Below are 72,089 nucleotides of genomic sequence, written 5' to 3' on the forward strand. Positions count from 1 at the left end.
CCTGGTGGCTGAAAGAAATATATAACATAATAGATTTCAAAAATCCTTTGTGGAAAACCAAAGGTTCCTAAGTATCACTTTGAATGTGTTTCTAAATCAGTAGCAAACTTGTATTTAGGGGCAAGGCACACCACAGTGGGAAATCCTACAAGCTCAAAACTAGACATTCAATGGGGGCTGTGTCAAATGGAGAAAATTCATGGCAATACTCTGTTTTAGTTATTTTTGCCCACTTTCCAGAATTGTTCTGTATTTTGAAATATTTTGGAGTTCTTATGTCATATACATTTTATTAAACTGGAGTCAAATTATTTACATGCAGAATTGCTTGGTCTGGTCCATATCTAGAAGACTGAAGATTACATTTTCTTTTCCTTCAACTAACAAAGGAGGGACGTGATTAGGCAATGTGGGAGGCATTCATCTCTTTTCAGAATTTTTACTAGAGTATTCTCTCTGTGTCAGGTGCCATGGTACCAGAGGGTAAGGTGGTAGAGAGGAAAGTCCAGAGCAAACTCTTTTGGATCAACAATCAGATCTAGCTTCCAGCTCACAATCAACTAGTTGTGTGACCTGTGGAAAGTCTTAAACCACCTGATTCACAGATATATCATATAGGCAAAACCTTTTTAAGGTTTTAGGGGAATTGATTTCTTTTGCTATGGCCATAGTTGTGGCCACAGAGATTCAGAACAATTTTTTTAAGTTTCTCTTTTTAGAAAATGTTAATTGTAGTAAAAAACACATAATACAAACTTTACTCTCTTAACAATTTTAAGTATAAAGTTCAGTAGTGTTGTCTATTCACATTGTTGTGTAACAGATCCCTAAAACCTTTTTATCTTGCAAAACTGAAACCCATCAAACAACAACTGCCATTCCCCCTTCCCCCCCAGTCCCTGACAATCAACAATTCTACTTTCTGTGTCCATGATTTTGATTACTCTATATACCTCACATAAGTGTAATCATTCAGTATTTGTCTTTTTTCAACTGTTTTATTTCACTCATCGTAATGCCCTCAAGGTTCATCCATGTTCTAGAATGTGAGAGGATGTCCTTCCTTTTTTAAGGCTGAATAATATTCCATTGTATGTATATACCACATTTTCTTTGTCCATTCAACAAACAAATGAACATTCAGGCTACTTCTACCTCTTGAATTTTGTGAACAATGCCACAATGTACATGGGTGTGCAAATATCTGAGATCTTTTTTTTTAAATTTTGGCTGTGTTGGGTCTTCACTGCTGCACGCGGGCTTTCTCTAGTTGTGGTGAGCGGGGGCTACTCTTCGCTGTGATGTGCAGGCTTCTCATTGAGGTGGCTGCTTCTCTTGTTGTGGAGCACGGGCTCTAGGCGTGCGGGCTTCAGTAGTCATGGCATGAGGACTCAGTAGTTGTGGCTCACGGGTTCTAGAGTGCAGGCTCAGTAGTTGTGGCACATGGGCTTAGTTGTTCCATGGCATGTGGGATCTTCCCGGACCAGGGCTGGAACCTGTGTCCCCCGCATTGGCAGGCGGATTCTTAACCACTGTGCCACCAGGGAAGTCTGCAAATATCTGAGATCTTGATTTCAATTTTTTTTGATATATATCCAGATGAGAGATTGCTGGATCATATGGTAATTCTATTTTTAGGTTTTTGAGGAACCTCCACACTGTTTTCCATAATGGTTGCACAATTTCACATTTCTACCAGCAGAGCACTCCAGTTCCATTTTCTCCACATCTTCGTCAACACTTGTTATTTTCTGTTTTTTTGATAGTGTATATCCTAATGGGTATGAGGTGATAACTCACTGTGGTTTAGATTTTCATTTCTCTTGTGATTATGATGTTGAGCATATTTTTATATGCTTGTTGACCATTTGTATATCTTCTTTAAAGAAACATCTATTTGGGTCCTTTGCCCAATTTTTTAATCAGGTTACTTGTTTATTTGTTGTTGAATTGTAGGAGTTCTTTGTATATTCTGGATATTAACCACTTATCATCATTTGATTATATATGTGAGAGCTTCCTTCTAGGTTTTCTATTCTGTTCCACTGCTCTATGTGTCTTTATGCTAGTTTCATACTGTTTTGATTATTGTAGCTTTATAATGTGTTTTGAAGTCAGGAAATGTGAGGCCTTCAACTTTACTCTTCCTTTTCAAGATTGTTTTATCAATTTGAGGTCCCTTGAGATTCCATATGCATTTAGGATTTTTTGTTCTATTTCTTTAAGGGACTCAGAACAATATGACATAAAAATCTAACTTTTCATGTGTAGCAGTAAGTGTTTTCTTAACCTCCTGGCTTATCCTATCCAAGGAGGCTAGTTACTTTATGCAATGATTCAACTTCCTTTACTCACATTCCTCACTTCCACCCCTACCTGATCAGAGCAGATTCACCTCTCATTTTAAAAGATCTCTAGCACTCATCATTAACACCAACATGGGCCTATTTATAGCAATTTAATCCTCCGTTTGTAGCCATGGAATTTCCCTGCAGTGGCTTACACCCTAGAAGCACTATCCCATTTTACTTTCTATTTGTGCCCTTTATTCTGATTAGCCAGCTGTTTCTTTCTCCTTGGGCTGGCATTCTATGCCCCTAGACAATCACTAATCTTTCACTAACTACCCAATTACTAACCTGCCAAAGCCTCCTTGATGAGAATTACGCCTCATCACCCTGGCTTTGGCTCTAGGGCACTGGACACTTTCCTTCCCTCAGAATGTCACAAAGTAGGCCCCTACCAAATATAATGTCTGAGAGAGTCTTTTTACTACACAGTGCAATATTCAAATGTATGGTCAGCTGAACCGAGCAAACCTTGGCCCCTTTCTCAGGACTCAGTCAAGTCTGTGCTACATCTGCCTGCAGCAGGATCCAAAGGCCAACTGAGTTATCCTCTTCTGTTGTGTTCAGTGGTGAATGATTTGAGGTAACCTAAGAGGATGCACTTACCAAAGGCAACAATGTAATGACTTCCAAATGTGATCTAGAGACTTCAAAAATTCAATTTGTTGTGGCTAATGAGACCGACCTGTGAGTAGTGAAAATGGCTTCTTGGTACATATTATCTGAAAATTTACCCTAGTTGAGTAGTCTTTGGTTATTCTGTTATGTTCGAGTAGCTTAATAAAATAGACCCATGATTTAAATGTGATAATGTTTTTACAAATGTAAATAAATTGTAATAATGCCTACTGTTGGGTAATAAGATCACTAGCTGACAAATAGTGTACTGATTAACAATAAAGAGATTCTCTATAAATAGATTGAATACATAGAAGCAGAGAGTAGAATGGTGGTTACCAGGGGTGGGGAGGTGGGGGAAATAGGGAGATGTTGGTCAAAGAGTACAAAGTTGCAGTTATGTAGGATGAATAAATGTAGAGATTCAATGTACAGCATGATGACTATACTCAATGACACTGTGTTGTATACTGGAAACTTGCTGAGAGTAGATTTCAGGTACTCTCATCACACACACACACACAATAATGGTAACTCTGTGAGGAGGTGATATGTTAGTTAGCTTAACTCTAGTAATCATTTCACTTATGTGTATATATATATATATATATATCTCAAATCAACATGTTGCACACAATAAATATACAGAATTTTTTATTTTTTAATTTAATTTAAAAAAATAGAAAGAGATTCTTTAGCAGTAGAACTGCATCAGGTATTTAAAAATGTAAATAGACTTTAAAGTGATTTGGAAAACAAACAAAAATGCTACTGAGATAAAGATTCATGGGCTTGAATAAGAAACTGTCCCAGCTGCACACGTAGATATTCTGTGGTAAGCAGGTGCAAGGAAGCTAGCATGCATCAAAAAACTATAATGTGGTAGGTGCTCTACATATATGACTTCACTTAATTATCACTGTAAACCTGTGGTATAGATGGTATTATTATCCTATTTTATATATGAAGCTATTGAACCCCAAAGAGGTTAAATTATGTGTAGTCATGTGTCCAAGACCGCCCAGGAAGGGCCAAGATTAAAATGCAGGTCGTAAGCCTCCAAAATCAGTTCCTTTTCCACTATACCAAGGGTTACGTGGCAGTTTTGAGGGAAGAAGACACTGTGATACTCATATAGCTGAAAGAGAACTGAGGAATTCAATATGTGAAGGTCAAAAGTGAAGCTGATGTTGAAAGTTTTGAATATTTGTTTCTTGAAGCTATACGCTAAAGATTTCCAATGTGAATATTGTATTATAAATATACGCATATATAAAATTTATAGAACAAAGATACATATATGGGTCTGTTAAGCAACTCTACATTTTTTTAAACACTCTCTATATTTTGTCACTCTAGCTAAATATAGCTTTTTAAGGACAGAGTCCATGCTTGATAGACAACTGACTTGGTTTCTGGCTTATATCAAAATGTATGGAAGCCACCCAAAAGCTCATGTTTCACAAGGGGAGAAGGCAGAAGGTCAGCACTTAGTGTCTACGTACCCTACCCCAGCTCTGGACAGATAATGGATGCATAGACTCATTCACTCATTCAGCAAATCCTAGTTGACTACCTGTTATGTGCAAATAACTGTGCTAAGTGCAATCGGAGGTATACAAAGATAATAAAACAAAAGAACAAAGCAAAAATTTTTTTAAAACCACAACCTCTTGAATTTACACTATCTGACCTCTGATCTTGCTTGAGAATTTCTTAGGCTCATTAAATTCATCACAGGTAACTTGTTAGGGAGGTTAAATATTATGGTCATTCATTCTCATAAAGGTTGTGAGGTCCATACCACTGCCATGCTGTAAAAGTATAGGAATCTAACTTCAACTTATTTATGATTATTATTGCTATGACAAGAACATTTTAAGATCTCTCTGTGAATCACCAAATGGTAGCAGTTTTACACTTTAACACTAAGCAGCAGTTAAGAAATCATATTAGGTATTCTGGCAATCTGTTTTAATACTAATTAGCTAATAAAATAATTAGCAAAGTAAGAAATATATTACTACTATGCAGTATTACGACTTAGCTGAAATTGCGTGTGCAGATGCATAATGTGGAATTTCTAAAAGTTCCATTTAGAAAATTTAGCAGTGTATTTAAATATTTCTCATTCACAGGCAACCAGCTGTGATGGAGGAAGCTGTATTTAAATAGTTAGTCAAAATTGAAGGTGCCAGCAGATTTCAAACAGAATACATGAAAAGGAACTTTTTATAAACTTTGTTTTCCTTCTTGACGTAGATTATCACAACACACCAAGATTGAGGTGCTAGGTTTATTTTAACCACCTATGTATATTTCAAAGTTATACGTTGAATTCTTTTCTAAGTGCACAACTGTCTGATAATATTCACTGTAAGTATGTGTGCACCTGTACAGACACTCTTAGTGTGAGTGACCATGACATTAGTGTACATATTAGGGTACACTTTGAACATGGTTTTACATAACATCTGAGCATAGTGATTTAAAGATAACATGCTCTTCTACCTGATTATGTATATCTTTGGTCCAGAATCTATTTTTTTACTGCAAAAATAGAAAAAATGTAAGGCAGATTTTAAGTATATTATAGCATTGCTATAACTATACTACCAAAGTGCAAGTTTCCTAATAGTAAATCAGCCATAGAGCAAACAGTGCAAGAAGTCTGTGGAGACATTTTTCTTTCCTTTCTTTTTTTTTTCCTCTTTCTCTTTCTTTCTTTCCTGAAAACACACAGTAACAAGTCATAACAGGATAATTACTAATTCAGCCAAATTCATTATAGTGCAATGAAGCAAACCTCCTCTATCCACCACTAGATATTAAATTGAAAGAAGCATAGTTACTGTTTGCCTTTTAAAAGAGTGCACTCATCATTAAAAATTATTGGGAGCCTAATTTTCAGGGTCTTATACAAAATGAATCACACAGATTGTTTCTTGGAACCTAGCAACCTATATCAGACAATAAAAAGGAATTAAGAACACAAAAATGGAATCAAACCAAGAACATGCACAGAGTGAAAAGAACACAAAGAAAACACCATCCAACAGCATTTTAGAAAGTACACTATGAGATTGTGAAACATGGGAGGAAGCTCTATGACCAAATGGGGCTGGAAGCATAAACGGTTGGCTCTTTTCTAAGCAACCTGGGAAAAACTGCAGAAATTGTTGCATTTCAGGGGTATTTACTGGACTAGGATAACCAAAACCATCTAATGTATAAGAGCACAGATAAGGGAAAACTAGAAATAGAGAGTAAAGAATGAAATGGGATCTGTTGCAAATACCAAAAAAAATTACTTTGGGCTTCATGATAGAACTGATTATTGCCCAAAAAAACCCTTTGCTGAATTAAGGCGTAATTTTTTTTTCGTTTTGTGGTACGTGGGCCTCTCAGTGTTGTGGCCTCTCCCGTTGCAGAGCACAGACTCCGGACGCGCAGGCTCAGCGGCCACGGCTCACGGGCCCAGCCTCTCCGCAGCATGTGGGATCTTCCCGGACCGGGGCACGAACCCGTGTCCCCTGCATCGGCAGGCGGACCCTCAACCACTGCGCCACCAGGGAAGCCCTAAGGTGTAATTTTTAAATGCCAAAATAAAAAGGTAAATACAAATGAACATACGGTAGTAAGTCATGGCCTTAACTGTGGTGTCCTACTTGTAACATTTGGTAATCTTCCCAACTGGTCTTGCCTTGATGAATATTGTAAGCTTGAAACAGACGACACAAAAGCACTGAGATTAAACAAAAAACTGTAAGCCAAAAAAATATTTTTAAAATGCTGATACATAAAGATTCCTCAACTACTATCTATGACATTTTTACTTGTATGCAAGATTGTATAATGTTAGCTGATTAAAAATTATTTAAAGAAAAGATGATTAAAGTACTCTGAATTTACCACCAGAAACCTTCTACAGTAATTTGCATGGAATTACAATGGGATTTATTTTGAGGGGCAACATAAATCATTTAAAATTCTGAAGCTGTTACCACCATAATTCACTGATAAATATTAGCAGTTATCTAGGAAACAGTAGTTTAGCCTGCTTTGTGGGGTACCTTCATTTAGCATGGGGCATGGAAGCAGTAATTATTCACCAGTTGGCAAAGTGAACAAGAAAAAAAAAAAAAAAACTCCTTGCAGGTCACTGGCAAATAAATCCAAGCGAAAAGAAACAAGCCCTTGTCTATAGATGTGAGCAGTTTTGGTGTGAAAGCCTAAGTCACCTCCAGCTTGTTTCTCTTTATTTTCCAGTTCTTTTACTGGGACTTTATGTATGTACCTTGAGATGGGTTTTCTAAAGAAAAGTCCCCAAATATCTATCTGCTACTCAGCCCAAGTGAGGCTTAGAGTCTAAGGACTTCTGACCAGTTACCACAGAGTCAGGTCCACATATTGCCTTATCTTTAACATTTTAACCCAACTACATATAATTCCATTTCATTCAATTCAGCTGACATATATTAAGCGCACAGATTTTGCCTGGTATGGGAATATATGACCTATGTGCTACTGGATGGGGATAGGAGGAGGTAAATACAAAAATGGATTAAGACAATAGTTCCATGAGAAGTTGACAATTTGATGGGGAAGGATGATTGACTTTAAAAGATAATGTGGTACTTACACTATTTTGAGGAAGCACGACTGGTTGAAAAACTTGAAGACTTTGTTGAAGGGATGGCATTTGGCATCCAACTTGAAGTATCTTCCCAGGACTTCCATAGGCATGAATGGGACTAGCACAGGCTTCCAGGCAAAGGGAGTAACAGAGGCAAGAACCTAGAGGTGAACAATAACAACAGCAACTAAACAAATCATAGGAAGTGGTTAGGTTTGGCCAAAGAGTAAGGAAAGGTGCAGGTAATGAGTAAAGATGAGAGGTGGTAAGGTGTGGAATCTGCTTTTCCAAAATAGTGGACTTGAACAGCAACATTTGTTGCATGCCTATATGCTAGGCATTTGTCATATATGAATGCATTTCATTGGATGTGACTAATTCGATACTGGATCTCTTCTTCAACATTCCCCAAAAGTGATTTCTCGACCAGTTGAATCCTGCAAGAAACAGGCGAATTCCTCTTCTGGACAATTCTAATGATAAGATTCTATCTTCATGTGAGTGCAAATATTCCTCTAACATACATTTAATTTGCATAGTTCTATGCTCTTAAATGTAAAGAAGTTTTATCTCTTTTCTATAAGATATCCTTATAAGCGACTCAAAGCAGCTAAACTGCCAGTTTTATAGGTGAAACACCATCAGTCCCTTCAGTAGTTTCTCATCTGACATGGTTTCAAACCTAAAGGTTTCCTTCTGGATACTTTCTAGTTTTAATATTCTTCGTAAAATATGGACAAGAATGGCATACAGTACTCCAGATATGGCACGTCCAACAGAGAACAGAACCAAATGATCACCTTCTTTATTACAAGCACTGCATTTTCATTAATCAAACCTATTTGCATTCGTGGCCACCACATGCACTATTGACTCACACTGTTCTTATATGCAATTAAATCTTACAAGGAACCCATTTATTACGGGTTATCTTACGAGACGCTAGAAGCAAGACCTTGGTAAAAAAATACACCATCCACTAGGATCACACAGATTCCATGTGGCCTTGAGCAACTCACCCTCTGTGGATCTCAATTCTCTCTATTATAAAATGGAGATAATAGTGTCTTCTTCCTAGGCTTGTTATAAGGATTACATGGAATTATACATAAAAAAACACCTAAAATGGTACCTGACACAAAGCAAGTTCAATGATTATTGATGAATGAGGGCCAACGAGAGATCAGGCTCATGGATGAAGGTTCATTAACTAGAACAATAGGTGAAAAAAAAATCACAATTTCCTTGAATACAAAACCAGTCTTAAAATATGGTCAGTTAATGGTTTTCAGGAAAACCATTCACTCAAGGCAGAGGGCAGAAACAGGGAAGACAGTGTAAGACTCTTGGATTTGGAGACTTCCCAAGAGAAATACAAGAAATGAAGGCAGGCAAGAAGCCACTTGCCTTAAACAAGGAAATCATAAAGGTAAACTTTAGGTGGCAGAGAAGGACATACTCAGAGATTATGAAAATGATCGCCAAGTATCATGATGGTGCGAGCCTGAGTTTATTTTGGACCAGAGTCTAAGCAGTTATGCCTAGCATCCAATGCCATGGGCTGCAGGTTTTTTTGCAAACAGTTCTGATTTCAAATTTTCTCTTAATGTCAGATTGGTGGGGACAATTTTTTTTAAACGAAAACAGAGATACTATCCTAATCTAGCAAGAAATTAAGAAAACATAGACAAAGGACAATGACTGCAATTACTGAAAGTTGCCTGAGATCCATATAACCACCATCAGACGATTTCCTAAAACTGTAATCTCCAGGAGGGCGGGAACTGTTTAGTTTCACTTCTAAAATCTTAGTGCTATATGTATAACTGAGTCACTTTGCCGTACAGCAGAAATTAACACAACATTGTAAATCAACTATACTTCAATAAAATTTTAAAAAAATACCTTAAAACAAATCTTGGGGCTTCCCTGGTGGCGCAGTGGTTGAGAGTGCGCCTGCCGATGCAGGGGACGCGTGTTCGTGCCCCGGTCCGGGAGGATCCCGCATGCCGCGGAGCGGCTGGGCCCTTGAGACATGGCTGCTGAGCCTGCGCGTCCGGAGCCTGTGCTCCGCGGCGAGAGAGGCCGCAGCAGTGAGAGGCCCGCGTACCGCAAAAACAAACAAACAAACAAACAAACAAAACAAATCTTAGTGCTTTGCATAGTTCCCAGCACAAAATAAGTGTTCAAAAATGGTTTCTTAAATGCGTAAAGCAATGGTATTTCTGTTTGCCTCAATCTTTTCACACATAGTGATTAACAGGAAAACACTTTAATTAAGAAGGTTATTTAAGGGGACAAAAAAGAGAGAAACTGCTAAATCCTATTCTGCAGCCAGTCTGATAGTGAAGCGGACCCTCAGGGGCTATGACATATGGCAGAAATAAAAATGTGAGAGAAACACAAGGTAAAGTGTGAAGCCAGTATAAAGGAAAAAAGAAGAAAGTTTGGAGAGCTTGCCTGGACCAAAGGTATTTAACTTGTGGAAGGCCAGTGTAGTTCCCCTAAATTGATCCATTACTGAATTGTCAAATCTACCTGTTGTCCTATAATCAATAGCCTGTTTTGTTACTATCACAAATGAAAGGCGAATGCAAGCTTGGAAATCACTATAATTACTTTGAATTTTCATTTAAAAAGTCTAACCAAAATCAATCTGCTGAGTTATCCACATTTTCCACCAGGCTGCCCAGGACAGTGTGTACAACTACCTACTAGTCTTTTCCATTGTGCCACTCTTCAGGATACAGCCCATGGTGCCTGCTGTGGCCATACCAGGCCAAAAGATCTGGAAGGCAGGCATCAGTAACAGTTGTAATTTAATAAACTATGATATTATTGAACAATGTACCAATGAAAGCTGCCTGCCACCCATAGTTTTTCCATCTCAAAAAAGTAATCCTGGGCTTCCCTAGTGGCGCAGTGGTTGGGAGTCCGCCTGCCGATGCAGGGGACCCGGGTTCGTGTCCCGGTCCGGGAGGATCCCACGTGCCACGAAGCGGCTGGGCCCGTGAGCCATGGCCGCTGAGCCTGCGCGTCCGGAGCTGTGCTCCACAGCGGGAGGGGCCACAGCGGTGAGAGGCCCGCGTACCGCAAAATTAAAAAAAAAGTAATCCTGATTACCAAGGATAGTTTGGGTTGCTGAAGTAGAAAGGATTAGGTTTGGAACTGCCTTCTTAGTCCTTCCATGCTGCCTCTTAATACTTTCATGACCAACAGAAAAGCTTAATGGAAAACTAATGCAAACGGGGGGTGAGGGGCAGGACTAAGAATTCAAAGCCTTCAAGGATGAAAGTTTGGGGTTTGCGTCACTCTATCAGGGAAAGAACAAAGCCTAGCTGAGTTCTGACTTAAGGGAAAGCAAATATGGAAGGGGCAGTGAAAGAAGGTAGTTATATTATTCACAGCCTCATGAAAGAAAAAATACTGGAGCAGCTATGCCAAGTTCCTGCTTTGCTTTTTGTGTGTGTGTGTGTGTACATATATGTATATGTAATTATATATATAGTAGTTATCATACAATACATACTATATATTTATTTTATATATGTGTATATCTGTGTGTACATGTGTGTATTCAATATTTTTCTCTGGTAGATATTGTTAGAGTCTCTACTCAGAGGTACATACATTTATCCTTCCGTGATCCAACCAGCACAGCAGTTTAAATCCCTCACTTGCTGTGATGTAATAGAAATAAACCTTTTCTTATTAAAAATTTTTACAAAATATTTTTCAATATTTTCTAATATAATCAACATCTGTGTGTTTGGGGGCTGAATTGGAGTGCTAATTACCATGCAATTACATATCATGTGTGTGTGTGTGTGTGTGTGTGTGTGTGTATATATATATATATATATATATATATATAGACACACATATATAAGATAATTTCACACCCACACTTTCTCTTTTTCCTCTCTCCTCTTTTCTCCTTATTTTCTATAAGGATTGTTGCTGGCAGTTAACTTTACAAGTTAGTCTTTAGATTATGTAATATTTAGGTGAAATTAAAAGAGTATTTCATATCAGCTAGAGATGGACATCATGTCAGGGCTTTGCAGTGGGGGAAGGGAGATGTATCTTCATTTGAAGGAAGGAGAGAAAACGTAGAGTTTTGTTGTATAAAAAGTTAAATATGTGTAGAAGGATGGATATGGATGCTAAGTAGCTGAAGAGTGGTCTCTCAGGTTCAAATACATGTTTCTATAGCTTCTATACACTCTCTGTGATGCTGGCTCTGGGACTCTGCAAAGCACGTTTCTCCTTTGCTAGCTGGATGCCTGTGAAGTTTTGCCAATGGGGAGCTAGACAGAGTCTGTAAGTTTGGAGGAGAGACAAGGGACGTGGTCCTTCCTTATTACTCACTAATCCTGTAGGCAGTGCCCCCAACAACTGCCCTTTACCCTGGCAGTAGCAGTAGGTTCCAGTCTCCTGTTTCTTTCAGCGTTTCCAAAACCGTTTTTCCTGTTCATCCATGATGACTATATTGCAGTTACCTGCCTTAGAGAGTCATAGAAGAACATTTTAGCACCTTGGACTGAGAACCGGGAGATCCAGGATTTTAAACCTTGTTTATTTCTGTTCTTTCCTTGTTCCTAACTTATCAACTAATAGAACCTTAATCAAGTTAGCTCTAATCTGTTTCTTATATTATAAATGATGCTATTACGATGTCTTTCTTATAATCTATGAGAGTGTTGTAAGCATTAATCTGAAAATATCTGTGAATCTTCTTAGATATGGAAAAAGAATTTTGAGCTAAGATTCAATATGGTTGAAAGAAATCATTTTCCATTTTAAACCTTTGGGAAAATACACAGGCTCCAATCCAGATGAATGACTAATAAACTGAAAATCAGTCAAATAATAATACAGAAGCAAAGCAGGGAAAATGTGTTTTTTTCTTCCCAAATAATTTTGTAAAGAAAAAAAAATTAAACCTCATGTAAATGGAATAGCCAAGGCAGATTTCAGTGTAAGATGCTGAACACCAAATGTTTGGGGATGGCTGCTCTTCTGGCTTTTCTTTTTCTTTCTTCCTTTTGGGGAGAGGGAGCCAGTGGGGATGGGGTGAGTTTTGTTTATGCAGTAAAGCAATGGAACTCAGGTAAAATCCTGACTACCCAAGTTGTCACGGAATCTCAGTTCAACTTCAAATGCAGCATTCCCTCAAGAATTGTATATGGGTGATGGACTGAGCAAAAGCACAAATTAAATACCATGTTAGAAAAAAGAGTCCAAACAAATCAAAAAGAAATGTGTAAAGTCTCTTGACATCCATAAGCAACAATTCGAAGGCAGCACTGTCAGGCCGAGGTAGGAATCCCAAGGCTAAACTGCTTGGGATTGTAAGCAGTCTTGGTAATTTCAGTAAGATTCCTCTCTTTCTTGAAATATTTTTCAAATGACCTATTTAAATATTGTAGCACGTTTTTTATATCAGTAAAAAAGAAAAAGTAATAATGTAAAACCAAATCTGCATAGATTTAGGCTACTATTGCCAGTAACTTACATCCTGAGAAGAAGTTGGGGGTTTTGGGTTGTTGCTTCTTGGTCACTACTCATATATATACTAAGTAGAAAAGACAGTTATCATTATATTTCACTCAGTTCCACTTGAGAAGTCAAGTCCCTACCATGCCTATATAATGTTCACACACCTGAAACCAACATGAGCTTGTCTTCCTTTTTATGTCACCATTCTTGAATCTTTCATGTTTTGGACATCGAATTTGAAAAGATCTTACTGTTTCGGTGTCCTCTTTTATTTTGTTTCTTTTGGTTATATTGGTTATTTCCATTTCTGGCCCTTCCAAATGATCTAATTTCTTATTTTATAGAACATTTCCGGTTAATGTCCTTTCCAAAGATGCCTGGCACATGGTAAATTTTGACTCTGTATTCTGGAGGAATACCAAAGTTTTGGACTGTGTCATCTCCAGAAGGACATACAAGTTGTTGACCTTGCCATTTGATGGAAGGCAATGTTCTGATTTTCTTAATTTCCTTGAATATGTGCCATGGAAGCCTATCATTACTGCCTTCAACTATAGTATTTCACAATGTTTAATAAAAACAAGAAATTTGGTAAAGTTTAAAAATGTGCCTTCAGTGGTTCAAGGGCATTTCCATTCAATACATTTTAGAATATTGTTTATTATAACATAGTCTCATCTGCTTTATTACTGAGCTAAGAGAAGTTGGAGGACAGAGGCAGTGACTTTCACCTTGCTGTTCAAAAGCCTCATGTGTAATAGGTATTCAATAAAGGCTTAAAATGAACTGAACTTGATGGTCGAGCAGATTATTTGCAGTCAGGCTAACTTGACTAAACTTCATATTTTCTTGAATTCATAGTTCTTGGACTCTGAAAGGAAAGGCAGTTTTTTATTGCTAGGACAGCTAGAGAAAAACATGCTAATTTGTTTTCAATATACATTTTGACTCATTCAACATGAAGCTACCAAATCAACAGTTGGGATGGGGATGGGAAGAGGGAGTGGTACAGGTTTGTTTTAATTCGGGAGAGCTTATGTCCATGTGGTATAAGAAGCAATGTGGGGCTTCCCTGGTGGCGCAGTGGTTGAGAGTTCGCCTGCCGATGCAGGGGACACGGGTTCGTGCCCCGGTCCGGGAAGATCCCACATGCCGCGGAGCGACTGGGCCCGTGAGCCATGGCCGCTGAGCCTGCGCGTCCGGAGCCTGTGCTCCGCAATGGGAGAGGCCGCAACGGTGAGAGGCCCGCGTACCGCAAAAAAAAAAAAAAAGCAGCAGTGTGGCTCTCTAGGAAGGTTGAGGATTAAACTTGTCTTTTTCCAGAAAAGCTCTGAGTGTAAATGTGATTAATACAGAATTTACAGTGAGTGGGGAAGAGGGAAAATGTTTGGTTAAAAAAAGTACTCACTTGAAGTGGGTAATGATTTGAATGATGAAAAAACCTACTTGAGAGTTATGTGTAATTTATATATTATATGCTTCCTATGCTAAAATGTCATTTGTTTCTCCTTTATCCATTCTTCCCCTCTAGGCCAATCTATTCTTGCCACTAGTCTTAATAAATGATAAAAGCAGACTCTCTAATGAACTAGAGATACTTTACATAATAATATTTAATAATGAGCTGAAAAAACAGATGCCAAAATATATACCTTCTGAATTAACATCCACTTAATCACCAGTTCTTATAGTTTCCAATGTTTACCAAATTCAACTTCTTTTATAGCAAGACACCCCCCCTTTAGAAATTTCCCTTTTATAAAATCCTACAACTTTTTACAAACACTTATTAACAAAATAGAAGCTCTTGCCAGTATATTTAACTTCAAGTTTAAATGTCAGTGTTGACTTAGAGACATTCAACTTATAAGTCTTTGGGTTTGCAAGACATAACTGGCCAACTGATCAACACAAGTCTGACCATTCACCAAAATTTAAACTGGAAAATGGCATTTTCTCTACTTTGACCAGAAGCCCTCTTTAAGTGTACACAAAGGGGTAGGGATGGATGATCAGGGCCACACACAGGGATGCCCTGCCATTTGTCACGTAGGACAGATTCTCAAGGACAAAATCAGAGTGACTATCAATGAGACCCTTCTCCTTTCAAGGCTCAGGAAACTCACATCTCCTGAAACACAGGCAGAGAAATGAGAGGAGTCATCATTATATGGTCCATTTGTAATTTTTTTGCATTGCTCTGAGGGCTGGGATCCTATAGTTTTGATTTCCTGGGTATTCTCTCATCCATAAAGATAATAAAAATGAAATTTTATAGAATAGCTTCAACTATAAGTAGAAGTAAAATGCCCAACAACTTCTACTTTCTGAAAAATACATTAGTTAGAGGTCATACCTTGAATGTTTTTTACATTAGAATATTTTTACTATAGGGAGCTACAAATAAAATCCAGATAAGTTAGAGTTCATTTCTAGCAATGAATATTCTGAGAAAAGTCAATTAATAGTAGCTCAGATACATGCATATGGACATTGTAACTGTCGGAATAGTTATTGGATGACTGAGTTTGAATTAACTACATAATTTATCACACTAGGATGATCTTAGATATAAATGCATCATATCTTGTCAGATCTGACTTTCTTTTCTCTAAAAACAACATATGCCACTCTTATGACAAAATAATCATATGGATAGAAGAATGTTAGCTCTTCAAGTCATTATGTTTCTAAAAATACATGTTTTCTATAGATAAAATGATAAAATTAGTGCCCCTAAGTCACTTGAACTTTTTTTTTTTTTGGCACATATGTTACAAAGAATGCTACAAATAACATCGTACAAATAGCAACTATATAATAAACTTTGGTTCCTTTTCCCCCTTTTCTTTCTCCCTTTCTCTTTGTTTTCCCAAACAGATATTCAGTGACAGGCTTCAGGAAAAAAAATATTTTTAATATTCTCTCCAGGGCCATAATGAGGAACTCTGTTGAAATAATGATACTTCCCACTTCTTGTGGGTCTAGAGTCCAGAAGATGAGATTATAGACTAGGCAAGCAAGACTCTTTTCAAAATAATGATGGTGTTTATAACACAGCTCTACAGAGGTTGTTGTTGAAATTAACATTTAGAAACTAATAATAGGGGGCTTCCCTGGTGGCGCAGTGGTTAAGAATCCTACTGCCAATTCAGGGGACACGGGTCCGAGCCCTGGTCTGGGAAGATCCACATGCCATGGAGCCACTAAGCTCGTGAGCCACAACTACTGAGCCTGCGCTCTGGAGCCCATGAGCCACAACTACTGAAGCCCGCTTGCCTAGAGCCCGTGCTCCGCAACAAGAGAAGCCACCACAATGAGAAGCCCGCGCACCACAACGAAGCGTAGCCCCCGCTCGCCGCAACTGAAGAAAGCCTGTGCACAGCAATGAAGACCCAATGCAGCAAAAAAATAATTAATTAATTAAAAATAAATAAATAGATAAAAACTAATAATAGATGAAATTAGAAGAGTAACTAAAGGATGCCAGGAAGTGTGAGCACCCATGGATTTATTTTTAAATAATGGTTTCTAGCTTTTGAAATAGTTAAAAATAAGCAAAACAAACAAATAATCGCATCACTCTCTTCTACTCATCATCCTTAGATAGACTCAGGTAGGAAACGAATATACAGTTTGCATTCTTCGGTTTCTGTATATGTAGAAGTTTATTCTACTTATGAATAGAAGGAAATGATAATTCTCTGTGTCAGAAAGTTACCATTCTAGGTGTTTTGTAACATTATCTTAGTTAATCCTCATAAAACCCAGGGAGATTGAGTCTGTCATACCCATTTTACAGAGGAGACAATGAATTCTCAGAAAAGTTAACTTCCCTAAATCATAGAACTATTAAATAGTGAAGCAAGAATTCCACCCAATCCCATGTGGTTCCGAATGTCACATTCTTTAAAATCCTGATAGGTTTCATTTTATGTTTCTTTTACATTTACAAAACAGTAAGGATCTCAAAAATTCTGTAAGTAATTTTCTAGGTGATTCACTGAAGCTTCGACCCTCAGAGAGTTCCTCATCCCTGGGTGTATTCAAGCAATGAGTGTTCATCTGACAAAGATTTCCGCTTTGACTGAGAGTGGTTAAACCGTAAGAATTTTAAGGTCCCTTTAACCCCTGAAACTCTATGCTTAACAACAACCCTATGCCCATAACAGATCAAGCAGGAATTCTCTGTGATGACAAGTTTTCCTACACCGTGATCCCTTGGCATGTGGCTGAGGACAGTTTCCTCATGTAGGCCTTCGTGGGTAGACATTATTCAATTTGAGTCAGGTCAGGGAAATGGAAGCTCCAATTTTGAACTGAAAAAGAAGGTAACCAATCACAGATACATGACACTGGCTTACACAGATGCTCCGCTTTCCTCTGACTCACCCTTTGAGCCTCAGAAAGGGCTACATTTTATTTTTGATATAGTAATTGGGATACAGTCACACCATCACTCATCTCTTCACATTATGTTTTTTTCCCTTGTTTTATGCCCCTGATTTGGCCCCATGTTTGGAATTATCCAGAAGGAATCTCTAAAATAAAAGAGGAGGGTCTGGAAACAAGATCAATTTTGAAGGAAGGTTTTAAGTTTACATTTCTAAGGAAAACAAATACTCTTATAAAAGTACTGGGGAAAAAAAAGATTGTCAATATTTTTGCAAAATGAAGAAAAAGGTTTGCCGGCTGGGGACAGTACTCTGGTTCCCCAGATAGAATTGAGCATGGTAAAAATGGAAGGATTCTCATCACCTCTCTGTCCTTCTGACAAAGCTTTGGTCGGTGTTATGGAACTTGTACAGCCCATTGGAGTAATTCTCACAGTAGATTGTTTGGCTATTAACTTCCTACTTTTTATTTCACCGTCTTTATTATCTTCAGCTGTCTGAGGGCAGTTGAGCTTGTTTTGGGGCCCTAATCTTTGACAGTGAGTGAGAAAGATGAGATTTCTTTAAATTAGAGAATACTCAGAAAGAAAATGGGTAAACAGAACAGCTGCTATTATATCAGCATCTGTGACTTAGAAAAATGATATTCTAGAAAATAGAGGTGGTGCTAGGGAGCCAAACGAACAGGTACTGTACTCATTAGAAGCCCACATTACAAAGATCCTTCAGAACAGGATACTCTTTTTTTGTTAATCCTCCAGAAAAAAATCTGTGAATGGGATATGATGTGAAAGATCATCCAATGCCTAGAGTACTCAGACTTTAATACATTAACAGCTGACACCTTAGGTTTTTAAAAAACAAAACAAAACACAGGTTACCAGCTGTAATTTAAAGAGGTAGCCTGGGCAAAATGGAAGGTCAGGTTAATCTAATCTAATCAGTTCATCAACTAATCTCACCTCTTCCAATTCACTGTGTGCCCTATCAGATAACAGTTCTTTTGTCTTTAATGATGGAATAAGCCTAGGGATGAACACTACTGCTCTGCATGGCTCCATTGGACAGTAGCAAAGGCGACTGTCTGGAATAAGGAACCATTGAGACACTATCACAGGTTCAGAATCAACTCAGGTATGAAATCTGAAAGAGCAGGATGGATGAAACAAGCCCGTGATTGGCAAAGGGTAAAATCAGCTGATTTGAGACCCTGTTGTGCACAATTGATGTCAAGTGTTTTTCATGTCCTTTATTGGTTTATTCTAGTGTTGAGTATTAATACTTTGATACTTGCAAACATTTATGTCCCAAGGGTTTCCCTTTGGGGAAAAAATCAATTATGCTTTCAAAATTAAAAGTGCTTCAATCCCTCTGTGGACAAGGAAGTGTGAAGTATCAGGAAGACCTCAAAGACCTGGGTCAAATCTTGACTGTCATTTGCTACTGTGTGACCTAGGGCAAATTAATTAACTTCCCTGAACCTCATTTTTTAAAGAAGAAGAATCTCTCCCTCTTAGTATGATTCAGAGAACTAAATGAAATAATGTTTGGAGGCAATGTGGCTTAGAAGAAGAGGGACTCAATAGTAGCTACTCTGGTATGGATTAGATTATGATCTGAAAGCTACCTTTCAGCTCCTCAATTCCATAAAGTTTGCAAAATTGAGCAATTAGTACAAGGTTTCTCAAAGTGTATGTGATCCAAAAAAAAAAAGGATTCCATTGTCAAATAAGTTTGAGAAATGCTACATGCTCTATCCCTTTTCCCTTGTAAGTCAGAATTCATTTTTAATATAATTGAATTTGCTGAGAAATTCCAAAGTTAAAAGAATTGTTTAGCTTTATTGAATCAAGCGTCTTCTAAACTTAGTTGATCACAGAAATGTCTCTTTCCAGAAGATTTATTAACATCCTAAGAACTTTCTTGTATTGCACTTAGAGAAATGCTAAGTTCGCAACTTTTTTTTTAACTCCCAGAGTATAAATACATTTTCGAAATTAGGATACACCGAATGATCCGTTGATACCAGGACACCAAAATGAAAGCTCATTTGATTTTTTTTTTTTTTTTTTAGCTCATTTGATTTTAAATAGCAGCAGGACAAGGCAGAATAAATGAGGAAAACAATGAAAGTGAAAGACTATTGACTAGGGACAAGTTTTATTGGTGTTATAATCACTTTTGGTTGGAAGTGTTTGATTGACTAAAATTGCCTTTGGAATTAAGGATATCCAGGAGCTTGGTGAAGTTTCTGGTGCAGTTGTTTATTTGCCCTGAAGGAGGGAGACACGGTAGATCAGCACAGTCCTATGGTTCCAGTTACATTCTTTGCAAAGCCAAGATTAAGTACGGTGGAACATTTGTAGGAAAACTATGAGGCGATTACAAATCTGTCTCACAATATTCGCATTCATATATTTTGGGAAGAACATCAACTTTGTTTTTCTTTCAGATTGCCATAAGCAGTACTGGAGTTTTCTTAAAACTTTACTTATATATTTGCTTCCTTTTTAAGCTAGAAATTTCCCTTAGTTTACTATTGTTCTCTACGGATATCAAGTGTAGTTTTAGGACACAGAAATGAGACTGCAGGGCTAACGGACCGGGTTTTTAAATTATTTTGAAAGCAAAAAAAGCAGAAGGCATTGAAGCTGTTACTTCTATGTTATTCTTATGAGGATCCCCTTTATCATTTTTAAACAGCAAACTATTTTTTTATTAAAGCATTCATTTTAATAAGCTGGATATTAATCACTAAGTTCCTAGGGCTATTATTGATTGTAATTTATTGATGTTCTAGTTGTACTTGTTTTCAGATTTCTGTCTCCATACCTATATGAAAAAGAACATTCCACAGTTATTGCAGTCAAATATAGTCGACTCTCAGAACAGTTTCTAAAGTTAAATAAAGATAGGCATTTAAGTCATCTGATATTTACTGTCCAAATCTGGCCTTTTCAGCTATCACGGTACTTGGAATGTGCATTACATTTTCAGGTAAAATTTTTTTGCTCATTCTATTGAATCTTGTTAACATTTATAGTAAAGGACAAACAATTCCCCTATCCTGATAAAATATATTATAGCTTCCCGAATCCTTTGCAGTTAGAATAAATGCCAACCTGTTTTGGTATCCATTACCACTTTCAAATTGCATTATACGAAATAATGCAAATGTGAGTTCTTAATTAGCAGGATCTGTTTTGTTCAAATGTACAGCAGTAGAGGGATTTTTCAACATACTGCAGCTGCTACCTATGGAGGAAACAAATTTCACCTTACTAAGAGGAGCCGTACAAGTACCTACGTTGTTATGGATGGATCCTTTAGTGTTTCCTTAAGCCATGCTATTTCATGATAGACTTTACTATTGAACACAGGAAATTTTACCATTGCTGCCCACTCGATTTCTGCTTCTAGGTTGTTTTTAAAGGAGAAGATGATGAAAATTTTAAGGGCAATGGGGGGAAGGGTTCTTTATGAAAGATTCAATATTTACCAAAGTCATAAAGAAATATGCGTATATATCCATATCTATTTAAATATTCACTTAAATATTGTACGTACATCTCTGTATACATGCCGTGCCCAGCAAACATTTGCATGAATATATCCGGAAGGCAGCCCCCGTGAAATGACAAAAATGAAAAAACTGAAACATATATGAATAGATCTTACTGATATTATAGAAGGTAGGACAGTATCCACAAATGTTGTAATAAATCCTTTGCTCGTTGGATTTTTTGGTCTAGATTTGAGGCCTTTAAACATCAACCAATTATGGTAAATGTTTAACTGTAGGAGTTCAGGAAGACAGCCAAATGCTGGTTTCAAAGCTATTGCTAGTTTTAAAGAGTTTTTCATTTTTAAGCAAAAGCATTTCTGGGTACGGGGTACACCGTATTATGGCTGGAGCTACTGCAATCTGAATAAGTGGATTAGGCAGAACATAGGTCCTGAAGAAACGGACCCTGCAGTATTAGCTGAAATGTCCTGGGGAAATACTTGCCATTTATAACTTAGCTCTCTTTACTTTGTGTCTGTTTATTCCCACAGACACAAAGTAAAGAGAGAGTTTTCTTAGCTGAGCACCTACGAAAACAGCAAGGTTGGGGGAAGGGGAGGAAACGACCGTCTTAGCCTTTGTGGTTAGGAAAGTCAGGTGTTTGAAATGAGGGCCAAACCCCCACCCCCACCCCACCCCCGCCCCACAGGTACCTCTGCTTGCTTACTAGACTTATTAACTGAATGACCTAGCTGCACGAAACTGGTTTAAGTGTTCGCCATTCCTCAGGATATCCCTACCCTCCCGTGGAAGCATTAACAAATGGGGCCTGGACAAGCCACACGCTCGATTTGCAACCTCTGGATAGTTGAGATTCAACAGCTAAAGCCTCTTTGGTAGAGACATGACAATGACGGGGCTACTGAAGTGACTTTTCTTAGTCCGTTTCATCTCCTTTTCTGTCTCCCCGAGGCATCCCGTAGGTCTCTCCTTTTGCTCCTCCCACACCCTTCCGCGCAGCCCCCAAACTCCAGACCTTGTCCCCCTTCTCTAAAGTCTCTCATTCACCGCCACCCTCCCGAACCAAAGTCCCCTCCCGGTCACCACCAAAGCCAGGAGAAGTGGAACGCTCACAATGCCTCCCTTATAGGGCTTGAGCTGGGAACTGGGCATGCTCAGTAGCTAAAGCAGATTTTTTCCTTTTTTCTTCTTTTGGTCGCAAGTGCGGCATCTCTCTCAGTCCCACACCTTTCTTTCCTATATCCCTGTCCCCTCTCTCCACCCCCGGCCCCTTAATCAACCACGCTTAACCCGTTCCACACCGAAGGCTCGCAGAGTCCTGAGGTGCAGAGAATGAACCCGTCTCCTAAACCCACTAAATAGTCCCACTTTGGGCTAAAGCTTCACACTTTTGCCTTAAAGCCCCCAGCCCCTCACGCGCAGACAGGTAGGAGTAGTGCGAACACTACTGGCTCCCAGGAAACTGGTCCCAAGAAGGCTCCATCCAGGATCGCCCTTTACCGAAGAAGTATTCCCGGAGCCCTCTGTTCTGCGGGGGTGACAATTAGCCAAAGGTACCGTACCCGTGATACAAAGCCCAAGTGCGATTGTTGCCTTGAATGTCATTGTTGTTGACTCACCCCCCTCGATCCTGGAATTATTCAATTCCGCGTAGACTCGACGCCCCTATCTACCTCCCTCGACCCCCCTTCCCCCAGGCTCTCCGCTGTTTCTTTGGCTTTGCCGGGGTTCTTGGTTGCTCTCTCAAAGGAACGCCCCGGGTGTGTGTGTGTGTGTGTGTGTGTGCGTGTGTGTGTGTGTGTGCGTGTGTGCCTGCCTTGGTTCTTAGGGGACTGGGGGAGGAGAAAGGACTCGACTGTGCGTGTATGTGGCGGGGGGATGGAGGCTGGCGCGCCCGCGTTAGGGGGCTGGGGTCTCTACGCGGGAGGAAAGGGGTCGCTCCTCCCTAGGGGGTGTTTTAGGCAAAAGGAGGGGGGATGCCGGGGGGAAAGTGCGCTGTCTTTCCCGATGTGTGGGCAGAAGAGGAATCAAGTGGGGGTGTCTGGATGGGGAACTGGGGGAGGCCTCGGGAATGTGCTGGGGTCGAGGTGCATGAGTGTCGGGAGGTAGGTTTGCGTGTGTGCCCGTGGGGGGGGGAGGCGGGGGCGGGGAATCAGCGCTTGTATGTAAAGGTGCAGCCCGTGTGCGAGGGGCTGGGTGCGCGCGCGCGGTGTCTGGCCGGGGGCGCGCGCGCGCGCGCCGCTGCCCGCCTGCTCGCCTGCGAGGGCTGCTCTTTGGGTTTGACGGGCAAGCGGGCGCGGAGGAGCTCGAGGTCGAATCACATATAGACCGTTGTGGAAACTGCAGCGCGGATCGCGGCGCGGAGGGCCCTGCGAGAGCCGCCGGGGTCCGTAGGTGGGTGAATTTCCAGCGGGGGCTGCGGGAGCTGCACCGACACGCGCGGCCTCTTCCACCAGCTCAGCCCGGCAGCGCGCGTGTGTGTGTGAGTGTGTTGTGCGGGCGCGTGCGCGTGGAGGGGGGCAGGTAGCTTATTATTTTTAGTTTGGGTCGTGTTGGTTTGGGGCGAGCTGAGTGGCCAAAGCGGCTGTAGTGGCTACCTCCCGCCTCCCGCGCGCCGTGCTTGGCTGCCCACGGCGCGGTCGCAAGTCCCTGAGGACCAAAAGAATCTGGTGTCCTTAGCATCGCTGCCCCCCTGGCGGCCGGGGCGACAGGGAAAGTGTCCTGTCTAGGGTGATGAGGGCTGTCGGGGCCGCTGCGCTGGGCTGGGCTTTGTTTTCTGCGTCCCCCTCGCAGGCACTCTAGGCGAACGTAGATCTGGGGCTCCAGGCAGTGGCCCGCGAGCTGGTCGGAGACTGCTGGCACCCGGCAAGACAGGGAATACGAGAGAGGCCGGTGGGTAACTCATAAAGCCCTGCAAAGCCGGGCAAGCGCTGGCAGCGCGACTTTGCAAGATGCCCGAATGTTGAGCTGATTTCTGGCTTAGTGACAGCAGCATTATGTGGCTGGCCGGCGTTGGGGGAAGGGTAGGGGTGGGCGCGCAAGGGGGAGCCTGGGCCGCCGCTCTCGGCCACGGAGCCGCGGGGTCACTCTGCCTGTGACAAGCGGGCTAGTGACGCCCCAGTGGCCATCACCCTCGTGGCCTGAGCCGACCACCTCTTCCACCTCAACCACCGCACGCCCGGGTCTATTAGAGACCGACGGAAACTCCAGCAGCTGCCCCTTGTGGGACTGGAGCGCGCGGAGAAATGTGTGAGCAGCGGGGCTGAAGGCCCCCGCGACATCCCGAGCGGTCCCCCCGCCTCCGCTGCCCGGCTCACGAGACTGCCGCTCGGGCCCGGGACCCGGGAGGGGGCTGCGTGCCGGCTCCGGGCACCGAGATGCGGCAAAACATTGCGGTACGCGCCATCGCCGGCGACCCCTCCAGCCGCGTCGCTGCCGGCCCGAGGTAGCGCACAGGGGGCGGCGGGGACCGCGTCTCTCCGCGAAGCCCCCCACGCGCGCCCTAGGCGGGAGGGCGTAGGTTTCCCATGCCGGCTCCGGTGAAGCCACCTCGGCCCACCCTCCCCGGTCGTCGGCCCCTGCAGGCCGGGTCCCTCCGTGTGGAAGCGGAGCGCCAGGCGCGGCGCTCGGGTGGATGCCGGATTTGTGGTAAGGCCAGGTTTGTGCAGTCCTGGCCGGCCGTGGGAGCCGGGCGTCCTGCGCGGCACGGAGAGCGAGAGACCGAGAGGTGGATAGGGAGACGGGCCGCCCTGGTCACCCCGAGAGATGGCTTTTGGTACTCAACTCATACTTTGTGGGTTTGCTTCTTTTCTTTTTGCCTTCCCCCCTCTCCCGATTTTAAAATGTACATGTTTTAGTGGTACCATGTGAATATGAGGTTTCTTTCGCTTCATTCATTGCCCCTTTCCGTTTTGAGGGGCTCCCTTCTCCTTGCTCTTTTTCTTCCTCTCTCCACTTCTCCTTGGTCTCTTGTCCTTTCAGTCCCTCTTCCCCTCTCTCCTTGGCGGATCGACTCCCCCTCTCCCTTGCTTGATCCTCCAGCTGCCTGCGGCTTCTGTTTCATGCGAGCTGCATTTGGGAACTTCTAGCTCGTCCTTGCGCTTTTTTCCCCCCTTGCTACTTAAAGTAGAAATGACGAGGAGGAGGGCAGCTCCTTATGCAATTTCGGATCTGTTGATGCTCCTTGTTCTTGTGTTTTGTACTGAATTCAGGTATTCAGGTGTTTGGTTTGGTTTGGTTGCTTTTGAATTTCTTTGCGCGGGGCGGGGGGAGGGAGGAGGGCGGGGGTAGTAACAAGAAAAGACTCTAATGAACCAGAGTAGCTGTTGAAAACCAGATCTGTAGGAAGGCCAAAGAGCATGTGAAATTTTGATTTTACAATGAAAGTTAGTTTGGATGATGTCATACTTTAAAATTATGACTTCTTTCTGCACTGCCAATCAAGCTATCACTGTGAATTGGGGAAATGCACGTCTATATGACAGCCAAGGAGCATCTCGGCAGTGCCGGCTGTATTCCGAACCAAACTACTCAAAATGCAAATCTTCGTGGGTCGTGGCTAGCGAATTGTCTACCTTGAGGCATGTTCGGTTTTACCACTAGCTGATTCCTCGTGGGCAAAATAAACAAAGGAGTTTCTGAGTGACACTTCTCTCCTTGTATCATTCCCTCATTGTGTGTTCCTGAGTGATTTATTTATTTAATTAATATTTGGTGGTAACCATATTGAAATTGCGGCCAGCTTCCCATTCCAGATGGAAAACACTCACACGGCTAAAACTGCATCAGTAAAACGCACAGTGCTTGCTGTTCCTTTTAATCTTTTCCATGAAGCATCGCATATATTTGTATATGCATGCAGTATGGAAGGAATTGGCAGCCACGGGTTAATTTGCTAAGCATGAAACTCCACTAAGTGATTCTTGATTTAGTTGTAGACAGGGACAGGGGGTGGTCATATTGGGAGAGGGGTGTTTGGGAACTGATGATTTTAGGGCAAACATTGGCTGTGCTAAATGTATCTGGCGCTGCAGATAAAGCCAGCCGGGGATTGTAGCGTGTGGACTCCTCTTCATCAGCAGTGGCGGTCTGTGGTCCAAGTGAAGGAGATCGGCATCTGAGCCAAGCTCAGTCGGACCTGGGTTCAAAATGGCACACAGAGGAATGGGAGAGGGCCAGGGAAGCAGGAGAGCCAGGTTTTGGGGGTGGGAAGGCTGTCTGGACATCAGCTAGGCAGTGCAGGGGCAAGCAGGTTTCTCTCCTGCTTTCGGGGACCCAAAGACAAAAGGCATTTTTCCCCCCTGCTTGGGAAATGACTGACAGGAAGCTAGATACCGTTTATTTACCTGAAACTCAAATTTGGCCGTCTTCTACTTGGTTATTTTTCTAGAACCTCGCAGGGTCATCTGTGTTTTTTTCTGTTTTTGTTTTTTTTTTTTTTTTACAGTGTAGAGCAGTGTACAGGAGTGAACTGATTCATGGCAATGTGCTCACCTCTGGCTGAAGCTCAGACAAGTATCTTTCTAGGGTTTCTTCCATCTTGATCTTTTGACTGTCCCCTCTACAGCCACCCAGTCCTCCCATCACCATCCTTCATGGAACCCAGGGCCCTAATGTCTTCTCTGCCTGGCTTCTTACCAAGCTGAAGCCTAGAGAGTAGACATTTACAAATTGAAATTCCTTTGTGGTGCTGTAGTTGATGTTCTGCGATCAGTCATTTGAGTCGCCAATAGGAAGCTTAAGGTCTGGATTCAAGGGTGAAATTTGGTGGTCCAAGTAAAAAAAAACTATTTTCAGATTGTTCAGGTTTAAGCATAACCAGCAACCTTTTTTTCCCTGTTGTTTGTTGTGTGTTCTGCACATGTAAGATTTGTATAAACTCCAGGCACGGAAATAAAATGTATGGTATTTTTGGTAGTTCTTGTTTGACCGAGTGAGAATACTTGGAGTTTGGGGTGCCTTAAGAACACAAAGCTAATTATTATAGCCGTGTGTTCGCTATGGTAGGATTTAAGCACAAATTCTTCTTCAAGTAATGATCATTGAAAAAAATGTTTTCTTTTTATTTTTTAGATTATTTCTCTTTATTCAGAAGCATAAAGTTGTTTGCTGATTGCAAGAAGATGTTTCTTTGGCTCTTTCTGATTTTGTCAGCCCTGATTTCTTCAACAAAGGCAGATTCTGACATATCGGTGGAAATTTGCAATGTGTGTTCCTGCGTGTCAGTTGAGAATGTGCTATATGTCAACTGTGAGAAGGTTTCAGTCTACAGGCCAAATCAGCTGAAACCCCCTTGGTCCAATTTTTATCACCTCAATTTCCAAAACAATTTTTTAAATATCCTCTACCCAAATACATTCTTGAATTTTTCACATGCAGTATCCCTGCAGCTGGGAAATAATAAACTGCAGAACATTGAGGGAGGAGCCTTCCTTGGGCTCAGTGCATTAAAGCAGTTGCACTTGAACAACAATGAATTAAAGATTCTCCGAGCTGACACTTTCCTTGGCATTGAGAACTTGGAGTATCTCCAGGCTGACTACAATTTAATCAAGTATATTGAACGCGGAGCTTTCAATAAGCTCCACAAACTGAAAGTTCTCATTCTTAATGACAATCTGATTTCCTTCCTTCCTGATAATATTTTCCGATTCGCATCTTTGACCCATCTGGATATACGAGGGAACAGAATCCAGAAGCTCCCCTATATCGGAGTTCTGGAACACATAGGCCGTGTCGTCGAATTGCAACTGGAAGATAACCCTTGGAACTGTAGCTGTGATTTGTTGCCTTTAAAAGCTTGGCTGGAGAATATGCCATATAACATTTACATAGGGGAAGCTATCTGTGAAACGCCCAGTGACTTATACGGAAGGCTTTTAAAAGAAACCAACAAACAAGAATTATGCCCCATGGGCACAGGCAGTGATTTTGACGTGCGAATCCTCCCTCCGTCTCAGCTGGAAAATGGCTACACCACTCCCAATGGTCACACCACCCAAACGTCCTTACACAGGTTGGTGACCAAACCACCGAAAACGACAAATCCATCCAAGATCTCTGGAATCGTGGCAGGCAAAGCCCTCTCCAACCGCAATCTCAGCCAGATTGTCTCTTACCAAACCAGGGTGCCCCCTCTTACACCTTGCCCAGCACCTTGCTTCTGCAAAACCCATCCTTCAGATCTGGGACTGAGTGTCAACTGCCAAGAGAAAAACATCCAGTCCATGTCTGAACTGATACCAAAACCTTTAAATGCCAAGAAGTTGCACGTTAACGGCAACAGCATCAAAGATGTGGACGTCTCCGACTTCACCGAGTTCGAAGGACTCGATCTGCTTCATTTAGGCAGCAATCAGATTACCGTGATCAAGGGAGACATATTCCGCAATCTCACGAATTTACGCAGGCTGTATCTCAACGGCAATCAGATCGAAAGACTCTATCCCGAAATATTTTCAGGCCTTCATAACCTGCAGTATCTGTATTTGGAATACAACTTGATTAGGGAAATCTTAGCGGGCACCTTTGACTCGATGCCAAACTTGCAGCTCCTGTACTTAAATAATAATCTCTTAAAGAGCCTGCCCGTGTACATTTTCTCAGGAGCACCCCTTGCTAGACTGAACCTGAGGAACAACAAGTTCATGTACCTGCCTGTCAGCGGGGTCCTGGATCAGCTGCAGTCTCTCACGCAGATCGACTTGGAGGGCAACCCATGGGACTGCACTTGTGACTTGGTGGCATTAAAGCTGTGGCTGGAGAAGCTGAAAGACGGGATTGTCATGAAAGAACTGAAGTGTGAGACACCCGTGCAGTTTGCCAACATCGAACTGAAGTCCCTCAAAAATGAAATCTTATGTCCCAAGCTCTTAAACAAGCCATCGGCACCCTTCACAAGCCCTGCACCTGCCGTTACATTCACCACCCAGCTGGGGCCCATTCGCAGTCCTCCTGGGGGTCCAGTGCCTCTGTCAATTTTAATCCTCAGCATCTTAGTGGTCCTCATCTTAACTGTGTTTGTTGCTTTTTGCCTTCTTGTTTTCGTGCTGAGACGAAACAAGAAGCCCACGGCGAAGCACGAAGGCCTGGGGAACCCCGAGTGCGGCTCCATGCAGCTGCAGCTGAGAAAACACGACCACAAAACCAACAAAAAAGACGGACTGGTCACAGAAGCTTTCATTCCACAAACCATAGAGCAGATGAGCAAGAGCCACACCTGTGGCTTGAAAGAATCCGAAACCGGGTTTATGTTTTCTGATCCTCCAGGCCAGAAAGCCATGATGAGAAATGTCCCCGACAAGGAGAAAGATGTATTGCACGTGGATACCAGGAAGAGACTGAGCACCATCGATGAGCTGGACGAATTATTCCCGAGCAGGGATTCCAATGTGTTTATTCAGAATTTTCTCGAAAGCAAAAAGGAGTACAATAGCATAGGCGTCAGTGGTTTTGAGATCCGCTATCCTGAAAAACAACAAGACAAAAAAAACAAGAAGTCACTGATAGGCGGCAACCACAGTAAAATAGTTGTGGAGCAAAGGAAGAGCAGCGAGTATTTTGAACTGAAGGCAAAACTCCAGAGTTCCCCCGACTACCTACAGGTCCTTGAGGAGCAGACAGCTTTGAACAAGATCTAGGTCATGCAATCTTACTTCCTACAGAGGACATTTATTTAATGATGAAAGTGCCTTTTGTTGACTTCTAACTTCCAAATACTATATTATCAATAGGCATAGAGGCAGGTGTTTCCAAGGGTGTCTCATTAACTGTAGCTGCAAAGATGTGTCCCGTAGAAGAGAATTCCCTTAATAGATTTTACTACATAAAACCTATACTGTGGAGTCCTGTGGGGATACTGCAAACTCTATTGCCAAAGGGATGCTTTAGATACATAATTCACTGAATTTAACCTCAAGAGGCAAATCTGTTTTGTACCCCAATGCAAAACCTTCGTCTCTTTGTGCTCTGTAAAGCAAACTCAAGAAAACTGTACCAGTGTTTGTACCTCAGCTGGGTCCTTCATCTTGCACGTAGATTCAGTTGGCGGAACTGGAATATTCCTTTTGATTTGTGGCATTGTTACAACTCTGTGTAAAGATTCTCTGAAAAGTTAAAAAAAAAAAAAAAAAGCATGCCAAGAGAGAACATTCGATAGTATTTGTAAACCGGTAACCTTTATGGCCTGCATCTTGAAACTGCTGGATTTATAATGTTAAATTGTGCAAATATTTGTTTAAAATATACCATGCATTATACAACTATAAAATAAATTTGAACACTTTAAGCATTACCTGTCTAGACATAAAACCTGAAAGAGAAAAGAGAAATCAACGTGAGTTACCTAGCGTTTGCGGTGATCTGAAGAAATACGTGATGTTTATCAGAATTAAACATGGCTCAAATTCAACTAATATTAGAGTTTGTTCTCAGTTATGTGAAATACCCACAATCCTTAAAGGTTGTCCAAAATTAGCAAAGTGCTTACCGTGTGAGCGCACCCAAAGCTATTTTTGTAACATAATTCATATTTATGAAGTACTTTGTATACTAAATAGGAAAATATGTACTCCTTAATCTGTATTTAATATGCCTGACTTGTTTTCCTGATCACAGGGAATTTATCAATAAGTATACATTTAGACAGCAAAAATATACCAAACTGAAACTGAAGCTTATGTGTACAGAAATATTCTGGACATTGTGATCAGGTATCATTTAAAAACAAAACAAAACAAAAAAACACAAAAAACAAAAGTACAAAAAAATAGTTCTGTGCTATTCTTGAGAATTTAGCATATTATCTTCAGATTTGTTACCAACTGTGCATTTTAAAATAGGTTCCTTTGTTTTATGGACTGTGTGTGGGGCAGTTGTCATTTGCCATCACTTGTCTTGCTTTTCAGAATTCTATGAACTGAATTCAAATAGTTTTCACTACAAGTATTTAAAAAATTAATGAGTAAGGTTAATAGTTATATCTTGTATGCATCAGTATCCTGTTCTTTCATCATTCTGACTACTATCAGATAATCAAGTAGAACAGTAAACATCATGGTGATCGTGGCTATCAAAGCCACACTGTAAAATGCTTTCATTGGTCTCAGATTCGTTCACAGTCTGCAAGTACAAATGATATGCCACTGTGTTTGCTTGTGCTGTTAACTTCTATGTCAAAATTGGTCAAAGGAGGGAAGCACTTGATCATGGGAGATATTTTAATATTTTTAGGTTCTCCTGATTAGCAAAGGAACATCCTGAAACACACTGCCTTCTTGGCCTGCCTGCATATGTATATTTTTCCTGCTCCATGTCTTTATAGTTACTGTATTGATCAGTAAGGTGACCAAGAAGGTAAATGTAGGCATTCTTCATGAATTTCAAGTGGCACGTGTTTTGGTGCAGCTTCTAAAATGATATTATGGTTAACGTCGTAACAGCAGTCCCTTTATTAATGACTAATTCCAGGGCTTTATGTGTTTGTTGCGAGATAAAAAACAAACAAACAACTTGGCATTCTTGGAGGTGTGTGTGTGTGTGTGTGTTTGGGTGTACATGCATACATATAGATAATTTGGAGATTTTTGTTAAATAGCAGAATAAATTGTCTCCATATGTATGTGCTGGTGCTCTTAAAACTTTAATGTGTAATTTTCATGACAATGTGAAAACTTTATATGAATATTAAAAATAAATAAATACTTGCTTTCTGATCTTGAAAGAAAAGACATGAGGATGTGTGCCCAACAGCCTGTTTGCATCTACAATTTCATAAGAACTTTTAATATGCCATTACCATGCTTGCACGCATCCATGGACTAAAGGGCTCCTAATGCATACTGGCAGGATAAAGATGGGAAAGCTGAAAAGAAAGTTTTAGTTTATTCTGTCAATAAAGTATGGATTGAGGAATCTTAAGTAGGTGCTTATGGGAGGAACCGGAAAGCTCTATGCATGATCTGGGGATGATAGGTCATTGGGATGATGACTTTTATTCAGTGTGGTGATGCTTTGAAGAGGTTTCAATGGCAAGAGTACCTGCCTCAATCCCAAAGCTTGCTGTAGCGTATTGGCTATCTCATACTCTTCTTCTGAAAGGTATAAATGTTCATCTTTTCCAGAAAAAAAAAAGAAAGAAAGAAAAAGTAATTTAAATGTATGTGGTTCTTTGGAGGTTCTAATTGTAAGTGAATGACAGTAACACATCCTTGGTTAAGGCTGATCTATTTTCCTTAACTGAAGTCATTGTGCCTACCTTATACAATATATATGAATTTACATCTGTCTCTCATTAGTTCTACTTGTACATTTTATGATAATATAGTTAGGCATAAGTTTTGAGTTGAGTACAAGAGCAGTTAAAATACTGTTATCTACATTGTGTTGGTTTCAACTATAACCTTGATAGTTAGTTTAACCCCTGAGGAATGATCTATATGTCGGTACAGCATTTTTAGTGGAATTTGATTTAAATCTAGAAAATCCAAGAAGAGCTCATTTCTAATGTGGCCTGACACATCATGGGCTTCTTGGCATTGTATCATGTGTTTGGACTCTGTTAGAATGGTGGCAAGGGCAATTAGATCCTTTGAAATCAGTGAAGAGGTGGAGATAATATGTCCATGGAATATAAATCAAGTTTTAAATTATTTTTTTATGAAATCAATAAAGATTCCATTCTTTAAAAGGAAATCTTTGTGTAATTTTATGAGAAAGCAGCTATTAAAATATGGTGATTCAAGTCTATAAGTCAATTTATATTCTATATTTAGTTTTCCATTCTGAATGATAAAGTGAATAAATATATTAATAAGAAAATCATTTCAAGACCAGCTTTCTTTCGTTGATTTTAAAAAACAATTTCTTTAAGCCATAAGGATGCATACATTATACAGGGCATGGCCTCATGAGTAACGTCAACAGGTATTGCAGAAATAACAACACGTCTGGAAATGTATGGCAGTAATATTAATCTATGATATCTTTTGCATGATTTGTACATTGACATTGTTTGAAATGAGCACAGTGAGTTTTTTTTGTTGTTGTTGTTATTGTCGCATCCAAAGAGCTGGGGAGAAAATATATTAAGAATGTATTTATAATCACTATTTTGAAATAAAGTAAAGAAAACACATTGTATTGTTTTTACCCTGATTTGATTATTAGTATTTAGGTTAGTTTATAAGACAAAAAATCAAGTAATGCTATAAAAGCTAATGTAAATCACAGAAAGGAACTGTTTTAATGACTTTTGTTTGCTTTTAATAACATCAAGGTATTAGAGAGACTTTATTAAATGCCATTTTTATGAACGTATTAATAAAATTGTTTGCTACAATGGTATTTCTGAAGCAACACTTTGTTAAATATGTTTATCTTTCCACTATTTTTCAGAAGAAATAAAGCAGTACCCAAATTGATCTTTACACCCAGATTTGAGGGTAAGACACAGAGCTTTAGAATACTGTTTGTGTTAAACTTAATTGCTAAATCTATGTTGAGATGTTTTCCTTTCAAACATCTTTGCAATTTGTATTCCTTTCCACTGGCAGCCTCTTTGGAGAAGAGCCAGACAGTGCCAAGATCAACATGTTTTGATTCTTCCCCATTCCCATGAATCAGTTGGAATCTGATATAACTGCAGATAAGCAAATATTACTATTCAATCTTAACTATTTGAATACTTTTAGAAAACTTCAGGTCCTCTATAATCCACGGCCAGCTTGATTGGTTACAGTTAATTATCCATTTCTGGGGTTGACTGATTTTTATTTGGTTCTTTCAGAGATGACCAAAATCATCAATCCATCATTTGGTTGAGAAGAATGAACCAATTGCATTATGGTTAATTTGAAGGCAGGAAAAATTATAAACAGGCCAATAAGGTGGACTTAAGGCATGTTTTCTTATGGGAAGAGATGGAAAGACAGAGGGAAACAGAGAGAGAACATAAATTAACATTGCTGTGGTCTAGCTCTATAGCCAGCTATGCTGAAGACCTGAACGGTATAGGTAGCACGTATGAGTACTTCTGGCCTAAATGTTTTATATATCACAGGAAATACATCACGTGATGGTGTGACATTTTAGTTCTTTTTGAGTACTGAGCACAGGGCTTTGGGTCCCAGCCAGTCAGTTATATAGACAAGGAGCATCAAATAAAGGTTTGGCTTCATTTCTAGTGCTCGGTCAATTAGTCCCTATGGTCAGATGGGCTGAGCTAAAATATCCTGCTTGTGGCTTCATTTACCGGGAATCACTGGCAACAAATCTCAAGTTCAGTTGTTAACCTTCAATCTCAGATTTGCTGGGGAATCTGTCCTTTGTTAAATTAAAAGCAAATGGGAGGCTAAATGAATTTTAATAATTTATTTTGTACAAAACTGCCCTCAGTCTAATTTTGAATTTCATTCGTTTCAGTTTCCACTGGTTGATAAGATTGCATTTTAGAAAGGTTACTCAAGGAAGGAAAACTGCGTTGTCTATCTCGTATGAAACTCTATGACTTTTTAATTCTTTAAAGATTACTTTTAGCCTGCTGTTCCTATGTCTACAGAGGAAAAATGAACGAGGGCTCTGAGACAACTACTTGAATACTTTGAGCCCAATAACTGCTACTGAGAATAAAAAGATTCAAATGTTTCATTAAATCATAATTAGTAGATCCGCTGACTATAGAACCCGGAACCAGGAAAGAATTACTCAGCCCTCCACCTTCGTTTGTTTTTGTATACGCTGGCTAAGTAGAAATTCTGCAGATTCAATAATACAACAAAAATGAGAAATTGCTTGTTTATCTTAAAAAGCTCGTGAGGAAGGCCTTCAGAGGGATGATCTGAATATGTAATGAAAAACATCACTCTCAAATTAGCTATAGGAAGCAAATAGTCATCTAAAGTTCCTAAACAATCTATTTCTCTGAGTTGGCACCTCACAAATACTAGCTCGTGTCATACACTGCTGGTTACCAGCCTGAGGAAGCCATGTTGGGCTCTGTTCTCCCTACTAAGACTTGCAATGTATATTTCCATCATTGTTCCATGTAAACTGAACCATTGTGGTAAAATTCTGGAGTTGATACTCAGTCATTTTAATGCTGTTTTCACTAATAAAAGTCTTTCCTTATAGGTCATATTTGTAGCCATTCAGTGTGTTTATTAGTGTGACATTAGTAAAGCTCAACATCAAAAAGAAATGCAAATAATCTGGTTTTTAGATGATGTGTTGTTCCATTAGTTTATACAGCAGGCCAGGTCTACCCACCTACACACACACACATACACACACACACACACACAGAGGAATACACACAAAGAGTGAATTATGCGCAAAGGAAATTATTTAGTTGATGTAAACAAATAAAATGTTTCTGCCCTGACTATGTAGATTTTTCAAATCAAAGTAGGTATTAGGGCCCAAATGATAATTCGCCTTCTTTTGGCTTCACTTTAAATTGCAGCCTGACCACTGTGGCATAGATAGTAGAAATTAGGCCCTGTTTATCTCCCTGGACTTCCTCGGATTTCAGTAATGTCTACTGTCTTGAGATTTGCTTTTGATTTTCCTTATTTGTTAACTTTATCATAATTATCATCCTCAGTCTCTAAGCTTCCTTGTTGTATAGCGCAGTATGGAATTGCCAGGTAACCATCCATGGTGCAAATCAGTGTGGCTACTACCTTTCACAAATATTATCCAGAGAACCAGGTACGGACATCTAGATCCAAAACGAAGAACCCCAGGGTGAGGGTTTGATTTGAAATTATCAGAACATGGAGGTTAAAAACAGAAGAAAAAGCAGGTCGAAAATGACTGACTGAAGAGCTCCGGCAAATGAGTATTACGAGAACAAGAATCATGGTAAAATATGTCAAATCTTAGCCTCCTTTCTCCCTACTCTCTCTCTCTGCTTCATTTCTTTTAGAAATATAGGAAATCCAGGCTGTATCAACACAACACTAGTAATTCAGGTTTTTAAAGAATTCCCTGGTCAATGAAAACAACTTAGTTACCTTTTCAGCCTCCATGGAATTTTTTCCTGAGATGACTGTCGTCACGGACTGACTTATTGTCAGGGCCTCCTGGTGCAGCTCTAGCTGTAAAAAAACCCAATAAATAGCAAATGTGTTTAATGAGAATAGGAGGTGAAACATGCATATTACATATAATGACTTTTGATAGGAGGCAAAATAAATCGATACAAATATTTGGGTTCCTAATCTTGTGGTAAAAAGCTACTAGGTCTTTTGGTTTGTTTTCGGAAATTTTATTTCAATACAAATTACCAAGTGCATATTTCAGAAGCCATTTCCTGCTAGAACCCCCAGGAAGCCATGTCTCTGCCATGGGTCCCCTTGCTCCATAGCGGGATGTGTCACATTTGCCAAGTCCTCCCTGCTGGAAATTCTTCTCTTCTGCTGTTGTAAACAGCCAGCATCATCTATGGCATGGGCTAGTTTAGGGAGATTTTTTTTCACTGTTGTTTGATTGTTAGTGGCAGTACACACAAAAAATCGAGGATTCTATGTCCAAGCATCTATTTGCCTTTGTAATATCACAACTAGAGATCATTCCGTTGTATGTATTTCCCACATTGCTATATTTGTTTTTATTTACCAGTTATCTTCCAGCCCACAGCAGCTACTCGTTGTTTTATTCATAGCTCTGTCAAAGCGGAGGGTAATCTCCACCCTGGAAACTCACAGTTATTTATAGAAAGAATCATCACACTTCTATCTGCTCATTTCCTTCTATAACTTCTAGAAATATAGAAAATGTAGTACACTAAGTGATTGATTTAAAAGGAAGTCTTGCTGACACAAAAATAATTATAAGAAGAGAGAGTGAGTTATCAGGAAACAAGTCAACGTTAGGATTTCTTGCATTTTAGATTTCCTTGCATTGGAATTGGAGTGCAATGCTTTCTCTCCTGAGCTGGATTCAAAGAAATCAGGTTGCACTCTGGAGTCCCTGCAGTAACTCAAGTAGTATATTATTGCTGATATGTGGGCAGGCTTGCCATGTGTTGCTTATAAACATGGCTGTTACTTTCTCCTTGCACCCTCTATTTCAGGAAATATTCCTTTGCTTAGATTTGGCACCATGAAAATTCACAAAGCATTTTTTTTTCTAGATGTAACTAAGCAGTTCCACAGAAATATGTATTGTAAACTGGATAAAACCATCGGGATTAAGAAGAGAACTAGTGTGTCCTTAGGAAAAGAGGGATATTAAGAGAACCCCAATACAGGCATTTTATTAAAATTCCAGTGAGATCACCTTCCTTGGAACTTGTTGACTTTTTGTAGGCTTCAATGTGTGCATCGTGAGAGAAGTAGGACTCTGTACGGACTCTGCACAATCCTCTTGGTTGCCTAGACTGTGCCGCAGTGTAGGATGTGTGAGCAGTAACTTGGTTATTTAATCCCAAATGCATATCTGATCTCAGCTGCTCATTTGAATGTAAACACATTGGAGAACGACAGTTTCTAAATAGTGCTCTTACTATAACCAAGTGAGACTGTTCTAAACAGTCTTTATTCCATCTGAAATGTCATCAGAGTGGGCTTAAACCAAGAGCCTGTTGGTGAGTAGTTGTCTTCAATGTTTAAGAACCATCGTAAGAAGATGGGAGCATACATACCCGTTGAATTTCCAAATCAGATCGTTTCGTTCCAATTCCTTTCCTGTTGGAAGAGCAACTAGGGCTAGAGCAGGAAGGTGACTTGCCCAATGTCAAACAACACATGAAGGCCAATCTGGTCTACATCCTGATTCTCCTGACTCACAGGATAATGTTATTTCCATTACACTGTTCTATTTGGAAGTTCCAGAGGGGAGAGTGAGGATCTGTGGGTGACGCTTCAGGGAAACATTCCAATGTGGCAGAAGGACATTTTCCATAAGGTTTTATGGCAGCCTGTAACTGGAATGAGCTAGATTCCCAAATACAGAATTCTTTGCCCACGGAGGTGTCCAAAGTTCGAATGCTTCTGACAAGGAAGATGAATGTCATTCAGAAAAATTTATTTGAATGCAAATTTCGACCAGATGATCTTGGAGAACACTCTTAACTCTAAGATCCAAGGGTTCTCTGATTTATACCCTGAAGTCATTTATCCAGCAAGTTAAATATGTATTTGCTCCCAAACATTCAAATACCAGATCTATAGTAGTTTAATTGCTATTACATGTTATCTGCTAGACAGTAGAATAACAAATACATAACCCAAAATGCCAGTTAGATATTAAACATCATTTTAAAAGGGACATAAATTTCACTCTCATTTTTAGCATTTTCATGTTGTGAGCATTCCAAAAAGAATACTCTCTGATGTTTAATTTTTTTTTTATAAAGAAAAAAACAACCTCCTTTGTACATTGCACTGAAGATGACACTATAGTAACAACCTCACACAAGAAATGGTAAGACGTGCTTCTGTTTATTATCTCAATCCTAGGTTTCAATTTTGAGGTTATTTCTTGAGCTTGGTAAATGGAACACAAAGGTTAGTTTATTGTAATATCATCTTCTCTAATTGGAGTTGGGTCTATTTTTTTAATTACTTACCCTCAATTAGATAGAATTGAAAAGTATTCCAAAGAATTTAAATTCAGGTTATAGCTCAACAGACTATATTCAGAATAGCAACTATAAATGATCTGAACTATAAAAAATACTCTCAGAACTTCTTCTTTGAATTTCATTCTATAGAGAGAGAAAGTTTTCTTAAAAAAAAAAATGAAAAGAAAGGGGAAAAAAAATCCTTCAGACCTCAAGGGTTTCCGGTTGTTTATTCTGGCTGCAGTTAGTTTTTAAAGATTCTGAGTACATCCAAGGTCACTCAGCAATTGTGAATTTGTCTTCTTTAAGCCACGTTAAAAGTGCCCCCCTTAAAACTGACTACTTGGGACTTTCCTGGCAGTCCAGTGGTTACGACTCCGTGCTCCCAATGCACGGTGCGCAAGTTTGATCCTTGGTCAGGGAAGATCCCGCATGCCGCTCTGCATGGCCAAAAAAAGAAAAAAAAAAAAGTGAGAAAAAAAAATGACTACTGGGCATTCACTGACACCTTTAATTACAAAAAGTATTCCTTCAGGTACGAGTTAGTAACTCATTCAAAATGAGCAGTTTCACACTTGGGAATCGTACTTTACTTCTGAAATAGTCACAGTGTTAAATGTATAAATAACCTCTGCCTAATTATTTTTTGTGTGTAAGTAGAGGAGAATAGAAGGGAATAAACATATTTAGTTTGATTTGTTGCTGACATGCGAAGATGTTTATTAGAGGGAGGCGTACTGACTGACCTCCCCTCTCTCTTGTCTGCATGCCCACAGATGCCTCCACATCACCCTGCCCGCCCCGCTGCCCCTCACTCAGCCTCTTCTGCAACACGGGCCACAAGCTCTAAGAGTAACCTCTCTACCCCCAGTAAAACTCTGATTCTGCTTAAGGTTATTCTTTCTACCTGATTCACATTCAGATAGCAAATTCACATTGCAGCTGATTCACATGCACATGAGTACATCAGTATTCTCAGAGGTTCTTGCATTTTTAAGAGACAAGATTGAAGGGTAGAGGAGGAGACTCCTTCAGGCCACAGGGTAGCATGTCAGGCCAGTGACAAGCAGTGGACTAGGGGGCCTCCCTCGCTTTCCTTCAGTCACAGCACTTGTAAAGCTGGTGGAACTCACATCCATTTGAACTGGGAGACTAACTTAAACCCACTCCCCTAGAGATCCACATGAGGTCCCCTCAGTGGCTTTCATTCAGTCAACCTTCTTCATATTGGCCAGAGGAGAAGGGGGCATCAGTTAGCTACGGCTCTCCTGTGGAAATGACATTTAAATTCTTGAAGGGTGATGTTAAATGAGTTTTTGAAGTGCAGGGTTGAGAGAAGGTCTTTGAGGCTGAGGGCACAACATGGGCTAAACCCCCGATGTGGGAAAGAGCTCATTCTATGGTGCTGGTGATGCAGGCAGGGGCCAGACCAGGGGCTGGCAGACTTGTTCTGCACAGCGCCAGACAGCAAATACTTGAGGCTTGTGAGCCATAGGGTCTCTGTGACAAGTAGTCAACTCTGCCATTGTAGCATGAAAGTACCCATAGGCAGTAAGTAGACAAATGCGTGTGGCTAGGTTCCAATCAAACTTTATTAACAAAACAGGTGGTGGGATGGATTTGTCCCATAGGCCATACTTGCTGGTGGTGAAGGACCTGGTAGGCTTCTGACTTCCAGGTGCTTTGGGAAGTAGATGAAGGTTTGAAAAAGCATTGAGGTGACATGACTAGGTTGTTTTAGGACAGACCTACTGACTGTTTTATTGAGGCTGAACTAGAGGGAGTGAGGAACAGAGTGTAAGGGAGGAAACAAGCAAGATGAAGGAGATCTAAGCTGTTCAAGATGAAGAAAGTAGATGGCTGTGATCGATGTTTTCAATGTAGACTCTGCAGGCCTTGCTGATAGATATGAAAGTCAGAGTGACAAGGGAGTCAAGGCGGCTTCTCGGGGTTCTCTGCCGTGAATGATTGGGCTGATGAAGATGCCATTCACTGAGCTGAGGAACTCTAGGGAGGGGGGCTGTGGAGAGGAGATGTCAAAAGAGTAAGAGCAGGCTTCCCTGGTGGCGCAGTGGTTGAGAGTCCGCCTGCCGATGCAGGGGACACGGGTTCGTGCTCCGGTCCGGGAGGATTCCACATGCTACGGAGCGGCTGGGCCCGTGAGCCATGGCCGCTGAGCCTGCGCATCCGGAGCCTGTGCTCCGCAACGGGAGAGGCCACAACAGTGAGAGGTCCGCGTACCGCAAAAAAAAAAAAAAAAAAAAAAAAAAAAAAAAAGAGTAAGAGCTCCATGTTGAATGTGTTAAATTTGAAATGGGCTCGAAGTCTTCAAGTTGGCAGGTAGGTGGCTGCCTTGGTCCAGCAGGAGCTCCGAGGAGAACGTTAGGCCAGGGACAGAATTGAGAATCGCCATCACTGACATGGAAGGTCACAGAAGGAGGTCACAGAATGAGAAGCCAACGCCCAGCAAGGAGTGCAGGCGCTTTAAGCACCATCTGTATCAGAATCACCTGAGGTATGTGTTAAACTCCAGACTCTCGGGCTTCTTCTGAATCTGAGTATCTGTGGGCAGAGCCCGAGAATGTGCATTTTAACGCTTCCCAGGTTATTCTTATCTACATGAAATTGTAAAAATCTCTACTGTTACGATAACTTGGAAGAGAAAGCACCTGCAAAAAAGAGAAATCAGAAGCAGACGGCTAGAGGGAAAGCCAGGAGGCTGTGGGGTCCTGGGAACAGAAAGAAGAGTGTCTACAAGAGGGATGGAGCGGCTGACCATGCCCAAGGCTGCTGAGAGACATCAGTGTGATCTCACCAGGCTTTTCTGGTACCGGTCCCACTTGAATTGCAGCCAAGCCGAATGTCAGAACAGCTGTGGGACTCCATGCCCTGACAGCAGACAGAATCGCAGACAAATACACCACAGATGGAGATGGTCTGAGAAATGAGACAAGAATCAGGACCGGAATACTGGGCAAAGTGGAGGCAAAAGATGAATGCAAGGAAGGACTTCCCTGGCAGTCCAGTGGTTAAGACACTGTGCTTCCAATGCAGGGGGTGCAGGTTCCATCCCTGTTCGGGGAACAGGGATCCCGCATGCCATGCAGCAGAGCCAGAAAAGAAAAGATGAGTGCAAGAAAACTTGGTATTCCAGAGGAAAGGGGCTTGGAAACACCAAAGCCAGTGGCAGAGTCGTATCCAGGGCAGGAGGTCAAAGTGAGCACCTGGAGTCAGCACCAGAGGGCATCAAGGTAGGATGTGACAGAAGGTCACCAAACTCCAGCACTTTTTGAGAGGCCTCATGCCCAGTGGTTCTGGCCCTGCCAGGGATGAGGAACAAATAGGGGAATCTTGGAGCTTCAGTTGTTGGCCGTGGGCTTTGAATTGGAGCAAATTCTGCCAGGATAACACTACTCACACCCCTGCCCACTACAGCCACATTTCCTTCATAAAGTGTGTTCTTTAAATTGAAGGTAATACACATTCACTGAGTGTCTACTCTGGGTCTTCTCTGGGTTGAGGGCTGGAGGATGCAGAAGAGTTGGCCATGGAGATCACAACCTATTAGAGGAGGCAGGTGTGAAAGTGACCAAATGAGTAGACTATCACATCTTCAATGCTCTGATATAAAGACAATGTGCCCCCTCTGATATAAAGACGATGTTCATGTTGACCTTACCTTTGAAGACTGGGTTGGAATTTTTTAAATTTTTATTTTATATTGGAGTTTAGTTGATTAACAATGATGTGTTAGTTACAGGTGTACAGCAAAGTGATTCTGTTATACCCATACAAGTATCCATTCTTTTCCCATTTAGGTTATTACAGAATATTGAGCCAAGTTCCCTGTGCTACACAGTAGGTCCTTGTCGGTTATCTATTTGATAGGTGGAGAGGTAAGTTTCGGCTGAGAGAACAGCTTGTGTAAAGGCAGAGAGGGTTGGGAGAGCCTGCTGTTCTCAAGATACTGGGTGGTTCAGCGTGGCTAGAGCACGTGCCTCCTGAGGGATCTCTCTCCCTGCTTACCCGCCCTCTCCAACTAGAAGAATCACAGCTCCCTCAGGCTCCATATGTGTCAGACTGATCTCATCATCCTCCCTGCACAGAATGTTCTTCCAGTCTTTGCCATCCTGATGGCCAGTCTTTCAGCTACCTGGTCACTACAAACAGAAACCCAGGTGTCATCCTGAGTCCAACCTGTCCTTCACTCCACATCAGCAAAGTCTGGGGCTTCTCCCCAAGTTCTGTCCTTTATACCTCATTGCTGCCATATTGGTCCAGGCCGCCAGCCATTACTGCTTTCCCGGATCTCTGCCGAAGCCTCCTCGCTGCTCTCCCACCCCCAGCTGCCTCACATCCATTTTCCACACAAGATCGGCCACAGTCATCTTAATCTTTCAGTCACATACAAATCCCTTCAATGACTTCCCATTGCCTTTAGGATACGATAAAAATAGCTAAAAATCGTACTCATGTATTGAATGCTTATTACATGCCAGTCACTGTGCTAAGCATTGAGCATGTGCCATCTAAATTAATTCTTATAACAACTTTATGTTGTAGGCACTACTATTGTCCCCAGTTCACAGAAGAAGAAATGGAGGCAAAGGGAGATTTTAAAAACTTGCCTAAGGTTACACACAAGTAAGTACCAGAGCTGGAAAACAGACGCAGGCATCTGGGCTATAGACCCCAGACTTTTGTGTACTCTGCTACCTGGCTCCTACAAAATGTAAACTCTTTACTGTGCATGGTCTACATAATCAGCATGGTTGGGCCTCTGCTTGTCTTCTCTAACCTCCTGCTTTTGTTACCCTCTCTCCCTTGATATTCTATGTGGCACACTGAACAAAATGTCTGCAATTATGTGAACGTGCTATGCTCTCTTATCCTCAGGCCTTTGAACATGCAGCTGCATCTCTCTGCCTAAACCTCCCTTTGTCTCCTCTCTTTGCTGGGTTGATTTCTATTCTCATCTTAGATCTCAGCTTACTCACCACCTCCCTCAGGAAGCCTCTCCTAGACATCCCCATAGTACCCTGTGCTGACTCCTGTATCAACACTTGTACCTTGTATTAAAATTGCAGGTTTTCTGATCTGTCTCTCCAATTAAAATCCATATTCTGTTCATCTTATATCACCAGTGCTGAGCATAGTACCTGGTACGTAGTAGGTGGTGAACAGATATTTACTGAGTCAGTAAATTTAGTCACGGGTATGACAGCAGATGAAGTCTGAAAGAGAGAGTTTGGCATCAAATTATGAAGGGCTTTGGATTCCATGCTAAGATATTTGTATTTTATTCTGCAGGCAATGGGGAGCCATTGATGATTTTTGAGAAGGGAGTGACATAATCTGAACTTTTTATTTTAGGAAGTTTTGTCTGATACTCTGGGTATTGGAGAGAGAATTTTGAAGGCAAGAAGATGATTAGGATGTCATTAAGATAATTAGAAAATTAGGATATTGGTCAGTTTCTGCTGCATGAAAGAATTACCTGGATACTCGGCAGCATACATCACAGGTTGGCTGGGGTGGCTTTGCTTCAGGCTATGGGTCTGTGGGTCAGCTATGAAGGCTCGTCTATAGACTGCAGGTGTGCGGGTTGGCTAATCTAGGCTGGCTTGGTTCCAGTCTGTGGTTTCAGTTCTGTCTTTTTCATGTGTCTCTCATTCTTCTGAGACTAGCTGGTCATCCAGAGGAAACTCTTCTCAAAGCAATTTCAGAAGCGCAAGAGGACAAGCCCAACCATGCAAGTACATATCAAACCCCTACTTGTATAATGTCATTGACCAAAGCAATTACACAGGCAAGTCCAACATCAAAAGGGCAGGGAAAAAATACTCCTCCCATGGAGGTTAAAGGGGAGAGAGTGAGTATTTGCTAAACAATAATCTAATCTACCGTGGATGCAGTTGCTGCAGTCTAGATCCATGAGGAGTAAGGAGGCATGCCCTGCCTTGAAATCTGGAACAAAATTTTAGGGGCATATTTGCAGCAACATGGATGGACCTAGAGATTGTCATATTGAGTGAAGTAAGTCAGGCAGAGAAAGATAAATATCATATGATATTGCTTATATGTGGAATCCAAAAAAAAGGTACAAAAGAACTTATTTACAAAACAGAAATAGAGTCACAGGTGTAAAAAGCAAACAAACTTATGGTTACCATGGGGAAAGGGGGGAGGGATAAATTGGGAGATTGGGATTGACATATACACACTACTATATATAAAATAGGTAACTAATAAGGAACTACAAGCACAGAGAACTCGACTCAATACTCTGTAGTGACCTATATGGTAAAAGAATCTAAAAAAGAGTGGATATATGTACATGTATAACTGATTCACTTTGCTGTACAACAGAAACTAACACAACATTGTAAATCAACTATACTCTAATAAAATATATATATATATAAATTTAAAAAATTTTAACGGCAGGGTAATCACATATATATTTTTTAAAATCTTGTCTCTACCCCCACATTTCAGAATTGTTACTGATAGGATCTATTGTTCCTAATAGAAGTATCATATCCCTGAGTTCCAGTGGGATGGAATAAAAGCTTGGGAAACACTGCTATAGATGATACATGATATGGGCTTAGAGGATGAGACGTGAAACACACAAAAAGACAAATAGTTACATGCAGAGTAGGAAGAAAGAAGAGTCAGTGATGACCCAAGGTATTAGAGACCAAATGATCAATAACATTTAAGTGACGGCTTAAATGAAGATAGTGTTGGGAGGAAGGAAATCATTTATTCAAGATATACTCAGGATGCATCTATTATGTACAAGGCCCTTATTCAAAGGTATGAATAAAATGTGGCTCCTGTCCACACAGATCTTATAGTACAGTGAACACAAGACTTGTACACATAAGACATACATCCAAATAAATATTTAGAAAGACGTAAATGACATCGGGAGAAGAAGAAATTGTGAGAACTTAATTCCGCCCGTAGAGATCAATAATGGAGGAGGTGATGATAGATCTGAACCCTAAAGAATAGGTGGGCTTTGGATAGGTGGTAGAGAGGGCAAAGCTTCAGCCAAGGTGTGCAGCTAGAAGTGTATGGTATACATGAAAGGTTAGTGGGAAATGGGGTTGGGCATGTAGGTATTCTTCAGGCCTCTTTTGATAGCAAAAGACAAAAAAAAAAAAAGCCTAAATTAGCTTAGACAAAAAGGAAATTTCTATAAAGTATTCTAAGGTATCTTGGAAAACTATGAGAAGGGCCGGGAGAAAGTACAGCTGCCCGTGAGATAACTATTGATAACTACAGGATGCTACCAGGTACCTCTCTGCAACTCATATCTCTACTTGCCTCTAAGTTCTTCCTCTGCTGCTACTCTTCTCTCTCAAACCAATCTATCCACAAATTTTGTTGATTTTACGTTCAACATATATCCAAAACCTTCCCACTTCCCACCACTCCACAGCCATCAACTAGCTCATCGTTATTTCTTGCCTCGATACTACAATAGCCTTCTAACTGGTCACCCTGCTTCTACCCCTGCACCCCTTCAGTATGTTCTCACAGTGGTAGGCGACGAGAGCCTTCAAAACAATGTGAGCCAGATGATGTCACTCCTATTTTCAAAACCCTTCATGGTTCCCCATTTCTCTCAGAATAAAAAAACACACAAAAAAATAGCAAACAAAACAAAAACAAAACTAAAGTTCTTATAATGGGCTCTAAAGTCCTACACAATCTAACTTCTCTTCTTTCCCCACACCCCTGAACTTTGGCCTACCCTCAGCCAGACTACAAACCCTCTTTAAAGCCTCCTCTTGAGGGTAAAACGTTCTCTGACCTTCCATCCCACCTGGCCACCCTTGCTCATCCATCCCGCTTCCCCACACCCAGTTCTTTCTACCCTTGTTTATTCACTCCTGACCATCAAGGCACTTGCAGACCTCATGATCAAAGCTTTCTCTCTGTTGCAGTAGCCCTCCTCTCTTTATTGCAGTTATCCCTTTCCCCCCACAAGCAATCCTTATTTCCAATAAATTCTCTCCTGACTGATGTTCTTTTTTTTTTTTTAATTTGACATGCTCCACTAGATTTCGCTTTTCTTAAGGATAGGACCATGTATGACTCAGCTCTCTGCCCCCAGACCTAGCACCAGGCTCACCAGTGTAGGCATTGTTAGATATTAGCTGAATGAACACAGGAATGAATAAATACTACAGGCTAGGCGCTGAGGTATATGTTTAGAAAGACAAAGGAGAACAAGACCCACTCCTTCTTTCAAAGACCCTGCAGCTCACATAGTTCATTCCACCAACATTTCTCTTAACACAGAAGTTTGGCATTGTTTATGCAAAAATCTTACTTTGTAGTTAAATCACAGAATTAGACTAAATCATGCATAGGTCTTTATTTCTGGCTATTTATCTCCAATCTGAATTAGAAAGGACTAAAGGCAAGGTGTTTTCTCAATCAAGTGCAAGAGTTTGTATTTCCTTCTAGCTCAGCAAAGCCCTTGAGGGAGTTTGGGGTTACTGTTTTTTAAACCTTGAAAGCTGGGCACGCGTTGCATACTGCTCCTTCTCTTGGTGGGTGTACTCTGCTAAGCTCAGATGAAGCTTTTGTTGCCAGGATTTGTGTTCTAATTCTTTTCAGGCATCTCAGGGATGAAAGAATTGAGTATTGCAGATTTTTTAAAAAATAGCTCTCAACTATTCCATTCAAGGCACTCTGTACCCACCTAGCAATTTCTACGTGGTGTCTTTATGTTTTCCAGTTCACCCTAGCCCATGGTTTCAGGTGATAGGGAGGGTGTCGTTTCATTTCTTTCTTTGCCTCCCTTTCCTGTTTTTCCTCTTTCTCTGTAAGGGAGAGTCAGTTTTCATTTTCTTTTTTGTGCGAGTGTGCTTGGCTGTTTGAGGAAGGAGGGTCTTGGTGAGCTGTCACCTTTCTGTGAACAGAGGTCACTCTTGGAGTGCAGCTCTGTGGATCTTGTAAATAAAGCAGCAGACTGGGTGGTCTACTCAGTTGCACGTGGCTCTCAATAACTAGAACACCGTGGATCAAATATCAACATAGTGAAGAGAAGACGCATCCTCTTTCTAACTTGGAGCTGAATTTCCATTTCAGCCTCCACTTGTACCAAAATAAAACTGGCAAAAAAGCCACTCATATTAAGGAAGACTCACCAGGTACCCCATCCTTCTTCCCATGGTGCTTCTATTCATAGAGGTGAAGTTGATCATGTCTCCTCCCCTTTTTGGGGAGGCGGGGAATCTATCCTTGATTCCCTACTCCACGAGGAGTATGCAGCAGAGAAAGGCAGACATCCCTGTCTTGAAAGCAAAGTGGTTAAGGAGGCAGCCTGCTTTAGGATCTCAGACTGTAATGACAAGCAAGGGGAGGGCTCTTGATACATTTGTTGAAGCACCATGTTGTCACTCCTTTGAAGTCCTATATTTACTTTCTTTCTTTTTCCTTTTTTTGAATGGAGGGAGGGGAAATAATTGCTATGCCCTTTGTCAAGAGAATTTAAAAAGATTGCTAATTTTGATTACTGTAGCTTTGTAGTATATTCTGAAGTCTAGGGGCATGATACCTCTGGCTCTGTTCTTTTTTCTCAAGATTACTTTGACAGTCTGGGGTCTTTTGTGGTTCCATATGAATTTTAGGACTTTTTGTTCTAGTTCTGTGAAAAGTGTCATGGGTATTTTGATACGGATTGCATTACATCTGTAGATTGCTTTGGGTAGTATGGCCATTTTAATAATGTTGATTCTCCCAATCCAAGAGCATAGGATATCTTTCCATTTCTTTGTATCATCTTCAATTTCCCTCTTCAGTGTTTTATACTTTTCAGAGTATAGGTCTTTCACCTCCTTGGTTAAGTTTATTCCTAGGTATTTTATTCTTTTTGATGTGACTTTAAACAGGTTTTCTTTTTTAACTTCTCTTTCTGATACTTCATTGTTAGTATATATTAACATAGCAGATTTCTGTATACTAATCTTGTATCCTGCAACTTTGCTGAATTCATTTATTCAAAAAAATTTTTGGTGGAGACTAGGGATTTTTTATATAAAATATCATGTCATCTGCAAATAGTGACAGTTTTACTTCTTTACTTCCAATTTGGATGCCTTTTATTACTTTTTCTTGTTGGATTGCTGTGGCTGGGACTTCCAATCCTATGTTAAATAGAAGTGGCAAGAATGGGCATCTTTCTCTTGTTCCTGATTTTAGAGGGAGGGCTTTCAGCTTTTCATTGTTGAGTATTATATTGGTTGTGGGTTTATCATAAATGGCCTTTATTATGTTGAGGTATGCTCCCTCTATACCCACTTTGATGAGAGTTTTTATCAAGAATGGATATTGAATTTTGTCAAATGCTCTTCCTGTGTCTATTGAGATGATCGAGTGATTTTTTATACTTTCTTTTGTTAATGTAGTGTATATCATTGATTGATTTGTGAATGTTGAACCATCCTTGTGTCCCTGGAATAAATCCAACTTGATCATGGTGTATGATCCTTTTTACATGTTATTGGATTCAGCTTGCTAATAATTTGTTGAGGATTTTTGCATCTGTATTCATCAAAGATATTGGCCTGTAATTTTCATTTTTGGTAGTGTCTTTGTCTAGTTTTGGTATCAGGGTAATAATGGACGCTTAGAATGAGTTTGGGAGTGTTCCATTCTCTTAATTTTTTTGGAATATTTTGAGAAGAATAGGAATTAGTTCTTTATATGTTTGGTAGAATTACCCTGTGAAGTCATCAGGTCCTGGACTTTTGTTTGCTGGAAGTTGCTTTTTTTTTATTACAAATTCAATTTCAGTACTAGTGGTTGGTCTGTTCAAATTGTCTGTTTCTTCTTGATTCAGTCTTGGCAGGTTGTATGTTTCTACAAATTTGTCCATTTCTTCTAGGTTGTCCAATTTATTGGCATATAACAGTTCATGGTATTCTCTGTAGTATCTCTGTAGTATCAGTTGTTATTGCTCCTTTTCCGTTTCTTATTCTGTTTATTTGGGTCCTCTCTCTTTTCTTCTTGTTGAGCCTGGCTAAAACAGACACATAGACCAGCGGAACAGAATAGAGAGCCCAGAGGTAAAACCACACACCTGTGGTCAATTAATCTACAACAAAGGAGGCAAGACTATACAGTGGAGAAAAGACAATCTTTTAAATAAATTGCGCTGGGAAAACTGGACAGCTACAGAACATAGACAGAACACTCTTTGACATAAATTGTAGCAATATTTTCCTGAATGTATCTCCTAAAGCAAAATAAATAAAATTAAAAAATAAACAAATGAGACCTAATGAAACTTAAAAGCTTTTGCACACAAAAGGAAACCATCTACAAAATGAAAATACAATCTATGAAATGGGAGAAAATATTTGCAAGTGATATGACAGATAAAAGGTTAATGTCGAAAATTTGTCAGCAGCTCACACAACTCAATATAAAAACAAAACAAAAAATCCAATCAAAAATGAGCAGAAGACATGAATGGATATTTTCTTGAAGAAGATGTAAAGATGGCTGACAAGCACATGAAAAGATGCTCAACATTGCTAATTATCAGAGAAGTGCAAATCAAAACAACATTGAGATATCACCCCATACCTGTCAGAATGGCTATCATCAAAAAGTTTACAAATAACAAATGTTGAAGAGGATGTGGAGAAAAGGGAACCTCTGTACACTGTTGGTGGGAATGTAACTTGGTGGAGCCACCAAGGAAAACAGTATGGAGTTTCCTCAAAAAAACTAAAAATAGAACTACCATATGATCCAACAATTCCACTCTTGGGTATGTATCCAAAACAAAAACAAAAACACTAATTTGAAAAGGTACACATACCCCAATGTTCATAGCAGCCCAATTTACAATAGCCAAGATATGGAAGCAATCTAAGTGTCCATCAAGAGACAAATGGATAAAGAAGGTACGGTTGGGGCTTCCCTGGTGGCGCAGTGGTTGAGAGTCCGCCTACCGATGCAGGGGACAGGGGTTCGTGCCCCAGTCTGGGAAGATCCCACATGCCGCAGAGTGGCTAGGCCCGTAAGCAATGGCCACTGAGTCTGCGCGTCTGGAGCCTGTGCTCCACAATGGGAGAGGCCACAACAGTGAGAGGCCCATGTACCACAAAAAAAAAAAAAAGAAGAAGGTGTGGTATATATGGACAATGGCATATTACTCAGTCATAAAAAAGAATGAAATTATGCCATTTGCAGTATCATGGATTGACCTAGGGAATATTATACTTAGTGAAATAAATCAGATAGAGAAAGAAAAACACTATATGATATCAGTTATATGGGGAATCTAAAAAACAATACAAATGAACATGTATAGAAAACAGAAACAGACACACAGGTATAAAACTGTGAGTTTCGGGCTTTCCTGGTGGTGCAGTGGTTGAGAGTCCGCCTGCCAATGTAGGGGACAAGGGTTCATGCCCCGGTCAGAGAAGATCCCACATGCCGCAGAGCGGCTGGGTCCGTGAGCCATGGCTGCTGAGCCTGCGCGTCCGGAGCCTGTGCTCCGCAACGGGAGAGGCCGCAACAATGAGAGGCCCGTGTACCACAGAAAAACAAAAACAAAAACAAAACTGTGAGTTTCACATTTTTTTCTATGTTTTCACAGATAGAAAACAAACTAGTGGTTACCAAATGGAAGAAGGAAGAGGGGAGGGGCAAATTGGGGGTAGGGAATTAAGAGACACAAACTACTATGTATAAAATAGATATGCAACAAGGATATATTGTGTAGCACAAGGAATTATAGCCATTATCTCATAATAATTTTTTTTACATCTTTATTGGAGTATAACTGCTTTACAATGGTGTGTTAGTTTCTGCTTTATAACAAAGTGAATCGGTTATACATATACATATATCCCCATATCTCTTCCCTCTTGTGTCTCCCTCCCTCCCACCCTCCCAATCCCACCGCTCTAGGTGGTCACAAAACACAGAGCTGATCTCCCAGTGCTATATGGCTGCGTCCCCCTAGCTATCAGTTTTACATTTGGTAGTGTATATATGTCCATGCCACTCTCTCATTTTGTCCCAGCTTACCCTTCTGCCTGCCCACTTACTCAAGTCCATTGTCTACTAGGTCTGTGTCTTTACTCCTGTCTTGCCCCAATGTTCTTCATGACCTTTTTTCTTTTTTTTTTGATTCCATATATATGTGTTAGCACACGGTATTGACAGTGCTTACTGATACTTTTGTTATGTAAACTGTGGAGCAAAATATTTAGTATCATCAGATTCATAGTATTAAGATACAAATTTGAAAACATCAGATTCTGAACATTTCAGCTACAAACTTTGCTAATTATAGCACACACCTCCCATAATGTTGCTAAGAATATTGAGACAGATCACACAAAGGAATTTATTTCTCCATAGTACGGCAATAGCTAGCCTATAGTAGGGTGCAATAAGTGCTAAACTATACCCTTTGTTTTTCTTTTAACATCTTTATTGGAGTATAAATGCTTTACAATGATGTGTTAGTTTCTGCTTTATAACAAAGTGAATCAGTTATACATATACATATGTTCCCATATCTCTTCCCTCTTGTGTCTCCCTCCCTCCCACCCTCCCTATCCCACCCCTCTAGGTGGTCACAAAGCACCAAGCTGATCTTCCTGTGCTATGCGGCTGCTTCCCACTAGCTATCTATTTTACGTTTGGTAGTGTATATATGTCCATGCCGCTCTCTCACTTTGTCCCAGCTTACCCTTCCCCCTCCCCATATCCTCAAGTCCATTCTCTAGTAGGTCTGTGTCTTTATTCCCATCTTACCCCTAGGTTCTTCATGACCATTTTTTTTTTACATTCCATATTTATGTGTTAGCATACGGTATTTGTTTTTCTCTTTCTGACTTACTTCACTCTGTGTGACAGGCTCTAGGTCCATCCACCTCACTACAAATAACTCAGTTTCGTTCCTTTATATGGCTGAGTAATATTCCATTGTATATATGTGCCACATCTTCTTTATCCATTCATCTGTTGATAAACACTTAGGTTGCTTCCATATCCTGGCTATTGTAAATAGAACTGCAATGAACATTGTAGTACATGACTCTTTTTGAATTATGGTTTTCTCATGGTATATGCCCAGTAGTGGGATTGCTGGGTTGTATGGTAGTTCTAATTTGAGTTTTTTAAAGAACCTCCATACTGTTCTCCATAGTGGCTGTATCAATTTACATTCCCACCAACAGTGCAAGAGGGTTCCCTTTTCTCCACACCCTCTCCAGCATTTATTGTTTATACATTTTTTGATGATGGCCATTGTGATAGGTGTGAGATGATATCTCACTGTAGTTTTGATTTGCATTTCTCTAATGATTAATGATGTTGAGCATTCTTTCATTTTTTTTTGGCAATCTGTATATCTTCTTTGGAGAACTGTCTACTTAGGTCTTCTGCCCATTTTTGGATTGGGTTGTTTTTTTCATATTGAGCTGCATGAGCTGCTTGTAAATTTTGGAGATTAATCCTTTGTCAGTTGCTTCACTTGCAAATATTTTCTCCCATTCTGAGGGTTGTCTTTTCGTCTTGTTTATGGTTTCCTTTGCTGTGCAAAAGCTTTTAAGTTTCATTAGGTCCCATTTGTTTATTTTTGCTTTTATTTCCATTTCTCTAGGAGGTGGGTCAAAAAGGATCTTGCTGTGATTTATGCCATAGAGTGTTCTGCCTATGTTCTCCTTTACGAGTTTTAGAGTGTCTGGACTTACATTTAGGTCTTTAATCCATTTTGAGTTTATTTTGGTGTTTGATGTGAGGGAGTGCTCTAATTTCATTCTTTTATATGTAGCTGTCCAGTTTTCCCAGCACCACTTATTGAAGAGGCTGTCTTTTCTCCACTGTATATTCTTCCCTTCTTTATCAAAAATGTGACCATATGTGCATGGGTTTATCTCTGGGCTTGCTATCCTGTTCCATTGATCTATATTTCTGTTTTTGTGCCAGTACAATACTGTCTTGTTTACTGTAGGTTTGTATCATAGTCTGAAGTCTGGGGGCCTGATTCCTCCAGCTCCGTTTTTCTTTCTCAAGATTGCTTTGAATATTTGGGATCTTTTGTATTACCATAAAAATTGTGAAATTCTTGGTTCTAGTTCTGTGAAAAATGCCAGTGGTAGTGCAATAGGGATTGCATTGAATCTGTAGATTGCTTTGGGTAGTATAGTCATTTTCACAACGTAGATTCTTACAATTCAAGAACATGGTGTATGTCTCCATCTATCTATATCATCTTTAATTTCTTTCATCAGTCTCTTATAATTTTCTGCATACAGGTCAGTTTTCTACTTAGGTAGGTTTATTCCTAGATATTTTATTCTTTTTGTTGCAATGGTAAATGGGAGTGTTTTCTTAATTTCACTTTCAGATTTTTCATCATTAGTGTATAGGAATGCAAAAGATTTCTGTGCATTAATTTTGTATCGTGCTACTTTACCAATTCATTGATTAGCTCTAGTAGTTTTCTGGTAGCATCTTTAGGATTCTCTATGTACAGTATCATGTCATCTGCAAACAGTAACAGCTTTACATCTTTTCTAACTTGGATTCCTTTTATTTCTTTTTCTTCTCTGATTGCTGAGGCTAAAACTTCCAAAACTATGTTGAATAAGAGTGGTGAGAGTGGGCAACCTTGTCTTGCTCCTGATCTTAGTGGAAATGGTTTCAGTTTTTCACCATTGGGGATGATGTTGGCTTTGGGTTTGTCATATATGGCCTTTATCATGTCGAGGTTAGTTCCCTCTATGCCTACTTTCTGGAGGGTTTTTATCATAAATCGGTGTTGAATTTTGTTGAAAGCTTTCTCTGCATCTATTGAGATGACCATATGGTTTTTCTCTTTCAATTTGTTAATATGGTGTATCACGTTGATTGATTTGCATATATTGAAGAATCCTTGCATTCCTGGGATAAACCCCAATTGATCATGGTGTATGATCCCTTTAATGTGCTGTTGGATTCTGTTTGCTAGTATTTTGTTGAGGATTTTTGCATCTGTGTTCATCAGTGATATTGGCCTGTAGTGTCCTTTCTTTGTGACATCTTTGTCTGTTTTTGGTGTCAGGGTGATGGTGGCCTCATAGAATGAGTTTTGGAGTGTTCCTCCCTCTGCTATATTTTGGAAGAGTTTGAGAAGGATAGGTGTTAGCTCTTCTCTAAATGTTTGATAGAATTCGTCTGGGAAGACATCTGGTCCTGGGTTTTTGTGTGTTGGAATATTTTTAATCACAGTTTCAATTTCAGTGCTTGTGATTGATCTGTTCATATTTTCTATTTCTTCCTGATTCAGTCTCGGAGCATTGTGCATTTCTAAGAATTTCTGCATTTCTTCCAGGTTGTCCATTTTATTGGCATAGAGTTGCTTGTAGTAAACTCTCATGATCCTTTATAGTTCTGCAGTGACAGTTGTTAGTTCTCCTTTTTTATTTCTAATTCTATTGATTTGAGTTTTCTCCCTTTTTTTCTTGATGAGTCTGGCTAATGGTTTATCAATTTTGTTTATCTTCTCAAAGGACCAGCTTTTAGTTTCATTGATCTTTGCTATTGTTTCCTTCATTTCTTTTTCATTTATTTCTGATCTGATCTTTATGATTTCTTTCTTTCTGCTAACTTTGGGTTTTGTTTGTTCTTCTTTCTCTAATTGCTTTAGGTATAAGGTTAGGTTATTTGAGATGTTTCCTGTTTCTTAAGGTAGGATTGTATTGCTATAAACTTCCCTCTTAGAATTGCTTTTGCTGCATCCCATAGGTTTTGGGTCATCGTGTTTTCATTGTCATTGGTTTCTACATATTTTTTGTTTTCCTCTTTGATTTCTTCAGTGATCTCTTGGTTATTAATAGTGTATTGTTTAGCCTCCACGTGTTTGTATTTCTTACAGATATTTTCCTTTAATTGCTATCTAGTCTCATAGTGTTGTGGTCAGAAAGGATACTTGATACGATTTCAATTTTCTGAAATTTACCAAGGTTTGATTTGTGACCCAAGATATGATCTATCATGGAGAATGTTCCATGAGCACTTGAGAAGAATGTGTATTCTGTTGTTTTTGGTTGGAGTGTCCTATAAATATCAATTAAGTCCATCTTGTTTAATGTATCATTTAAAGCTTGTGTTTCCTTATTTATTTTCATTTTGGATGATCTGTCCATTGGTGAAAGTGGTGTGTGAAAGTCCCCTACTATGAGTGTGTTACTGTCGATTTCCCCTTTTATGGCTGTTAGTATTTGCCTTATGTACTGAGGTGCCCCTATGTTGGGTGCATAAATATTTACAATTGTTATATCTTCTTCTTGGATTGATCCCTCAATCCTTATGTATTGTCCTTCGTTGTCTCTTGTAATAGTCTTTGCTATAAAGTCTGTTTTGTCTGATATGAGAATTGCTACTTCAGCTTTCTTTTGATTTCCATTTGCATGGAATATCTTTTTCCATCCCCTCACTTTCAGTCTGTTTGTGTCCCTAGGTCTGAAGTGGGTCTCTTGTAGATGCATGTATATGGGTCTTGTTTTTGTATCCATTCAGCCAGTCTATGTCTTTTGGTTGGAGCATTTAATGTGTTTACATTTAAGGTAATTATTAATATGTATGTTCCTAGTACTATTTTCTTAATTGTTTTGGGTTTGTTCTTGTAGGTCTTTTCCTTCTCTTGTGTTTCCTGCATAGAGAAGTTCCTTTAGCATTTGTTTTAAAGCTGGTTTGGTGGTGCTGAACTCTCTCAGCTTTTGCTTGTCTGTAAAGGTTTTAATTTCTCCATCAATTCTGAATGAGATCCTTGCTGGGTAGAGTAATCTTGGTTGTAGGTTTTTCTCCTTCATCACTTTAAATATGTCCTGCCATTCCCTTCTGGCTTGCAGAGTTTCTGCTGAAAGATCAGCTGTTAACCTTATGGGGATTCCCTTGTATGTTAGTAGGACTGCTGATAGCTCCAGTTTTAATTTTTTGATTTTCCATACTATTTTTGATTTTCTATACTATTTTCCATAGCAGTTACAGCAATATGCATTCCCACCGACTGTATACAAGGGTTCCCGTTTCTCCACAAGTTCACCAACAGTTGTTGTATTAGGCTTTTAAAGTAACAGCCCTCCTAACAAGTATGAGGTACTATCTCATTGCAGTTTTTTTTTTTTTTTGTGGTACACGGGCCTCTCACAGTTGTGGCCTCTCCCGTTGAGGAGCACAGGCTCCGGACGCACAGGCCCAGCGGCCATGGCTCACGGGCCCAGCCGCTCCGCGGCATGTGGGATCCTCCCGGACCGGGGCACGAACCTGTGTCCCCTGCATCGGCAGGTGGACTCTCAACCACTGCGCCACCAGGGAAACCTCATTGCAGTTTTGATTTGTATTTCCCTGATGTTTAGTGACATTGAGAATCTTTTTGTATTCCTGTTGGACATTTGTGTGTCTTCTTTGGAGAAATGTCTACTCTAGTCCATTTTTAAATCTTGTTATTATTATTATTTTGCTATTGAATTGTAGGAATTTCTTGTATATGTTGGAAATTTACCCCTTATCAGATATATGGTTTGCACATATTTTCTCCCATTTGGTAGGTTGCCTTTTTTCTTGATTGATTGCATCCTTTGCTTTACAAAGACTTTTTAGTTTGATGTAGTCCCATTTGTCTATTTTTGCTTTTATTGCCTCTGCCTTTGGTGTCATATTCATGAAATCATTGCTGAGACCAACATCATGAAGCTTTTCCCTATGTTTACTTCTAGTTTTATAGTTTCAGGTCTTACCTTTAAGTGTTTAATCCATTTTGAGTTGATTTTTGTTTATGGTGTAAGGTAAGGGTCTAGTTTCATTCTTTTGCATGTGAATGTCCAGTTTTCCCAACACTAGTCTTGGTACCCTTGTCAAAGATCAGTTGATCTCATATGTGTAGATTTATGAGCTCTCTATTCTGAGCTCTCTATTCTGCTCCATCAGTCTGTATGTCTGACTTTATGCCAGTACTATATTGCTTTAATTATTTTAGCTTTCTAATATATTCTGAAGTAAGGAAGTGTGATGCTTCCAGCTTTGTTCTTCTTTCTCAAGATTATTTTGGCTATGTGGGGTCCTTTGTGGCACCATATGAACTTTAGAACTGTATTTTCTATTTCCGTAAAAAATGTCATTGGTATTTTGATAGGCTTGCATTGAATCTGTAGATCACTTTGGATGGTATGGACATTTTAACAATATTAAGTCTTCCAATGCATGAACATGGGATGTATTTCCATTTGTTAGTGTCTTTAATTTCTTTCATCAGTGTTTCATAATTTTCAGTGTATAAGACTTTAACCTCCTTAGTTAAGTTTATTCTTAACTGTTTTATTCTTTTTGATGCTATTGTAAATGGGATTGTTTCCCTAATTTCCTTTTCAGATAATTCATTTTCAGTGTATGGAAATGCTATAGATTTTTGTATGTTGATTTTGTGTCCTGCAACTTTACTGAATTTGTTTATTAGTTCTAACAGGTTTTTTTGTGGAGTCTTCAGGGGTTCTCATATATAAGATCATGTCATGTGCAAACAGAGACAAATTCTCCTTCTTCTTTTCCTATTTCAATGCCTTTTATTTCTTTTTATGGCCTAATTGCTATGACTAGGACTTTCAGTACTATGTTGGATAGGAGTGGCAGTGGCAAGAGTGGGCATCCTTGCCTTGTTCCTGATCTTAGAGGGAAAACTTTCAGCTTTTCATTGTTCAGTATGATGTTCAGTGTGATGTGGGCCTGTCATATACGGCCTTACGATGTTGAGGTAATTTCCTTCTACTTCTAGTTTATTGAGAGATTTTATGATGAAAGATTGTTTAATTTTATCAAATTATTTTTCTATTTTACATCTATTGAGATAACCATGTGATTTTTATCCTTCATTTGGTTAATGTGGTATATCACGTTAATTGAATTTCATATGTTGAACCATTTTTGAATCCCTGGAAAAAAATCCCACTTGGTCATGGTGTATGCCTTTCTTTTAATGTGCTGTTGAATTCTGTCTGCTAGTACTATGATGGAATTTTAAACAAAGTATTTCTTTAATTTAAAAACTTGCAATGTTTAAAAAAATTTTTTAAAGATAAACAGTGAAAATGAAGACTCTTTTATCTCTGACCCACAGAGTCTCTGAGGGTAAGGGATAAGAGGAATAAGAAAGCTGAAAGAAAATTCAAGCAAGCACACAAGGGATTGTTAGACTTACTTATCTGTTAATTAGATCCTTGAAATCAGTGGTTCCCTTCCCCTCTATCTGTCTCAGTTTCCAATCTGTTGAATGAGGGTATTCATTTCTTTTATTTTTACTCTAAAAAGCTAGTTGCTTTTGTAGTTATCACTCAGTATAAAGTAACTCATGCAAAAGATAAAGAAGACGAAACAAAACAAACCAACAAACACAAGCAATAAGTTATACACTTCCAATAAGTTATACCAACTTATATATGCCCTAGAGCAAGTCTTCTATCTGCAGCCTCAGCCCCCTTCTCTATAGTCAACTGCTGCTGACACTTTCTTGGATATCTTTCCAGGACTTTTTCAGTCATAATCAGACATATGCACGTATTTTATTTTGTGTCTTCTTCCAATGGAAGGATACAGAGGCCTCTACATAGGAAGAGGCAGAAAGGCTTAGTGGTTGATATAGTGCAGTCTTGGAAGACAGACTAGCTGGGTTTACAGCCGGGTCCTGTCACAAACCAGTTTTTTGAACTTGGCCATATCACTTAACCTTTTGTATATCTCCAGTTCCTGATCTGTTATACTGGGATGATAACAGAGCCTGTCTCATAGGGTTAGATGTAAAGACTTGGTGAATTAGTAAATAAAGAGCCAGCACCAGTCCCTCAGTAAGTGATCTTTACATTCGTGTTAGTCTAGACCTTCGTTATTTCTTTGCATGTAAAGTATAGAGGATTTTGTCCCATGGGCAGCTTCCCTATCTACTGGCATTCTTTTTAATGGTCTTATATTATTACTTGGAACCAAATTTTATATAACTAACCCCCTACTGATAAATATTGAAGTTGTTTCCAGGTTTTTGCTATTAAAATCATCACTGCAAGGAAAATCCTTGTACTACTACATTTGAAAACACGTGAGCATATTGTTAGGATAATTTTTGAGAAGAGGAATTGCTAGGTTAAAGGGAATATGCCCTTAAAATGTTGATCTGTAATGCCTAATTGACTTCCAATAAGTTATACCAGCTTATTCTGCCATCAACATTGTATGAGAGTGCCAGTTCCCAACACCCACAAAAACTTTGTGAACTACTAATTTTGTTTTATATATTTACCATTCCAATATGTGAAAAATAGTACCTCATTACTGTTTTATTTTGCATATCTTTAAATATGATTAAAGCTAAGCATCTTTTCCTGTGTTTATAAGCTATTTATACATCCTTTTATATTAATTGCCCTTTCATGTTCTTGACAATTGAATGGTTTTTAAAACTGATTATCATTATAAACAATTATCTTAAATCAATTCCATTGCTTGGAAGTTTCCAGAATTTTGACTTAAAATTAAAAGAAAATGGAAAAACAACCAACTGTCGTGCATTACCCATTTTACAGAGGAAGAAACCAAGTCTCAAAGAATTTAAATGACTCACTTAATGTTAGAACTAGGTAATGACAGAGCTGGAATTTTAACATCTTGTTTTTGGGGTTCTTTTTTTTTTTTTTTTTTAATGGAAGCAGCTGCACTGCTTTTAAGCACTATCACTTTCATCTTTGCTTTTACAGCCATAATCATCTCCCTACCGCACTCTTTGCTTCACGGTAAGGCAGCCATATGATTTAGCATGTGAAATGTCCTATTAACTTGACTTTCCTATAAATATGTAGAGTGTTAAGGAGTAGGTAATCCCACTGGGGTCACTACTAAATATTTCCAAGAAAAGTCTCTTCACAGAACACATCAGTTCTCATAATAGCGTCTTCAGCACCTCCCCACCTCCCCACTGTTCTACAGTTTATTTTGTTTCAGTGTTTCCTCATCTATCAGGTTTTCCTGGGAGATTAATATGCTCTCATTGTATTCCATTTGGTCTTCTGATAATAACATATTAGGGAATAATAAGGTCAATAGAATTGTTTTTATTAAAATAAAATTTATCAGGATGTTAATTTCAGACTGATATTAATTTGTACACGTCAGACAAATGAAGAAGGAGAGCACTGAGGAAAGACTTGTATATGGCGTGGGGTGTGCAGGGGTGAGAACAAGACAGAATTTCCTGCCTTCTGTACTGAAACTAAGCCCTTTACATTCTCATCTGTGAATGAAATAAATACGGCTGTTATTTGAGTGCTTACTCTGTTCCAGGCACCGTGCTAAGCTTTTTACATGTACTATCTCATTTATTTCTCACAGCACTTTGTGAGATAAGTATTATTTTGTATATGAGAAAAATGATGTTCAGGAAGCCTAAATAGTGCCCAAGGCCAAATAATTAGTAGTTGGTAGAGTCAAGATTCAAACCCAGGATGTCTGACAGTAAATTTCATATGCATTTCACTATCTTATATTGTCTCTAGATATAAAGCATATGGTCTGAACTTTGTAGAAGAGACAGAAGAGAATATGTTGATCTATGTGTGAACAATTAGAGATGTCAGAAATGGAATTGTTAACCTCTAATTTTAGTGAGTTTTGTTAGAATGTTAGGTAGGACATTCATATATTAGATGAACAATGCCCTAGATAACTGTTTTCCAAAATTGTTCCACAGAACACTGATTTTTTTTTTTTAACATCTTTATTGGAGTATAATTGCTTTACAATGGTGTGTTAGTTTCTGCTTTATAACGAAGTGAATCAGTTATACATATACATATGTTCCCATATCTCTTCCCTCTTTCGTCTCCCTCCCTCCCACCCTCCCTATCCCAACCCTCCAGGCAGTCACAAAGCACCGAGCTGATCTCCCTGTGCTATGGGACTGCTTTCCACTAGCTATCAGTTTTACATTTGGTAGTGTGTATATGTCCATGCAACTCTCTCACTTTGTCCCAGCTTACCCTTCCCCCTCCCCGTGTCCTCAAGTCCATTCTCTAGTAGGTCTGCATCTTTATTCCCATCTTGCCCATAGGTTCTTCATGACCATTTTTTTTTTCAGATTCCATATGTATCTGTTAGCATACGGTATTTGTTTTTCTCTTTCTGACTTACTTCACTCTGTATGGCAGTCTCTAGGTCCATCCACCTCACTACAAATAACTCAATTTCATTTCTTTTTATGGCTGAGTAATATTCCATTGTATATATGTGCCACATCTTCTTTATCCATTCATCTGTTGATGGACACTTAGGTTGCTTCCATGTCCTGGCTATTGTAAATAGAGCTGCAATGAACATTGTGGTATATGACTCTTTTTCAGTTATGGTTTTCTCAGGGTATATGCCCAGTAGTGGGATTGCTGGGTCGTATGGTAGTTCTATTTGTAAGGAACCTCCATACTGTTCTCCATAGTGGCTGTATCAATTTACATTCCCACCAACAGTGTAAGAGTGTTTGCTTTTCTCCACACCCTCTCCAGCATTTACTGTTTGTAGATTTTTTGATGATGGCCATTCTGAGTGCTGTGAGATGTTATCTGATTGTAGTTTTGATTTGCATTTCTCTAATGATTAATGATGTTGAGCATTCTTTCATGTGTTTGTTAGTAATCTCTATATCTTCTTTGGAGAAATGTCTATTTAGGTCTTCTGCTCATTTTTAGATTGGGTTGTTTGTTTTTTTGATATTGAGCTGCATGAGCTGCTTGTAAATTTTGGAGATTAATCCTTTGTCAGTTGCTTCATTTGCAAATATATTCTCCCATTCTGAGGTTTGTCTTTTCATCTTGTTTATGGTTTCCTTTGCTGTGCAAAAGCTTTTAAGTTTCCTTAGGTCCCATTTGTTTATTTTTGTTTTTATTTCCATTTCTCTAGGAGGTGGGTCAAAAAGGATCTTGCTGTGATTTATGTCATGGAGTGTTCTGCCTATGTTTTCCTCTAAGAGTTTAATAGAGAACACTGATTCTTTAGGCTAATGGGTGTTTTCTAGGCTCAAATAGTTTTGGGAAAATGTTGATTTTTATTACAGTTAAACGGGTTTATTAACTGGGTACTTCTCATAGTGTGTATTGTTCTAACGTAGGTTTTAACACTCCAAGACATGCGATAGAGTGTTTCCTAATCTAATTTAACTTGCAGTTCCCTTTTTAAAGGTCTCATGTGCCATGGAACACACCTTGGGAAATCCTGACTAATTGGAATTTCAATTTCGTTCTAACTCTGAGTATTTATGATTCCACTATTCTGTTACCGGCTATGAAGACCCAAGAGAAGGCTGCTATGTATATACATTCTTATCCTATGTTCTTGGCCTAATTAATCTGTAAGTGTCCTACTGTGTAAGCTTTTAATTGAGCTCAAGGTGATGTTTTCTGTAAAATTTCTTGGCAGGGTGATTTATAGTTCAAGCATTGGTTGCAAGGTTGAACTGGACCACAGGTTCCCAGATCTAGCTGCACATCAGACTCAACTAAGGTACTTGTTATAAATGCAAAGTTCTGGGCCCAACTCCCAGGAATTCTGATTCTAAATTTTGGAGGAAAGCTCTAGAAACAATTTTTAACTAGTGCTCCAGGTGTTCTGAACTCTGTTTTTTCCGTATGTGAACATTTGGAAAGAGCCTTAGATATAAAGTCAAGAAAGCCTGAGAGGATGTTACAGATGAGTTCTCAAACTTGTCCACACACCAGTTTTTTTTGTTTGTTTGTTTGTTTCTTTGTTTGCTGTACGCGGGCCTCTCTCTGTTGTGGCCTCTCCCGTTGCGGAGCACAGGGTCCAGATGCGCAGGCTCAGCGGCCATGGTTCACAGGCCCAGCCGCTCTGCAGCATGTGGGATCTTCCCAGACCGGGGCACGAACCCGTGTCCCCTGCATCGGCAGGCGGACTCTCAACCACTGTGCCACCAGGGAAGCCCCACACACCAGTTTTGAGAGTTCTACCCAAGAACTTGGAAACTAGAGGAGTGACGCTTGTGAATGTATCCTTATGAAAAACTCTACAAGTGATGCTGATATTGCTGGGTTCCAGGAATATACTTAGGGACCACTGGTTTAGATGACTTCTAATTCTTTCTAGCTACCATATCCTTTGATTTTACAAGTGTGATGTGACCTCAAAATGTCCTTATTACATGAAGAGAAGCATGTGTTCAGGATGAGGCTAGTTATAGTCTCAATGTGCTATGCTGGTGAAAATAGAACTGGCTGGGAGACTGTGCTCAGATATGACTCTCACTTTAAGAGGAAGCAGAGACAAACTGGGAGAAGCTCAGAGGGGAGGGACCAAGATGGCGGGCGGAGTACTGAAATATGTGCCATATGAGGAATTATTTAAGGAACTGGGAGTGTTTAGCTTGGAGAGAAGAAAAATTGTGTGCAGGTAGGAATATTATCTTTAAATATTCAAAAGGCTGTCTGTGGAGGACCTATTAAGCTTGTTGTTTAGCGTGCTTGAAAAAGGAAGAAACATTTAATAGACACAAAGGAAAGTATTATGCTTGAGTACCTATTAGGCCAGGGACTGTTCTAAGCATTTTATGTATGTTATGTAACTTAATATTCATAGCAAATCTGCAAAAATAGGCATTGTTGACCCATTTTACAGTTGAAGAAAAAGCACCAGAAGGGGTAAATTTTCCCATGGTCCTCTGGATAGTGTGGTAGTGATTAAGGCCATTCACAAATATTCTATTTCTCCTTCTTCCAGACAAAGGGTAGGATTGTACTTTCCAACCTTATTTGAAGCTAAAGATGGGCATGTAACTGCTGGGTGGAATTTTTAAAAGTCTCTATGTGATTCACCATATTCTCTTCCCCCTGTAGTGGTGATAATGAAAACATGCCAAGATGAAGCAAAAGTTCCCTGAACATAAGTGAGATATATATCTTTCTCATTGGTCATGAAGACCCAAGAGATGCTGAGATATCTAGATCTAGATCTCAATCTCGATCTAGATCTCCTTATTCTATATTCTTGGTCTAAGCTATAAGAGTCCTGTTGTATAAACTCCTATTTATCACTGGGACTTTGGGTTATTTGTTACTGTGGCATAACTTAGCCCACGCTAGCTGATACAGCTGTAAGTAGAAGAGTCAGAGTTGAAGCTAGTCTATTCTGCTTCCAAAATCTATGCTCTTTTCATCAAAATACAAGGCCTCCCAGGTGACCAGAATAAGTTCTGTAGCAATGCAAGAGAGTATCTCATTAGTTCTGTCAAGCAAATATTTGATAATCCTTGTGGGAACTATTATACGTGAGATTGATAATTCAGATAGCTGAATGGTCTCTTCCAGTTCTGATGTTCTGATTTCCTGGTTCTGTGACATGCTATGGAACCTAAGTGGAAGATTGGGGTGTGTGTGTGTGTGTGTGTGTGTGTGTGTGTGTGTGTGTGTGTATCTGTGTGTACGTGTGTATTTTTCCTTTTCCTCTTTTCTAGACCTAAGGCGTATCCACTCTACCTGGACCTTGCTCAGCCCCATCTCAACTGGACTTTTTAAGAAAATAGAGGTTCTGCTTTTTTTCCTAACAGCCATAAAATTTGGCACCAAGTCACAATAACCTGAGTATTGGCTTTTATTCTTAATGACTTCCTTGAGGGAAATAAGCATTTGCATTTCAGCTGATTCTTTTCTGGCACATAGTACATTCTTACATGCATTTATAATTTTGGGGGGTTGCACCTTCCTGTAGGTTCTCCAAGTTTACTGCTATTCCAAAATATCATTTCTCCACTTTATGTCATAATGGGAACATGGAATAATTTCTGGCTTGAGACCTCCTCATCATTATAATCAGTTTCATGTCATCATTGAAGCAGATATTTTAGGTGTGACCTCACTTGAGCTAAGATGTGATGAAAATCGATAAACATATTTAACAGATTCTTATTTTCCCATGCTTTAATATTTTTATTTCTCATGTTGGTTACTACTCATGGAACTCATCCAACTTCAGTGACACTTCTGAAGAAAGTGAATGGATTGTATTCACTTAGCTTTACAAGAACAGAAACCACAAAATAATATCACAAATTACTGGCAGCACCCTTGAAGATGGCTTGTCAGTGTGTAAGGCATAGAATGCCTGCAAACAAAGACTTCTTAGAACTTTGGGACCAAATCTGAAAAACATCACTCTTCAAAATGGAACAAATATCTATTGGACATGACTGGACCTCTTCAAAATAACATAATGAATGGCATGTAAATCTGGTAGTACTGAGAAAAGGCTATATCCTGCATCTTGACCATGAAGAGGAGAGTGTCTCTTAATTGCATATAGAAACCAGATTGTCTTTCAATCTAATTAAGGTAATCGGAGTATGTGTGCTCAGGAATGTAGTTATGCAGTTAGTCTAAGTATGTTCTATGCACTTGCTGGTAAGATGCTCCCAGAAAAACAAGGTACGTGGTTAAGTTGCTAAATACCCATCCCCCAAAGCTTCAAAAGGCACATTAGCATATCAAAAGTATTGAAACAACCTGTAGAAAGGACACTTCTCTAGCTTTGTTTAACCCAGCATTCCCCAAATGTGTTTGCTAATGGAGCTTTTTTTTTTTTAATGCCTATTGAAATAGAACAAGGAACACATTTTGGCAATTAGTGAGTTAAGGAAAAAGTAAGCTCTAAACATATCAAGTGTTTTATAAGTGTGGAAAGAGTGATAAGCTTGGCATGGAAATTCTTTCCGTTTTCCACATGTGTTACCTTGAACAACTTACTGATCCTTTGCTCTGACCCTCAGTTTCTTCTATAAAATGGTGATAAAAATGTTAGGTGAAATAAGGTATGCCTAGCCCCAGGATGGCAGTAGACTTTAGTGGTTAAGGGCATAGATCCTGGAGCCACAACCCCTGGGTTTGAATCCTGCCTCCACTGCTACCTATGTGTGTGATGTTGGGCAAATTATTTCAACTTATTTTTCCTCTATCTTCTCATTTGTAAAATGGGAGAAGAATAGCATCTACCAAAGAGGTTTGCTGTGAGCATTCAATAGTGATAAAGTACTTCAAGTGCACATTCCACTCAATGTAAGCTATTATTTCAGCTTCACCAAATACCTGAGTCAGTGTAATTGTTCAATAAATGGTAGTTACATTTTAATCAGAAGTAAACATGTTAACAGAAGGGCAGGAGTCTGACTGGAATTTAGTGGGGTGGAAAGTTGGGAGACAATCGAAAGCAGAAATATTCCATATTTATCCAGTCACCTTGTAGATGGTTGCTTTGACCAGTGTCCTCAAAAATTCTCTTCCCCTTGACAAGTCAGCCCCGAGCACATTAGTCTGTCACAGTTGAAGTATACTGTTAAAATTCTCCAGCTCTAATTTACCTGCTGAGGAGCTCCACATTCACCAAACAATTATCTTCAAGACTTGCCTAGAAACATTCTTATCCTAATCCTAACAGGTTAGGATTACTTCCTCTTCAAGATTTCTAACTCAGTACTAGTTCCTAAGATGTGTTTAAATATTCTTTGCAGTTGCATATTTCCAAAAGAGATTACTAGGAAGAAACTCATAGTAAAAGTACATTCACAAAGGGTGGCTTCAATAAATATCAAGAAGAGCTCCAAAACCAGAGAGATCGGGAGATAATTGTACCGGGGAAAGAGGAAGATATAATCAGTGTAATTGTGCACTTATTTTAGCTCTGAAGTCACAGAAATCTGGATTCCACTTACTTTTCAAACTCAGTCACTCCATTACAGGCTTTAATCAACAATCTTACACCTTTATAAAGTTAGAATTATGTTCTCCATTCATTCAAATCTTTTTTAATGGTTAGTATCCTTAATGGTTAGCATCCTTAGTTCCTCAAAGCCCAGTGTTTAAATCTTCAATCCCTACTGGCAATTTTGTAAGACACTATTACTGTATGCATCTTATGGTTGATACACACACACACACACATTCCCCTTCTGTATATGTCATTGGAGCCCATCTCCTCTTTCCTAGATCAATGGGTCTGATGCCTGTTACTCTTGGATCTTCTTGACTCTCCTGAACCCACTATAACATCATATTATCCCCTCTATCCCATTGAAGCAAGGGAAACATCTCTGGCAAGGAAAGCAACGGTCTCCATTTTTCCAAGCCCAAGGGACTGACTTCATTCTACTTGACTTCAAAGCAGTATTTAATATAGTTGACCACTCCATCCTCTCCTGTTTGGCTTCTGCATACTTTCTTGGTTTTCCTTCCTACTTCATTAATTGCTTCTCAGTCTCCTATGCTGATTCTTTCTTCTCTCTAAGACCTCTAAATATTGAGGTTCCTCAGTGTTCTGTTCTAGGATGATGGAGCCCCATCTCTCTAAGAGTAAAACCCAAAGTACTAATTCTGGAGTATAAGACCCTACATGATTTGCACTGCCCCCCACTACCTTTCTGACCAAGTATCCCCATTTCTATCGTTTCCTTTCCATCAATACTCTTTGAAATATTAATTACCAAGTACTGTCTCCACTTTCTCTCTTCCTGTTTTCTCTTGAATTCACTATAATCATGTTTTCATCCAAACCACATCACTCCTCATTACTGAGTAGCTGTATGTCAGGGTCACAAGTGAATTCCTAGTTGCAAAATATAAAGATCAATGTTCAGTCTTTCCCTTACCTGACCTGTCCACAACATCTGAAAAATTGATTGCTTTCTCCTTTGTAAAATACTGGTCCACTTGATTCTAGGACTCCACTATTTCCCATTTTTTCTCTTACCTTATTGACATCTCTGGCTCTTTGTTTAGGTCTTCCCCATCCTGCTGGCAACTAAACATTGGAATGTCCCAGGGATTAGTCTTGGATCTATTTTTTTCTCTGTTTATACTCATTTCCTAGGTGGTCCTATCTCATCTTAAGGCTATAAATATCATCTATAAACTGATGACTCCCAGATTTTTATCTCCTGCCCAGAATTCTTACCTGAACTACAGATTTGTATACTTAAAAGCCAACTATACATCTGCACTAACAGGCATTTCAAACTTAACATGTCCAATACAAAGCTACTGATACCCCAGTCCAAAACCTGTTCCTCCAATAGGCTTAACTGTTTCAGTAAAGGGCAGTGTTGTTTTTGCTGTTGTTGAGTTGTTTAAACCAAATGCTTTGGAATCAGCTTTGCCTCTTTTTTTTATCCGACACCTGATAACCAATACTCTGGTAAATCCTGCCAGTTTTACCTTCAAAAAATAAACAAAAATCATATCAAAACGATACAAAAGCAGAACCCAGCCACTTCTCACCATACCATCTCCATTGCTTTCAGTTTGGTGCAAGTGATCATGGTCTCTTGCTTAGATGACTTCAAGAGTCTCCTAACCAGTTGGCTGGCTTCCTCACTCTTGCCTCTCTATAGACTCTTCTCTACAGAGGATAGTGATCCTCTAAAAATGTGTCAGACCACGTCACTGCTCTGCTAAAAGCCATCCAATGAAGCTCATATCACTCAGAGAAAAACCAAAGCCTTACATGAGCTTTTAAAGTCTTCAAAACCCAGTCCTTGTTTTCCCTGACCTCATCTCCTACCCTTTTCCCTTTTGCTCACTCTCCTCAAGTCACATATGCCTCCTTGCTAGTCTTTGAACATGAACGTGGTAGTCATGGCCACTTGATATTTAAAGTATCTGGTCACTCTCCAACCCCAGTATGCTGATTTATTTTTCTTCAGTGTATTTATCACAAATTGAAGGATTACATATATATATATATATATATATATATATATATATATATATATATATATAACACACACACGCACATACACACACACACATATATATATATATATATATTATTGTCTGTCCTAACTAGAATATAAATTCATGAATACAGGTCCACTACGGTTTTATCCTCAGTACCTAGAATTCTATCTGGCAGATAGTAGGTGCTCAATAACTATTAGGTCAAGGTGTGAAATGGACTTTCTTTTTATTCCACAGTAGAGTTCACAGATTCAAATACCTTGGTACTTTGAATACAAGAATTCATTTCACTCTTTTATTCATTCCAGTATTTGTTGAGCCAGGTGCTGGGGTTACAATGATGACAAATAAAGTGATTCTTGGTCTCATGGAGTTTGATCAGTTTCCTACTTTCTTTTTTCCCATTTTCCCATGCTTGTCAGCATTCCCATTAAAATGTGTTCTTTCTGTGTTTTATATCTTAATAAAATGCTATTACTATATGGTCAACCAAGCTAAAACCTGAGGGGTAATTTTGACTCTTCTTTTTTCCTATACCCCCAAACCCAATCACTTAGCATTTCCAGTCAATTCTACCTGGTAATATCTCTAAGACCTATCATTACTATACCACTTCTACTGTCAAAAAAATTTCACTCTCTCCAGCCTCACTACCACTACCTTCTTAGGCCCTCATCATCTTTAACTTAAAAACTAATTCAGTGAATTTCCCTGCCTTTTCTTCTGCTCCTTTACCCTCCAATCTGTTTTCTACACTGTAGCCAGAGTGATCTTTCTCAAGTGCAAATATGACCACATCACTCCTCCACTTAAAACCCACGATGCCTTTCCATTGCCCAGAGGACCAAATTCAAATAATTTCACATGGTCTTTAAGACCTTAAATGAGCAAGTCCCTACTGACCCTCCAGCTTTATGTCCTGTTATTTTTTAAGCCTGGCTCACATGTGACCTTCAAGATCTTTCTCAGACCTCCTTGTGCTCCTGTAAATACTCCATTTAGACCACTAGCATAACCTGATCATACTGCACTAGAGAGAGTAGTATGTCCAGGAGACATACTACTATGTCTTTTCATGGAGTGTCAGCTCTAGACACTCACTAGCTGATTTCAAATATCTCCCCTGCTGGAATTGCTCTCTTCCATCCCTGAACTCCCACTGTGTTTCATCTGTCTCATTCCTTAGACACCTTGTATTACAGTTAGTTTGCACTGCTGTTGCCACTACTAGGCTGAGAGCCCTTGGAGGGCAGGACTGTGCGCCTCTTGCTTTAGTCAGCTCTCCACCGTATGCACCACTGGGCCTACTGGCTTGCAACCAATTTCAAGGCACTCAATCAATGCTTGTTGAATGAATGAATGAATGAATTTTACTTATGGACATTTTTTCTTATACCGCATTTCTATCACATCTTTTTGATGATATAGTTTCATCATTTAAAGGATGCTATTATAGCAACATGGATGCAACTAGAGATTATCATACTAAGTGAAGTAAGTCAGAAAGAGAAAGACAAATACCATATGATATAACTTATATGTTGAATCTAAAATATGGCACAAATGAACCTATCTATGAAACAGAAACAGACTCATAGACATAGAGAACAGACTTGTGGTTGCCAAGGGGGAGGGGGGAGGGAGAGATGGGCTGGGAGTTTGGGGTTGGTAGATGCAAACTATTACATGTAGAATGGATAAAAAACAAGGTCCTACTGTACAGCACAGGGAAACTATATTCAATATCCTGTGATAAACCATAATGGAAAAGAATAAAAAAAGAATGTCTATATATGTATAACTGAGTCACTTGGCTGTACAGCAGAGATTGGCACAGCATTGTAAATCAACTATACGTCAATAAAAAAAGAAAGAAAAGAAGATGCTACTATAATATTTAAGACTATTAGCTTTTCTGCTAAAGAACTGTGTGGTACTCCCTGCTTTCCAAAATTTGGTAACAAAATCATCAAAAAAGCATTTGGTAGGGCTTCCCTGGTGGCACAGTGGTTGAGAGTCTGCCTGCCAATGCAGGGCACACGGGTTTGTGTCCCGGTCCGGGAAGATCCCACATGCCACGGAGCAGCTAGGCCTGTGAGCCATGGCCGCTGAGCCTGCGTGTCCGGAGCCTGTGCTCCGCAACGGGAGAGGCCACAGCAGTGAGAGGCCCGCATATTGCAAAAAAAAAAAGCATTTGGTAAATATCTCACAGAAAGTCAGATTCTTTTATTATGTGAGGGACTTGATTTGTTGTGTTTAAATCAAGTCAATATATGTTTGATCCCTAATTTGTTGTTTTTTTTGTTTCTCTATCAAAACTTATCTTTTGTGACTGATTTCACTATAGGTTGAACTAGCTCAGCAGTTGACCTTAGGCCATTAAGGGAGACAAAAACGGTACGATTATCAAGCATTTAGGTCAAAAGTAAAGGAAAAATAAACTAATAGTTTGAATTGGCTTTTTGAGATTTGAAGATATTTATTTATTTGCTTTTCAATGGAACTGTTTGGTAAAATCAGTACCAAAATAATTTGATTGTTTTAATTGCCTAATTTGAAGAGTTGTGTTGGAGTCATATAGAAACCACCAGATGCAGCTTCTTCTGGTGATACTCCTAATCCAATGATGTGCATCAGCTCTGAGGATCTGTCCAACAATTGCTGGACACAGGTTACAATTCTATTTTGCTCCTCATATTCAG

At 39.7% G+C, this 72,089-nt stretch overlaps 1 protein-coding gene across 3 annotated transcripts; it reads left to right on the forward strand.

The window, feature by feature from the left end:
• Nucleotides 1-22,873: 22,873 nt before the first annotated feature.
• On the forward strand, nt 22,874-33,157 carry LOC132418748 (SLIT and NTRK-like protein 4). Of its 3 annotated transcripts, none has more exons than XM_060002732.1 (2): nt 22,874-22,887; nt 27,097-33,157. In XM_060002732.1, exon 2 carries the CDS (start codon nt 27,147-27,149, stop codon nt 29,661-29,663), a length of 2,517 nt encoding a protein of 838 aa, XP_059858715.1. In that variant the 5' UTR covers nt 22,874-22,887; nt 27,097-27,146; the 3' UTR covers nt 29,664-33,157. The 3 variants fall into 3 exon arrangements, with proteins under 3 accessions (XP_059858715.1, XP_059858714.1, XP_059858716.1); XM_060002731.1 differs by lacking the exon at nt 22,874-22,887 and adding an exon at nt 23,266-23,418; XM_060002733.2 differs by lacking the exon at nt 22,874-22,887 and adding an exon at nt 23,845-23,916.
• Nucleotides 33,158-72,089: the final 38,932 nt, after the last annotated feature.

Source organism: Delphinus delphis, chromosome X (genome assembly GCF_949987515.2).
Source record: "Delphinus delphis chromosome X, mDelDel1.2, whole genome shotgun sequence".
NCBI lineage: Eukaryota > Metazoa > Chordata > Mammalia > Artiodactyla > Delphinidae > Delphinus > Delphinus delphis.

Excerpts from the sequence above, each read along its gene's own strand:
- LOC132418748 (XM_060002732.1), top strand. The coding sequence starts at position 27,147 with ATGTTTCTTTGGCTCTTTCTGATTTTGTCAGCCCTGATTTCTTCAACA.